The following is a 72,089-nucleotide window of genomic DNA, read 5'->3' as shown; positions in this document are numbered from 1 at the left end:
CATTGTGAGAGTGTCAAGCCGCATTGAATCTCTGGAAAAGGAGCTGTCTGAGAAAAATGGGCAGTTGCGTAATGGCAGTGCCAATGACCAACAGGAAATCCGGGAGGAGATTTCCAACCTGCGGCATGAGAAGGATCAGATGATGAAACAGCGCACTGAACTGGATGAGAAGTTACGGATGGGAAACCTGCTGTCTGCAGAGGTGTGGTACATCTATGCTATCCTGTACCTTCTGACAGAATTACTGGTATATTAGAATAATGGTGACACTATGTTAACCAAATATTCTGTCCTTGGAGCCTTTTACTTTAGTTGAGTGCACACATCACCTGGTATTCATGAGTTCACAAGTAGAATCAGTTGTGGTACACTCACTGCTTAATGGAATTGATAACCATTGTGAAGCTGCATAGCAGCACCATGTATTTTCAGGCACAGAATCTAACACAGATTCTCCTTATCTGGTGGTATTTTCAATCACTCCGTTTATAATTTGTAAAATTTTGATATAGTGAGCATGATATGACGTGCTCCCTGTCATACTTCCCATATCAGACTTTGTTGATAACATTTCAAATGTTATAAAGCAACATATTCTCTGCTACGCTGTGACCCACACAATGAGAGATTTGCTGGTAAGCTAATATAATTTATTATGTTTTTAAGTTTTAATGAAAGGTCGTCCAGTGATTGAAAAATTCATTCTTTGAGGGATTGATGGTTGAATAAGGTAATTTCACCTGGAGTGAGATCATAGAGAAAATGATGGCCTCTCATCAAAGGTCAAATTGGCTGTCAGTTTACAGTGGTGCTATAGATTCAGAGACCACTTGTCTCTGGCCTCATGTTACTGGCGGTAGGGTTTGTTTCCTGTTTTTATCCTCTTGTGAAGATATTAGGATTCCACAACAAACTATTGCTATCTGGTGCCTCATTTAACTGCCCACTCGTAATGCTGCCGGATCGTGCTCCATCTGGCTCACTGCTATTCCCATGGACCTACATTTTGTGACCTCATGGGTCCAAATTCCCCTCAGGCCTCATTGCCAAAGCTGTCCCATGGAGTGACCCAGGGGCAATGACTCGGCCTCAGGATCATGCTGTCAAGGGCCCTTGAATTGGTTTTGAATATTTCCAGTGATCAGAACATTTAACAAACAGTTCAAAAGAATTTAAATAATTAAAAATATATATTTAAATAAAATTACTTAAAAACTCATTTAATTGATAGAAATCAAAATAAAAACATTACAATTAATTAATTTTTTAAAAAAAAAACAGATCATCCACATGCACTGACCATTACACTCAAGATTAGCTATGCTGGTCATGATAGAACTACTGATACCAAGGTGCCCAATCAACTCCAGCAGGTGAACTGTCAGATAATTTGTTGCATTTGCCAGTTGTGCCATTTGGAGGAGCCAGTGCACACCTTTACATTTCTGAGAAAGAATTTAAATGCTCAATCTGTTTTGAATTGAATTTCACAAGTGTTACCCCAGGGCAAAAAAAAAGCAATGCACGAAGTACAACCTTCTGTGTAAATCTAGTAGTTATTTTAAAAAGAGTAAATAATGAAAACACAAGAGACTGAACATGCTGGAATCTGGCGCAAAATTCTTTTTCTCTTTTGAAAATTACTTTAAATTTACCTCCACCATCCTATCATTCTATGCATTTCTAGTCACCTGTATATAAAATAATTTTCTCATTTCACCTGTTTTTTATTTGCCAATCACTTTAGGTTGTTCTCTGCTGTTAGAAACAGTTTCTCCTTATTTTAACAAAATTAATTATGACTTTGAAGACCTCTGTCAAATTCCCAATAAAGATATTCAAGTCAAAGCAAACAACTAGTTTTCCTTTTTGAATAACTGAATTCCTTCATCTAGATTAGAAAAGCTAGAAGATCTGGGCATTCTTACTAAAGTGTGATGTTCATATTGAATGTAAAATTCCAGCTGAGAGCTGATCAGTTTTTCACAAAAGATTAAGATGCCTGGATCACCATGCAAGGTAGCATGTGTAAAGGGAGAAACAAAGTTTACATTTTGAATCAATCACCATTCAGTGTTACATTGTAAGTTAATTATTCTGTTTCACTCACTACGCATACTGTCTGGCCTGTGGAGTGTTGCATTTCTCTTTCAGATTCCCAGCATGTGTAGAATTAAGCTTATGTTTCAGTGTTTTTCAATTGTTGCTCTCCAGGAAGAAAGAATCCTTTTCCAGCTGGATGAAGCTATTGAGGCACTTGATGCTGCCATTGAGTACAAGAACGAGACAATCACGCGTCGGCAGAGGGTGCTGCGTGCCTCTGCCAGCATGCTGTCCCAGTGTGAAATGAACCTGATGGCAAAGTTGAGCTACCTCTCAGCATCCGAAACCAGAGCGCTGCTCTGCAAGTACTTTGACAAGGTAAACAACTAATTTTTAGTATTCTTTTTTTATACCCTGGAAGGGATTTGTGTCTTCTCTAAACACAGCCATTTTTAAGAGTGTAATAAAGGAGGGCATATGAAACATAGAAAACCTACAGCATAATACAGGCCCTTTGGCCCACAAAGCTGTGCCGAACATGTCCCTACCTTAGAAATTACTAGGCTTACCCGTAGCCCTCTATTTTTCTAAGCTCCATGTACCTATCCAAAAGTCTCTTAAAAGACCCTATCGTATCCGCCTCCACCACTGTTGCCGGCAGCCCATTTCATGCACTCACCACTCTCTAAGTAAAAAAAACTTATCCCTGACATCTCCTCTGTACCTACTCCCCAGCATCTTAAACCTGTGTCCTCTTGTGGCAACCATTTCAGCCCTGGGAAAAATCCTCTGACTATCCACACGATCAATGAGAGAGGAATCGGGAAGCTTTTATTGTTTGTACCACTTTAGACATTGTCTGACCCAGCCTTAAACCCTTTGAGGCATACAGCAGAGAAACAGGCCCTTCAGCCCACCACATCTGTGTCAACCTTTTTACCCATCTACACAATTCCCATTTGCCCTTGGGTGTGGATGTTTTATCTCCAGCAGATATTATCAGCACTGCTTTTGTCCTCTGTCTGTGTTTCACCATTCACACCATATTGGTCAGGTAGATTGCACTGTTTTTGAACTGTGCTATTTGCAACGTGTTCTGAAGCAATGTCGCTGTATAACTAGGTAGTAACACTCCGAGAAGAAGAACGTAAGATGCAGCTGGCATTCATGGAGTTGGAGATGAGAGCAGAGGAGCAGCAGAAACTCGTTTACTGGCTGGAGGCAGCAGTGGAGCGTCAGCAACTTGAGACAGATCGTCGCCTCACCCTCCAGCAGAAGGAACATGAGCGCAACCTCCAAGTCCTGCTGCAGCACTGCCAAGGTAGTAACTGACTGCATCTGTGGAGTGTTTTACAGTGTTACGTATTGTACCCAGGAGCTCTGATAATATATGGGCATAATCATTGATACATAATATGTTATCCTCCATTTATTTTCTTGTTTCTTTTTAAAATTTTAACAACTATCATAGTCGAATCTATGAGGACTTTTATTAAGTTCCTGCAATATATTTTATCCAGTGAGCTGCACAATAGTACAAGGAGTAGAGCTGCTGCCTCAAAGCACCAGTGACCCAGGTTCAACCCTGACATCAGGTGCCGACTGTGTGGAGTTTGCATGTTCTCACTGTGACTGCGTGGACTTCCACCAGCTGCCCTTTCTTCCCGCATCCCAAAAATGTGCAGTTCGGTAGATTAATTGGCCACTCTAAGTTTCCCCTAGTGTGTAGATGAGTGGTAGAATTTGGCTGGAGGGAGGGGAAGTTGATGGGAATGTAGAGACAATAAAATGGATTAGGATGGGCTTAGTGTAAAAGTAGGTGCTTGATGGTCAGCACGGACCTGGGAGGTGCCAATGGACCTGTTCCCCTGCTATACCTGTCTATGACTCTATGAACTAGACAAAATAGCCATCAAGTACAGTACAAGCCCTACAAAGCAAAGACCTCTGGTTCAACTCCCAAGCTGCAAACACTGTAAGGAGTTTGTACGTTCTCCCCGTGTCTGCGTGGGTTTCCTCCGGGTGCTCCGGTTTCCTCCCACATTCCAAAGACGTATGGGTTAAGAAGTTGTGGGCATGCTATGTTGGCGCCAGAAGCATGGCGACACTTGCAGGCTGCCCCCAGAACACTCTACGCAAAAGATGCATTTCACTGTGTGTTTCGATGTACATGTGACTAATAAAGATATCTTACCTTAAATGATTTCTTTCAGGCAGTGAGAAGCATGCTATAATCAACCTTGAGTGACCTGGATGTAAAACAAAGAGAAAAATCTGCCTTGGTTCTTTCCCAGTCTTAAATGCAGATAGTAAACATCTAAGTCTGTCAGATGGGTACCCATTTGGGACCATTTGTATATATACTGTAGGAGTTTAAAGGAGATTGATGTTGCAAGAGAGGTGTCTGGAATGCGCAGCCAGGGAGTTGATGGAAGCAAATACGATAACTAAGAGGCAGTTAGACAGGCACATGAACAGGCAGGGAATTGAGGGATATAGAGCACTCGTAGGCAGATGTGCAACTTAAAGTGGCATTCTGATCAGCAGAGACATTGTGGGTCAAGGGGCCAGTTCCTGTGCTGTACTGTTCTATGTTGTTTAAGGTTGACATTTACAGTGTGTTACACAAGAGAGATTGATCAATGCCTATAGTACAGAGCTTTCACCCTACGTCAGAAGCTTTTAGAAAAAAGAGAAAAAAGTTGAGCAAAAATGCTTTAATTTAAAAGCCCTGGTGCGCAGTGAAATAGTTTTGTGGTACTGGTAGAATTGTCTTTCTCTTTCTGCCACTTATTCACAGGACAAGTGGATGAAGGAATTGCTGGGAGTCAGAAGCAGTATGAGGGTTGGATCCAAATGCTGGAAAAGGAGCTTGCTTGGTACAAACAAGCCAATCATGAGTTGAACCTGAAGCTGAAAGACCTGTCCACTTACCTTTTGAATCATCCGGCAGAACAGAACAAACGTAAGAGGCAACGTGGCAGCGGTCACTGAACTTCCCATTTAACTGCAGTTCCTGCATCTGCTTCTCAATCACTAGAATAGGTTTGTTTTATCCAGAGAGTGACCATTGTGTGAAACCCTTTTAACAATACAAAATTTGTATTTGCCAAAGAAAGTATAAGAGCCCATATGTTAATCAATTTTATTTTTATTTAATTACTCCTGATTTTTAGAGCCTTGATCTTTTTAACCATTCTTTAAAAAAGCTTGTCGATGAGTGCATGTTAAGGGGAGGTAGAGCAATGCAAATTGGCTGCCTTTTTCTGCCATCTTCCCATCAGTTCCATACCTGAGTAAGGTTGCCTGTGGTCCTTTCATTCTAGGTCATCCCAATGGTTATTTATATTTGAAGCTTTCTGTCTGTTACTTCTGTAAAATGTGAAGTATAACGTGCATATGTCCCATCTTTCATATCTTAGGGAAGTTCCCAGTATTTTACAACAAACTAGTTTCAATCGGTGTTACCACTGAGCAAAGTTGGCTATGCAGCCTTTAATGTAATGTTACTGTAGAAACAGTACGCTGTGGCACCCAGTGTAGGTCAAATACTGCCCAGGAAGGGAAAGAAGTCAAACTTGCCTTGGATAGGGATTTTACCAGTGTGCCCTGTGTATCCTGAACCTGAACATCCAGCAATATCGTGGGTGCAGAACTCAGTCATAGGAGAGAAAGAGAGGCGTACTCACAAAAATAAATTGTGTGCCTTTCCCTGGATCCTTCTCGCTTTTTATCACTGCATGAATATCGCTGATTTGAGAAATAATGCACTTTCTGGTCTTTTTTTTATGATTATCTGATGCTCTGTGCCTGTGCTGCTGCTGCAAGTAAGTTTTTCATTATACTTGTGCATATGACAATAAACTCTATATTTTGACTTTTTTAGGTCTTGGAACTGTCAGTAGATCTCAGCCAACTATTGACCAAGTGCCCCCAGCAGCTGGAAGAGAAGAAAATGGGAACAACATTCCATCAGAGCAATCGTATGTCACATCAGTTGCTCCTGAACGGATCACCAAATCGAAAGAGGAACTCCGAGATTTGGTTCACGTGCCTTTGCCACCTACATGGCGGAGATCTTCACTGCCAACAGACGACCAGACTGGTTTGGAAGAACTGGAACATTTGTGTAATAGGGTGGTGCAACCTCTAGAGGGTGCCATGCACTGGAGTATTACACCTGGACAGAAACCCCAGAAAACACTCAGAAACACAAATCTCAATGCAAGCATTACTTATTTCAATCCTGGGATCATTGATGTCCGGAAGAATCCAGTGGGGTAGCTGAACATTGGATGCCACATATTGTATAGGAATGCTAGAGGTCAGATATTCATTGTACAGTTAAGAAAACACAATACTTTGAGGGAAAGCAATTTGGTTCCACAAGTTTTCTACACAGCAGCTAAAATATAAAAGGTAACAGTTTTAAAAAAAAGTGCTGAAGCTTTGATGAATTGGGCAATAATAGAGTAAATGTACTTCAATTTACTTTTTTTAAAAAAAAATCTGTCTTAAGAATAACAATGAGATTCATGATTATAGAATCATCAGCAGAATTAGAACAAAATGAGGGATCAGAGATCCTAGTCCTGGGGAGCTGAATCATTGCTCGATCTTGCACAATGAGGGACCATTTCTTAGGTTAGGTTGAACTGTTCTCATCTGGGTTTCCTTTAAAAATAATGCTATTTAATTTGCTTGTGGACATTCTTGTGCTCTTTGTTTCTATATTTTCTGCATGGTGGTTTGTATTTAGTGAGGAACAGATGGAATTGTAAAATTTGTCACTTTGCTGTTTAAACCTCATTTAACACTATTTTGGTGTAGAAACCTTTTTCATTATCTTAAGTACCTCATCCCAGTTTAGAAACTGGTCATTTTCATATGCCAAAAGTTGGTCCAAAATTCTGCTAAAACTATCACTTTTTGTTTAATGTTCAAATGGGGCATTCAGTAAGAAACAAATTAGGTGCCTACATTAGGCATTGATTCTGAAGTCGTAGCTGGTTGGACAATTGCTTGGCCATGGAGCTGAGTCTCCAGCATGATAGGTCAGTCAATATTCTGTAGAGGAAGAGTTTACAACTTGATTTCCTAATGGTTTTCAAACTAACAAAGGAGAAATTCAGTTATGTAAGGACAGGCTGGTCCACTAAATTCGAGTTTGGTCTTTTTCCTGGACACAAACATTCTTGGATTGTCATTGACAATAATGGTCTATTGAAATCAGTCTAGGTTCTTAATCTGGTCACTGCATGCCAATGAATAAAACTTTGGCAATCTTACAGAGACATCAGGAAAGCTGTTTCTAGAACTTGAAAAACACTGTACTTTTGCATTAGAGGCAGTCTTCTGAATTAAGACTGACACTCATTGTTAAGGTGCACGTAATTTTATTCTGCATCTCAGTGATTCCAAAGTTGGAGTGAAGGGGACAGGGTCAGGTGGAATGTGCAAGGATAGGCACAGGTGGCACCAAAGATTATAGGGAGGCCTTAATTTAGTTAGAAAGTTTTCAGCAAAGGGACAAATAAATAAAAATAATACTTGCAACATTGGCTGCCCCAATAATAGGGCTGCCAGCAATTCCCACAACAGCTCCAGCTACTTAAAAGGAGCAGTTAAGGACATCATCAGACATTTATAAGGGGGGATGTTTGAAGAACAGCGACATACTTTACCAAGTATGAACAAGTGAGACTTTCATTGAAAAAGGTTGGAGCTACTGCCAAGAGTGCTTGATGGAACAGTGTATAGCATGTAGCCTTTGAATGTCACATAGCTGAGAACACTACTGAGCAAATAAGTAGGAGTTTCCTGTTTTATATTTCAAACATTTTCTATTTTAACTTTTCTGCTTTTTGTACTGTTTTGTACTTTTTAAAAAATTCATACTGTACAACAGTTCCAAATGAGCAGCCTTTTTTTGAATAGAAATACAATCTGTTTCTTTATTGTTGTCTAGTGCTGTTGTTACTACTTCCAGATAAGAAGTCTCCTTGGTTGATTTGAAAACAATTTGTGTAAATTCTCATATTGATGAAGTAGCAGTGCATATGTTTGCTTTAAAACATCACTTGTACTGTACTCAAACAGCTGCACTTTTTACATACTGTATATTCTTGCACAGATTCAGTGCCAATATATATTCATACAATTATATTGTACCATGGCACATTTTCACATGTGGTCCAGGGTGTTTCTATTGCATAACTCTATACATTTTGGAAGGTGGGGAGGGAGAATGGAGACATTGGTGTAACACAGTCTTACTGGTACTCTGTATGCACTACCTCTTAATCTGTAAGGCATGTTGGGTTAGTGTAGGGGGTGGGGACTTACTGTTGTTGTGGAGAAAAAGACTCATTCACTCATGCCTCTTGGGTTAAACAGATGTGTTTATTCAACTGATCTTTCACTTTACAAAGGGAGAGAGAGGCCCATTCACCTTACTGGTGTGATCCATATACCTGTTCTCTGATTTAACAAAGCATGGCATATTTGTACACAGCTAGGGATTAAGTATTGCATCTTCAATGCACAGATGTTCGGTCATCACTTCTTGACCAACTCAAGATGAGAAGGCAAATGACCAATTGCTTCTGACATCACCTTAGAGTGAAATCAAGTGCCTCGTAGATCCTTGATCTGCGTCTGGAAGCCTCGTGCCTAAAGCATCCCTTTGTTCAATTAAGATAATAGTTATCATTATATGATACTCAGAGCAGGCCTGATGTGTCCAATTATCACACTCTTACAGACCTAACGTGTCCCTTATCTCATGCTTTGTTGAACAATCAGCTATCTTTATTAGTCGTATGTATATCGAAACGCACAGTGAAATACATCTTGCGTAGAGTGCTCGCCTGTATTTACTTGATACGTCATCCCAGTATTGATGCTTTATACTCAGCCAATGTGCCCTATTTCAAATCCTTGTCCTAGTCCAGGCCACTGGTTACCATGGAGATAAGCATGGGGGCTACTGCTCAAATGTGCTACCTGGCATATTTATTGATGTATTTATTCATGGTATATTTGCATATTTGTTCATGGTATTTATTCATATATCTCTGTGAAAGTGGTATGACTTTTCTGTAGTTTGAGGTGATGAATAATATAGGCAGTGAGTTGTGCTATCCTGTGCAACTTCGGAAGATCTCTTAGGTTTGAGGACAAGACTAACATGGGCATCATTACCTGCTGTGACCATTGTGGCTTCCTACATTGCTTCCCAAATAGGACTAGAAGGTGCTTGTGTGCTAAATGCCTTTGATATTCTCACATCTATGTTTTGTCCTATAGAAAGGCAGCACTTGAGGACCTGTGGACTGCTCCCACCTGTATCTTCATTCCTGTCCTATCCACATTGGTAACCTCTGCATCTATATCACTACTCAGCACTCCACCAATATCTTCCTTCATTAGCAATGTTATTCCACTTCCTGACCCTTTTTGCCTTTTGGAACATTGAATAACTTGGGAAAATTGAGTTCCCAGTCCTGGTTACCCTGCAAGTGTACCTCTGTAACAGCTATTAGATCAAACTCATTTGTCCCTGTATGTGCCATCAACTCATCTAGTTGCCAGTGGTATGTGCTTATGATTTTTTTTATACTTCTTTCATTTTCTGCTTATATTTTCTGCTCTTTCCTGTCATTATTTGATTATTGCTCAAAACCAGCCAGTATCCTGTGCCACTGCTATCTCATTTCTTTTGATTTATTAAACTCACCATCAGTAGGACCCTCACTCTAGTTAGTTTAAAAGTCTGGAACCTATTTATTTGACTCAGCAAGACACTGATCCCAGCACAGTTCAGATGAAGCATCTCCCCGTGAAATAACTTCTTCCCCCCCCAGTACTGGCGCCAGTGATCCATGAAGCAGAACCCTTGTAGCTGTGCTTTTCAATTTTGTCCCAAGGTGCCCATAATACCTCTTCAGAACTGCCTTCCTAGTGCTACCTATAATGTGGACTGTAACAACTGGATCCTTCAACCTTTTACCTCAACTTCTTCTCCAGCCCAGAACAGCTCGCCTTAACACCAGCACCCGCCAGGCAACACACAGACTTCAGCAATGTCTTCGCTGCAGAGAAAGTGTCTGTTTCTCTAAATGTGCTATCTCCTTTATCTACTACATTTCTCTGTTCTCCCCCCGCGCCCCCCCCCCCCAATGGTCCACTGTGCAATGGTGCTCAGGCCAATTTGCACATCCTCCCCACCATCCCCATCTTGTCCAAACAGTGAACAAGATCTGAGACGTGGCTAAGGGCCATGACTGCTGCAGAGCCACCACCTGCATCCCTCGACCTTCCTCTTTTGCAGTCATACCATCCTGTTCCTGACCACTGATTAAGTCTGAGGAAATTAATCCAAGGGGTGTGATTGCCTCCTTAGACGCCCAAGTGCCAGCCAGGCTGGGCCAGCTCCAATGAACCTGCAGCAACATTTTTATAATCTTAAGTCAAGAATCTTTCACGAGAAGTAGTTTGTACCATCCACAGGATGCACTGCAGCAACTCACCAAAACTCCTTAGACAGCACCTTCCAAACCAGCTACCTGTACCAGCTAGAAGGACAAGAGCAACAAAAGCATATGAATATCATCACCTGGAAGTGGCCTTCCTAGCCACAGACCAGCCTGACATGGAAATATTATCACTGTTGCTGGGTCAAAATCCTAGAATCTCTCCCTAACAGTATTTTGGGTATAAATCACACTTCTAGGACTATGGTGGTTCAAGAAGGCAGCTAAGGGCAACTAGGGATGGGACTTTAAACACTGACTCAGCCTGCAAAGCCCACACCCATGAATAAATGTAAATAAAAAGAGAACTGGAAAAGAGAGATCAAGTCGTAGAGGGAAGGAGGTGGAGAGAATGGATGGAATTTCAATGATAAGAGTCTAGTTCAATATTATCAAGGAAACAAGTCTGAAAACTGGCAGTTAGAAACAGAAGGAAAACAAGAAATAAATTCAAACAGAAAGGTCCAGCCACATCTGTAGAAAGAGAGAGAAACAATGAAATTGTTACCTGAAATTGTTAAATTTAATAAGTCATGAGGGCTGCAATATGCTTCACTCTTACACTGGGCATTTTCAGAGCAAGAAGTAATGTAGTGTAGCGGTTGCTACCGCGAAATAAAACAAGACACTAGTCGAAGGATTGTCAAACAAGAACTGGTTTATTTTCCCGCCTTGCGCAGGCCTTTTAAGGGAGACTGTTCCAGCCCAATGCAACTGGCAATGACGTAAGTACTACGTCATCAAGTCTTTCCCGCGCGCGGGTTCTCCCTGTCGCTCGGGAAAGACGAGGCCCGCCGCCATCTTGGGCCTCGTCGCTCCGACGCCGCGCGACCCGACTGCCGAGCCGGTTTGCCTGACCGGACGGTGAGTCTCTACACAACCCCTCCCAGAACCGGCGATACAGTCCCCAAGAGGCCGCTTAGGGTGCCGGCCTCTGCGTCACAGCATTGAAACCTCGACCGGTTGTTGCAGATCTAAATGGGCCGGTTTGAGGCGGTCCGTCGTGAAAACCTGTTCCCTGCCTCCAACATCCAAAATAAAGGTGGATCCATTATTGACTCGGAACGGTCCCTCATATGGTCGTTGCAACGGCGCCAGAGGTGTGCCCCTGCGAACGAAAACAAACTTACAGTCTCGTAGTTCTTTGGGCTGGCAGGATGGGGCTTGACCGTGCCGTGAGGTGGGAATCGGGGCCAAGTTGCCAAGCTTCTCGCGCAGTCTTTTTAGGACTGCTGGGTGTTGTTCCCCTTGGTCTCGAAGGGCAGGTATGAAATCCCCTGGGACAACTAGGGGCGCCCCGTACACAAGCTCAGCTGACGAAGCACGGAGGTCTTCTTTGGGGGCAGTGCGTATGCCGAGCAGGACCCAAGGCAGCTCGTCAACCCAGTTAGGACCCTTCAGGCTGGCCATCAAGGCCGATTTCAGATGGCGGTGAAAACGTTCCACCAACCCGTTTGATTGAGGATGGTAGGCCGTGGTGGTGTGCAGCTGCGTCCCTAGCAGGTTCACTAATGCAGCCCAGAGACTGGAAGTGAATTGGGTGCCTCTGTCTGAAGTGATGTAGGCCAGAACACCAAAACGTGAGACCCAAGTTGTGAGCAGCGCCTGGGCGCAGGAATCAGTCATGATGTCAGTCAGGGGGGTTGCCTCTGGCCACCTCGTGAACCGGTCCACGATGGTAAGGAGGTACTGGGCTCCTCTTGAAACCGGCAGAGGGCCCACGAGGTCGATGTGTATGTGGTCGAACCTCCTACGGGAAGGCTCGAACTGCTGTGGTGGGACTTTGGTGTGTCATTGGATTTTCGATGTGTGGCAGTGCGGACAAGTCCTGGTCCACTCACTGACCTGTTTGCGCAGGCCATGCCAGACAAACTTGCTGGCGACCAGTCAGACAGTTGATCTGATGAACGGGTGCGCCAACCCATGTACCAAGTCGAAAACGCGTCTCCGCCAGGCTGCAGGGACTATAGGGCGGGGCTGACCTGTCGCGATGTTGCAAAGTATGGTCCTCTGACCTGGACCAACCAAGAAATCTCGGAGCTGCAGGCCCGAGACTGCGGTTCTGTAGCTGGGCAGCTCGTCGTCGGCTTGCTGTGCGTCAGCTAGGGCCGTGCAGTCGACACCCAAGGACAGGTTGTGGATAGTCGGTCTGGAAAGTGCATCAGCAACGACATTATCCTTTCCGGAGACATGTTGGATGTCTGTTGTGAATTCGGAAATGTAGGATAAATGTCTCTGCTGACGAGCTGACCAGGGATTGGAGACTTTGGAGAAGGCAAAGGACAAAGGCTTATGATCGGTGAAAGCGGTGAAAGGCCTGCCTTCTAGAAAGTATCGGAAATGCCGGACCGCCAGATACAGTGCTAGAAGTTCCCGATCAGAAGCGCTGTATTTCAGTTCGGGTGGTCTAAGGTGCTTGCTGAAAAATGCCAAGGGTTGCCAGTGGCCTTCGATTAGCTGTTCCAGTACCCCACCCGCTGCGGTGTTGGACGCGTCCACCGTGAGGGCGGTTGGGACGTCTATCCTAGGGTGTACAAGCATCATGGCGTCTGCCAGAGCATCTTTGGCCTTAACGAAGGCAGCCGCAGCCTCGTCAGTCCAGGTGATGTCCTTACCCTTACCAGCCATCAGCGAGAACAGAGGGCGCATGATACGGGCTGCTGCAGGGATGAACCGATGGTAAAAGTTGACCATCCCAAGGAATTCCTGTAGGCCTTTGACCGTGTCGGGGCGGGCAAAATGGTGGATAGCGTCTACCTTGGCGGGTAGGGGTGTTGGCCCGTCGCTGGTGATTTTGTGGCCGACGAAATCGATAGAGTTAAGTCCAAATTACCACTTGGACGGGTTGATCGTGAGGCCGAAATCGCGGAGACGGGAATACAGCTGGCGGAGGTGGGAAAGGTGTTCTTGGCGGTTACGGCTGGCCATCAGTATGTCATCTAAGTAAATGAACACAAAGTCCAGGTCTCGGCCTACCGCGTCCATCAGCCGCTGGAAGGTCTGCGTGGCATTCTTAAGGCCGAACGGCATTCGAAGGAATTCGAACAGGCCGAATGGGGTGATAATCGCAGTTTTGGGGACGTCATCCGGATGGACCGGGATTTGGTGGTATCCCCGAACGAGGTCCACTTTGGAAAAGATGCGGGCCCCGTGTAAGTTCGCTGCGAAGTCCTGGATGTGAGGGATGGGATAGCGGTCCGGGGTGGTGGAGTCATTCAGCCTGCGGTAGTCGCCGCAGGGCCTCCACCCTCCGGTGGCTTTGGGGACCATGTGCAGGGGGGAGGCCCAGGGGCTGTCTGACCTGCGAACAATCCCCAGCTCCTCCATGTGACGGAACTCTTCCTTTGCTAGGCAGAGCTTGTCTGGAGGTAATCGTCATGCTCGGGCATGAAGGGGTGGCCCTGTAGTAATGATGTGGTGTCGTACCCCGTGTTTGGGCCTAGAATTTGTAAACGGAGGTGCCAAAATTGATGGGAATTCGGCTAGAAGCTTGGTGAAATCGTCGCCAGAAAGGGAAATGGAGTCCAGACGCGGGGCTGGTAGGCTGATTTCTCCCAGGGGATAGGTCTGGAAAGTGCTAGAGTGGACTAACCGCTTCCCTCGCAGGTCAACTAACAGGTTGTGGGCCCGAAGGAAATCAGCTCCTAGGAGTGGTCGGGCGACGGTGGCAATGGTAAAGGTCCAGGTAAAACGGCTGCCGCCGAATTGTAATTGAAGTGTATGGGTGCCGAAAGACTGTATCGTTGAACTGTTGGCGGCATTGAGTAGAGGACCTGGTGGCCTGTTACGAGTGTCGCGGCCGGTCGGGGGCAAAATACTGACCTCCGCTCCAGTATCAACGAGGAAACGCCGTCCAGATTTCTTGTCCTGAACGAATAGGAGGCTCTGTCGGTGGCCAGCCACCGTAGCCATCAGCGGCGGCTGGCCCTGGCGTTTCCCTGAAACTTGCAGGGTGGGCAGCATCGACGGGCCTCCGCACCCCACCTCTGATGGTAGAAACACAGCTGGTCACCCGTGTTGTTGTCTGTGTTCCTGGGGTGTGGCTGCTCGGTTGCTGGGACTGGGGAAGGTGGGCGTTGGGCTCGCGGCCTGGTGATTTGGCGGACGGATGAACCGCTCGCGCGTTTGGCCTTCCACAGGACATCTGCCCGGGCGGCTACCTCACGAGGGTTGCTGAAGTCGGCGTCAGCTAACAACAGGTGGATGTCATCGGGGAGCTGTTCGAGGAAGGCCTGTTCGAACATCAGGCATGGCCTGTGTCCCTCGGCCAATGCCAGCATCTCATTCATTAGGGCGGATGGGGATCTGTCCCCCAGGCCATCCAGATGAAGCAGGCGGGCGGCACGCTCACGACGGGAGAGGCCGAAGGTCCGAATCAAAAGGTCTTTGACAGCCGGGTACTTATCTTCCTCCGGAGGCGACTGGATGAAGTCTCCGACCTGGGTGGCTGTCTCTTGGTCCAGAGAGCTAACCACATGGTAGTACTTCGTGGAGTCGGAGGTGATCTGCCGAAGGTGGAATTGTGCTTCAGCCTGGTCAAACCAGACGCTGGGCCGAAGTGTCCAAAAGGCGGGCAGCTTGAGGGCCACTGCATTGGCTGCTGCATTGTCGTCCATTGTGCGGGTCCAAAATCCGTTTGGACCGTCGGGGTCACCAATGTAGTGGCTGCTACCGCAAAATAAAACAAGACGCTAGTCGAAGGATTGTCAAACAAGAACTGGTTTATTTTCCCGCCTTGCACGGGCCTTTTAAGGGAGACTGTTCCCGCCCAATGCGACCGGCAATGACGTAAGTACTACGTCATCAAGTCTTTCCCGCACGCGGGTTCTCCCCGTCGCTCGGGAAAGGCGAGGCCCGCCGCCATCTTGGGCCTCATCACTCCGACACCGCGCGACCCGACTGCCGAGCCGGTTCGCCTGACCGGACGGTGAGTCGCTACAGTAGAATACTGTAGAGGGGGATGTTAGTAAGGAGCTGGACAAAGAATTAAAGTGACAAGCAACTGGAAGCTCAGAGATGCCCTTACAGATTGAACAGACTATTCTGCTAAGTGGTCACCCAATCTGTGTGTGATTGCTCCAATGTAGAGAAGACCATGTGGTGAGCACTGAATGCACTACACTGAATTGGGACAAGTGCAAGTGAATTGCTGCTTCACTTGGATGGTGGTAAAGGAAAAGGTAAAAGGGCACAATTGTTATATCTCCTGTAGTTGCTTGGGAAGATGCTATGAGAATGAGAGTGGTTTATGCCGAGGAAGAGTAGACTAGGGAGTTAGAGGGGGAGCACTCCCTTCAGAATGAAAAGCTAGGAAGAGAAGATGAGTCTGGTGGACTCCATTTGACAGTGGTGTAAATTATGGAGGATTTTCTGTTGATTGAGGAAATTGGAGTGAAAAGTAAGGACAAGGGGAATACATCATTGCTTAGGTTGGGAAGGGAGGGAGTGGGAGTAGATGTGTGGAAACTGGAGGAGAGGCAGTTTAGACCCATATCAATTACAGTAGAAAGGAAGTTACAGTTAATTAACAAGGAAGGCATCTTGAAGGCCCTTGTGTGGAAAGCCTCTTCATCACCAGATGCCATGGAGATAGAGAGGTTTAATGACATGCTGTAGGTTGGGCCTCAGTGAACGGAGTGCTGCAGGAGTACTGATAAGGGCAGGGCTGTTGCAGATTAGCAAACTGATCTCTAGTTCTCAGAAGCCTTGCGTCAACTCTCGGACACCACCTCATACCTCCACCAGGTTATCGCCCACCACTGAACAACTTCCCATTTTCTCCTGGATAGTCACTGACCTAATTTCCTTGAGGTAACTTCCCTTCACAGCCTCCAGCTTCACAATCCCCCAATCCTGCACAGCACCTTCTCCCTGAGACCCATAAGCAGGACTGAGCTGGTGGATGCAGTCTGCTGTTGCCTCACAACACTTATTTCTTCTAATCTTGACTTTCCTTTCTCCCTTGTCCAGTTCACTCAACGACATCTCTGATGTTCTCTGCCTCTTTAAGAGATTCCACCTTTACTTCCAATTTCCATCCTGCTCTCTTCTTGCACATGATCCATATCTGATTCTTTCCTTCCCTTTCTGGACATCTCTACCTCTATGTCAGGAGATACATACTAATATAAGCCCACCAACTCCCACAGCTCTCGTGACTATGGCTCCTCCTGCCCTACCAGAGTTCTGCCAGAATTCCCATTTCATTTTCTTAGTTTCTCCATCCCCATCCAATCTATGTTGATGACGTGACTTTCCACGTCAGTGCCTTTAAAATGTTTCCTTCATCATGGCTTCCCTGCAGGGTTATCAACTGTGTTTCTTCTATTTTCTGAACTTCTTCTCTTACCCCCTATGCTCCCAAAGCTAGAATGGGATTCCTATGGTCCTCACATTCCATCCCACCAGCCTTCACACTCAATGAATAATCCTCCAGAATTTCCACCACCTTCAATGAGATTCTGCTACCAAACACATCTCTCCCCTGCCCCCTTCTTTAAATATTCTAAAGCACCCACTCTGCCTGTGACTCCCAGGTCCACTCTTCCATCTGAATCAATCACTCTCCTCACAACATTTTCCCATGCAACTACAAGAGATTAAACACCCGCCCTTTTGCCTTTTCCTTTCCACCAACCAGGGACTCAAACACTTGTTTCCAGTTAAAGCAATAATTCACTTGTGCTTCTTCCAATTTAATTTGGTGCTCATAATGTAGTCTGCTCAACATTGGAGAAATTACAAGCAGATTGGCACTTTGCAGAACACCGCTGTTCAGTCTGCAAGGGACACCTAAGCTTCGTCACCTGTCTCCATCCCACTCCCACTCTGACCTCTCTGTCTCCGGCCCCCTTCATTGCTCCAATGATCAGAAGCTCAAGGAACAACACTGCACATTCTGTCTGGGCATATTGCAAACTTTAGGACTTATGGAATTTAAAAATTTCAGGTAACTACCCTTTTTTACACCTTCTGCACCCTTCAGTTTCAACTTTTTTTCTTTTCTGTCTCTAAATACCAGTTTTTAAAGTAATTTTTGCCTTGCCAACTTTGGTCCGCACCCTATCGCAGACATCCCTCTGTTGTCTCCATCTGTCCTCTTCCTGCAACTTAAAATGTACTTGTTTTCTCACTTTCCTATTCTAATGCATGGTCCTTGACCTAAAACGTCAACTGTGTTTCTCTCTCTCCACTGATGCTGACTGCTACCAGCGTTTTATGTTTGTGTTTCCGATTTCTGGCATCTGCTGTTTTTTATTCCAATGTTTGTAGAATACCAATACCTCCATACAGTTCATTTCATTACAACAATGCATGGATGTAGTACACCACCCATCCAGGACATTCTGTCTTCTCTCCTCTTCCATCGGGTAGAAGATACAGGAGCCTGAGGGCAAGTACCACCAGACTTAAGGACAGCTTCTACCCCACTGTGATAAGACGATTGAACGGTTCCCTTATACAATGAGACTATGACTTCACGATCCACCTTGTTGCGACTTTGCACCTTATTGCACTGCACTTTCTCTGTAGCTGTGACACTTTACTCTGTACTGTTATTGTTTTTACCTGTACTACCTCAATGCACTCTGTACTAACTCAATGTAACTGCACTGTGTAATGAACTGACCTGTTCATGAACTGTAATGAATTACAGTTTGTAAGACAAGCTTTTCACTGTACCTCGGTACAAGTGACAATAATAAACCAATACCAATCCCAATACCGACTCCTCAGCAAAGTAATTCCACCAGTTAAAAAGCTTCAAGAATCCAGCAAATTTGCTATGTTCAAAACCTTTGTTCAAAACTTCACTTACTGGGGCCAATAGCAGCAGGGGTGCTGTTACGAGTCAGGTTGCTATTTGGTGAATGTCCCTTTAAGGCACCTGGACAGTAGATTAGTAGTGTGTGTGTGGTGTTATCAAGACAGCAAGACTAATACAACGTGCTGGCTGTTTTGCTCAGTGAATCGAAGTGAGTCGGTGAAGGAAAAGAGAGAGAGAGAGAGAGAGAGAGACACTGACTGCTGGTCTCTGTATCGATGGATGAAGAACAATAGCTGTGTCTGTCACTACAATCCATGTATGGATTTTTGGAGAAAACAAGTGGAGTCCACTTTGTCATTAACCTGTAGAGGGAAACAGGTATTTCTGTGGGCAGCCACGTCTTGAATGCCTTCGGGATGGCAGATACTTCAGAACAAAGCAGTGGAGATCATTGGAGATTTGAGGTGTCGTATGGGTTCCATCGTGGAACATGTGGATTTCGTAATTTCTCTCTACATTCTCTCTACATTTTCTCTTCAGTCAACGGTGGTTTTGCAAAAGCTTTTTCTCACGTTTCACCTGATGACTTGCTAAACTGAACTTTGAGGATTATTCCTGGACTTGGAGTTTGGGAATTTGCCACACACACACTTTGAGTTTAGTTTTGGGGATTATGTTAATATCTGACATTTTTACTTTTCTTATTATTACAAGTAGTTATTAATAAAATAGTTTTTAACACTTGTACATGACTCGGTGTGTTTCTATTGTTGCTGGTACGTAACAGTGCTCTCTCTGCCTGTGAAGGAATGTCTGGGCACCACAAGAAATCTCAACTTCTGTTACCCTGTTTTAATTTCCTTTTCACCAAATACTATTTTAAAACAGGTTTACATACAAAATATGAATGCACTGTTTAGTCTTTGTCCTCAGAATTAACTCCATAAAAAAGACTAATTGTAGATTGCGTAATTCTTTATCTAAAGAACATAGCTTTAAAGTGAGAGTGGGAAGGTTTTTTTAAACAGAGAATGGTGGGTGCCTGGAATACGCTGCCGGGGGAGGTGGTGGAGGCAGACACAATAGTGGTGTTTAAGAGGCATTTAGACAGGCACGTGAACATGTAGGGAATGGAGGGATATGGATCCTGTGCAGGCAGAAAGTTTTACTTTAATTTGGCATCATGGTCTACACAAACATTATGGGCCACAGGGCCTGTTCCTGTGTTGTACAGTTCTATGTTCTATTTTCTAATATTTAATGTTTCACCTTCTGGTGAAATGCAACAGATTTAGGTTCCAGAATAGACGATAATTCAACAAATTCAATTGTTGAGCCCAAAGTCAAGGTGAATGCATGGTTATTTAATCCTGATGTAATTAGCTTTTTGTTGGCATGGCAACATATGAGGTTGGGTGGAGTCTTTCATCAAAGATATTATTGCCTTTAGAATTGACTCAGTACTGTACCAGTTTTCATGGAAAGTGGAGGTGCATAATAGTGTAGCAGCAATCTTTATATGTCACTCAATGTTGACAAGGCTGCAGTTCCACAGTCCAACAAAACTTCATCAATATGCACATTTGAGAGGGGAAAAGACAAATTTAGGATAAGAATGCCTGAGTCTCCTGTGAGTGAATTTGCAAATGAAAATATCACCTTTATTGGAAAGGTAGAAATTGGTAACTCATTTACAAGAAGGAATTTTCTAATTAGTAATAGGGTGATGTTGGTGGTAAGCTGTGCCTAATGGAGGAGATGCTGTATGTAGTCCTGAAACCCATCTGAGGAAATAATTTAATTTAATGGGGTGGAAAAATTTTGCCAAACTGATTGCATCTGATTTTGGGTTACAGCTTATCTTTAGCAAGGTCTAGTTGTTTGTTAACATTTCAATGTTCACAAGTTACAGCTGTTGCTGGCAACACCAGCATTTAATGTTCATTGCTAATTCCTTGGAGCAGGTGTTGCTGAGCTGTTCACTTGTTGCAAAGCATCCATGGGGCAAATGTGTTTTCTATAAGGCAGAATAGTTCAAAACAACTGGGTCATTTCTTTCTGTGGTCCCTGGGGTATATGTAGAGTAGACCAAACCAGACCAGACCAGGCAAGGCAAGGACAGCAAACCGGGCATTAGTTTACAATCATTTGATTGTTATGTGGCCACCATTATGATACTAGCTACAGAATTTAAATTGCCTAATTGCCCTGATGGGACTTAAGCATGTCTCTGGATCATTCGTCCAGCTCTCTGCATAATTAGGCCACTAATGCAACAAGTTTGTTATTATACTCGTTGGGAATTGTCCTCCTAACAACTGACATAGACAAAAATACATTTTGTAGTGGTGACTTTAGGCATGTTTAATAAAGGAAATGAGTTTTGCATATGCATATTTTGGTTTCCTTTTAGGGATCTGAACTCAGATACATTTATAGAGATTTGATCTTTGACACTGCTTAATGCAGTAAAACTCAAAATGATTCTGATTCATTATCCAAAACATCATATTTTATTATGAAATACTTCCGATTATATCATTTTTATGTCACAGTTGAGTTGATTTTCACTTCATTAAAAAGCAATAATGATGAATGTTGCAAGACAGAGGGCACAGCTAACAGTGTAGATAAGAACAGATGGAAGGGGAAAGTCATGGACTGAGTGGGCAAACTGTCCTTCGTGGTAGAAGTTGCTGGTTTGGGAAGTGCTGGCAATCTGGCCTTGTGAATAACTGGAGTATATTCTTTCCATGGTGCACACTACAGCCATAGAGTGCTAGTGGAGGGAATAAATGTTTGGACTGGTGGACATAGTACCAGTTGAACAGGCCACTTTGCCCTGTGTAGTGTCAAGTGCTTTTGAAGCTACATTCATCCACGCAAGTAGAAAGTATTCTATTCACACCTTTGGCTTGTGCTTTGTTGATACTCGAAAGATCTTGGAAAGCGTCGGTCGACATAGGATACACAGTGTGTTACCTGATCTTCTAGCCACAGTATCTACAAGGCTGGTCTAGATAAGTTACTGATCAATGGTTCCCTGAGGATGTTGATGGAGGATTCAGTGGTGATAATACCATTGAAGGAGAATAGTAGGTGGCTAGACTCTTTATTGTTAGAAATGGTCATTGCTCAGGACAAAGTTACTTGTCATTTTCAAGCACACATTGAGCATATTTTGTTGCATGTATGTAGTGAGTGTTTCATTTTCTGAGGAGATAATCATCAGTGAACACTTCTCACTTCTTACATTATTTGGAGTGGATATAATTGACGAAACAATTGATGATGATTGAGCCCAGGACACAGCCTGAGGAAACCTTGCAGTGATGCCTTTGAGTGAGATGATTGACCTTCAACAAACACAATCATCTTTCTTTGTGTGAGATATGATTCCAGACATTGGAGAGTTTTCCTCTTAATTACAATGACTTCAGTTTTACCATCTCCTTGATGCCACACTTGATAAAAATGAGCATCGTTGAACAGGTAATCACTGAGTAAGTGCCACTTGATAAGACTGTAAACGACTGCTGTCACTTTATTGATGATCAAGAATGGACTAATAGTATGGTAGTTAATCAAATTGGATTTGTTCTACATTTTAGCTGTGCAATTTTCTGCATTGTCAGGTAGATGCCAGTAGTGTAACAGTATTGGAATAGGTTGATTAGCGATGCATTGTTAATACTGGGAAGTTGGAAACTGTGGAACTTAGGAATCCAAGTATAAACATCATTAAAAGCTGGGTGCCAAAATGTCTCCTGGGCTAGCATCTCCTGAGCAAGCTTCCTTTTTATAAAATTCTACCCAGAACAATAGTGTTGAGTCATTCAGTTTTGGTCTGACCCAGGACTCAATCTTGACAGGTCAGGAAAGTTATGCAGGAGAAAGGGCATTCTTTCGTAATAACCGAAACACTAGGTACTTTTTAAATGGAGCAAAATTGGAAAATGTTGATGTATAAAGTGGACTAAGGTGTTTTTGTACAAATGTTATTGAAAGCTAACATGCAAGTGCAGCAAACATTAGGACAGATAGTACATTGGCCTTTTAGAACCTTGTGCTGTGAGCTCTCTCTCATGAGATGCATATCTGAAAGAGTTGATCTGTCAATGACAGAAACATCAAAGAAAATATTTAATTATTCTAACTGGAAACGATTTAAAATCAGATGGTAAGAATACACTTTTCTTAATCAAATACTGAAAGGCCTGGATAGAGGAGCTTAAACAGAAACCAGAATCTCAAGGACCACAGTGGATTGAAGATCCAGGGACACCAGCTCAGATTCCACCATAGCAATCGGGAAATTTTAATTCAGTTTTTTTTAAATGAAAGTATCAACAAAGGGTTAATGTAATTTATTAAAAATTCAACGGATTAATTGCCTATCCGTGATTGTCCTTTGGCTAGTTCAAAGATCAGTTGAGAGTTGACTGCACTAGTGGGTCTGTCGTCAGATACCAAGTAAGAACGGCAGAGTTCTTTCCCTGAAGAATGGATTTCTCTCCATTTACGGCAGTCCGATAATCTCAAGCGATTAATTCATAATTAAAGGATTGATTTTATTTGTGGTGAGCCCCACTTTATCTCCAGTTCATTAGCTGTCAATCAAAATCCCAGAACTGGGAAAACAGGAGCGCCCCGAAGTACAACGGATCGTATAAATTTGTCTTATGAATAAAAACACTGACCAGAAAAGTCAATCAATTTTAGATTACAGTATTAGGGTTCGATGTAGACTTTGGGGCCATGATTTGAATTTCCTTGCGCTCTGGTCATATCTCGTCTCACCCCAAGACAAGTCTTTCAACGCGCTCAATTTCGGTTTTGGAAGTAAGTGAAAATGCATTTTGTCACAAAGACCGAGATAAAATTTAAAATTACACGTAATCTTTTGGATGCAGCTGAAATCCAGCCTGAGGCCAGGCACGTTGCAATGCATTTGGTTTCTGCACCTAAACATGTTTATTAAGTGGAATCGGAAATTGGAAAGTTCATCGAGTTGGTGAGTTTCTTAAATTTAACACACAACTCCACAGGCTTCCTGGCGTCGCTAAATGCCAAACTATTGTGAAAGACACGCCAGTTAAAACTCCACAGCCCTTCGAATGATTTCCACACGGAAGCCCCAGCATTGAAACGCCAATGTCACAGTTTACCGGGAACATATCTGTTCAACTCTCCTTTCGCTTTTCAATGTTTATACCAATTAATTCCTTCTAATCATTGGTAGCACTAGTAGTTTCTCCCATACCTTATTTAATTAACTTTTATTCTCTCCTTCTCAAGGCTCTATGTGCCTTGTAACACGTTGGATTCTGTTTAGGACAGAACACTAACCTTGTAATGGGCAAACATTTGGAAGGATTCTGTTTGCTTTCTCTGCCGGGTCTAATTTAATCGCATGCAGTGCAGTATTGTTTGAGAGACTCTTCTGCTGAAAACGGTGCATCTAAACCTACAGCAATGATAGCCCTTCAGAATCAGATTTATTTGTCACTGAACCTTAATCCAAGTCGACAAAGCAAAGGGGAATATTTTACAGGGAAAGGGTAACTGTCCCTGAATGACGTCAATCTTCATCTCTGTGCAAGTTCACGAGGGGTAATGAGGGAGAGATATTGGAAATGGTTTATTTAGTTGCAAATTGCCTCGTTAATTACAAACAGCGGAACTGCTACCAGGGTTACTCATATGATGTATTTTACACACTAATTACGGTAGTCCAATAAAACCACAGTAAATTGAATCTGGCAAACACCTACTGGTTTTTACTGGTTAAGAGAATGCAAAGAATTGTCGCATCAATTCCTATATCTGGAATGTAAAGTTAAAAATTCACATTCATATGTATATGTCTTGGAAAGGACATAGTGGAACATGCAAGTATAACCAATTGCTCAATACACACTTAGAACATAGAACAGTATGTCACAGGAACAGGCCCTTCAGCCCATCCTGGCTATGCTGCCTCTGATGCCAATGTAAACTAATCCCATCTCCCAGCACATGATCCATATTCCGTCTAACTAAACGCCTCGTAAACTTTAGTATTGTATCTGTTTCCGCCATCTCCCCTGGCAGCGGGCTCCAGGCACCTAATACACTGTGTGTGTGTAAAAAAATCTTGCCTCATAAATCTCCTTTAAATATTTCCCCCCTCACCTTAAAGCTATGCCCTCCAGTAGTGATATTTCCACCCTGGGAGAAGACTCTATCTACGCCTCTCATAATTTTATACACTTCTATCAGGTCTCCCCTCAGCCTTCGACGCTCCAGAGAAAGCAACCTGAGTTTGTCCTAACCTAACCTTATAGCTAGTACTCTCTAATCCAGGCAATATCATGGTGAACCTCTTTTGCACCCTCTGCAAAGCTTCCCCATCCTTCCTGTAATGGGGTAACAGAACTGCACACAATATTGCAGATGTGGCCCAACCAAGGAGTTATAAAGCTGCAACATGACTTCTTGACTTTTATACTCAACACCCTGACTGATGAAGGCAAGGATGCTACATGCTTTCTTTCCCACCCATCTACTTCTATTGCCACTTTCAGGGAGGTATGGACTTGATCCCTTGGTACATCACTGTGCCTAAGCATTCTGTCATTTACTGTATACCTTCCTCTTATATTTGACCTCCCAAAGTGCAACATCACACACTTGTCTGGTTAAAGCTCCATCTGCCATTTCTCTGCCCATATTTCCAACCAGTCTATAATCCTGCTGAATCCTTTGCCAACCTTTGTCACTAGCCACAACTGCACCAATTTTTGTGTCATCTGCAAACTTGCTAATCAGCCCATCTACGTTTTTGTCCAAATCATATATATATATATATATCACAAACAACAGATGTCCCAACATTGATCCATGTGGAAAACCACCAGTAACAGAGCTCCAGTCAGAATAACACCCCTCCATCAATACCCTCTCTCTTCTATGGCCAAGCCAATTCTGAATCCAATTTACCAATTCTCCATGGATCCAATAATTTCTCTAATACTGATGTAAGGCTCACTAGCCTATAATTTCCTGGTTTGTCCCTGTCGCCCTTCCTAACCTCCAGACCTCTGGAAAATCGCCTTGGCTGAAGAGGATACAAAGATCTATGTAAACCAATCATTCTCCTCCCTTGCCTCTTTCAACAAGCTGGGATAGATTCCTTCAGGCCCTGCAGACTTCTCCACCCTAATGTTTTTCAAGAGGTGGAAATGTAAATCATTTTTCTGCTGCAGCCGTATTTCCTGCCATTGTAATGAACACAATTGCTATTCCAGTGCTGGGTCTAAAACTTCCTGATGCATGCAGGGCGAATAGAATTGGGGATGTTGATTGGATATGGGAATGGAAGAGAAGCAGTTCAACATGGAACTGCCAGCATTTCCCAGTCAGTTTTGGCCTAATATTAGACTTTTAACTGCAGTTATTAAATACCAAGTATAAAATGTGTACGAAAGCAATATAAACCCCAATGGCTTTATTTTTTTTACTATGGTACATGCTCCACTTTTACGATTCAAGAAGCTACTCACCCTGTGTTCCAGTGCCTTGGTTTATGGTCCTCCCCAGTTCCCAAACTTGTTTCTGCTACAAGCTGCTGGAACTTGCTGCTCTACGATGCAATGCATTGTACCAGATTTTGATGCATATTGTTACACGGTAGTGGGATTACAACTCCCTGTCACACCTCTATACATCTTGCACCCAAAAGATGTGTTGGATTTGCAGCTGATCAAGGAAGTATACGTCCAACACACAAGAAAGTCTCCCATGTTAGGTCAATCAATCCATATAACTGACTTGGTTATGGCGTCCAGTGAGTGCCAACCAAATTTGAAAAAAGCCTTTTAGTAATTTATGTTAACATTACTTTTTTTCAATTCTTTAACAGGATCTGGACACAACATTTCAGCATGGAGGGTTCTGGTTGGAAAAGCAGAAAACCTGTTCTGTTTTTACTTGGTACTGTCATTGTCCTCTCTTGTCCCATTACTCAGGCAGCTAATATATTGGTTGTACCCATTGGGGGGAGTCACTGGATCAATATGCAACTTCTGTTGGAAGAACTGAAACTTCATGGACACAACATCACTGTGCTTTATTATGCAGGAAGTGGGTTTATCACAGAAAGACCTGATCTATATCAATCCATTGTAATTCAAATTCAAGCAAATGTTGAAATAATTGATGTAGTGGGAATAATTCTACAAAACACATTGCAAATTGCACAAAATTGATGGACTTTCAGGGACTATGTTGAGTCCCAATTTGAAATGCTATCTTTTGTGCAGAACTGTCAAAAAATGCTTCGTTATGGCATTGCTGAAATTTTTGAGAACAGAACATTACTAAGCCAACTTGAAAAGGCAAATTTTGACTTGGTGCTTACAGATCCTCTTTTTGCTACTGGACCTATGCTTGCTTATTATTTGATACGTTCCCTGGTGCATGATGTTCGATGGCTGGACAGTGGTGAAGCTCATTTCCTCATTACCCCATCACCACCTTCCTACGTCCCAATCTCTAGCTCGCATCTGACAGACAAAATGTCCTTTCTTCAAAGAATGCAAAATGTCATCCAAAGTCTTATTCATCTATCCATTTTAGAACTTTTCATTTACCCCAATTACAATGAACTGTGTCATCGATATCTGGGACCAGACACAGACATCAAGACAATTCTCTTCGGGGCTGATGTGTGGCTGATGAGAGTCGATTTTGTATTTGAATTCCCAAGACCCACCATGCCAAATATTGTGTACATTGGAGGCTTCCAGTGTAAACCAGCCCAACCACTAGCAGCAGAGTTTGAAGAGTTTGTCCAAAGCTCAGGGAAGCACGGACTTATTGTGATGTCATTGGGGTCCATTGTCAGTTCCTTGCCAATGCAGATCACAATGAATATAGCAGAGGCTTTTGCTCAAGTACCCCAGAAGGTTATTTGGAGATATGATGGAGAAATCCCTCCCAATATAGGAAGTAACACACTACTGGCAAAATGGATCCCTCAGAACGACCTGCTAGGACACCCCAACACACGAGTCTTTATTTCTCATGGTGGCACCAATGGTATTTACGAAGCCATCTACCACGGGGTGCCAGTGATTGGCATGCCCCTAATTTTTGACCAATTTGACAATGTAGTTAGGCTTGAATCCCGAGGAGCAGCAAAAGTGATGAATGTTGCAACCATGCATTCAACAGATCTATTGCAGGCACTTAACGAGGTGATAAATGATACATTTTATCGGGATAACATGAAAAAACTCTCTGCTCTCCACCGGGACCAACCAGAGTTGCCAATGGAGAGAGCCGTTTTCTGGATTGAGTATGTTGCCCGTCACAAGGGAGCAGGGCATTTGCGCTCAGAATTCTACCAACTCCCCTGGTACGTTTACTACTGTGTAGATGTGATGATCTTTCTATTGTCTGTGTTCCTCTTGGTTACAGTGTTGGTGGTTGTAACATTGAAGAAACTTTGTAGTATTGCATGTAAGAAAAAACAAAAAACTGAGTAAGGTTAACCTTCTTGTGTTCTTTCAAATTAATTCAAGGAAATTGTTTCTACACTTAATTCTTTCCAGATGTCATGAACTTAGCAAAGCAAAAATAGAAACACAATACGTCAAGCAAGTAATTGCCTTTGTGTCGAGAAATGCACAGGAATATTTTTAATGCCTGAATAAAGTCATGAAGTAACAGACGAGTTTATCTACAATTATTCAAAATTTAGTAACATTTGTTGACATGAATCCCAAAGGTTTGTGATCGCTGGCAGAAAGGCCTTCTTTCCAACTTTGATTGCTTTTCCATGTTTGATTCCTTTCCAACAATCACAATCATAGAATGTCACAGTATGACAAACTGAAAACATGCTTTTTTAGTGGTTTGGCCCAGTTTGCAAGCATTTCCTCAGCCCATGGAGCTGGTGACTCTGAATAATGGAGTTGCATTAACCATGAGTCAATGAACTTGTTTCCCTTTCTCCCAGCCACACTTACTGATCAGTAAACCTGGGCAATATTACGTGAGTATCAGTTTGCAGCTCCGATAGATTGGTCTCATTTACAGAAGGGCAGATGAATTATTGGCACTGAGCAGGATTTGCAGCAATGCCATGGACTGATAAATCCTATGCTATGCAATCACTCCTTTTATTCTGTATATTTGAATGTTTCTCACGAGCAAAAGCATCAGGCTCCATTATACTGTGGTGGCCTCTCTGTAATGCCACCTGTGATGTTCAAAAATATATTTTTGTTATTAAATTAGCTATAATTCTGCTGAACTGTTAATAAAGAAATATTCCTTCAAAATGTATCTGATTTTAATGGTTTTTAGCATCAGGAAGATTGATTTTATTCACACATGATTCCTAATGGTAGTTTGGTCTAAATTGGACTAACTGATAGAAGATGATTCATTTAGGTCAAATTTCAGCATCTGGTGCTTCTTCTGATGGTCTTTTGCATGAATCACATGCAGCAGTACATAACATTTCCAGTTAATTCATGTTGCAAGAAAAATTGCATTCACATGAATCATCTGCAGACATATGGGGAGCATATAGGAAAACGCCACTCAGCTCTGCAAGCCTGTACAATTGCTCAGTCATTAGATTGAGTGACTGACTCACTCAATCTAAGTAACGATATAACGGTTTGATCATCCACTTTCTTTAGAAGTGGAACCAACAACCTTGAAGCCTCAGTCACATGGAGCAAGTGATGGTGCAGTTGCTATACTTGCTCATTCTTCTGGCTCAACTGGTTAATATATTAAGGATCGTTTTTTTATGGGAATGCTGGAGGGAATTGAGCCCAATGCCATTGCCTGGAACCCTAGCTGGCCTCCATCTCAACTGCCCTGATTTCTCTCATTCTGGATTCAACCCAGCTGGACGGAACCTTGCAGAAGGGAGACTCTGCAAAATGAAATCTGAAGTGGGGATCCCCTTCCTGGCACTCACATTTGGTTCTGACGAGATTCTGGTCCGTACTGAGCCTCGGAAACCCATTCCCATCTGCGTTTTTGTGACAGCCATGGCCTTGTTGCCACTTTAACAATCTGAATGCAACTTATCATACAACATAGAACAGTACAAGACTGTGCAGGCCATTCGGCCCAGGATGTTGTGCTGATCTTGATGCAAATCTATACTAACTGTCCTCCTGTGTATCTTCCATATCCCTCCATTCCCTTCACATTCATGTGTCTATCTAAAAGCCTCTTAAATTCCACCAAACTGCCTGCTTCCACCACTACCCCGATAACTCATTCCAGACACCTTCTGCTCTCTGCGTAAAAATAAACTTGCCCCTTTTCCTGAAATATTTTTATGCCATTAAACCATAATGATAATTGTCACATTAGGACACAGAGTAAGTAGTGTCTTTGGAAGCAGAAGTTTGAAATGTGACGTTGATGGACTGGCAGTACTGTGGTGGAGTTCGCTGAAATGTGAAGTCATCCATCTAAAACTGGTCAGTTAAATCACCAGGAACGGTGAAGGTCCAATGATTTTAGGTTCTAAGTAAAACATTGCTAAAAGTGAGCTATCAAGGTGGTATCTGGATCTGGAAAACATTTCTTGATGTTTTCTTGACCGGGTGGCATGGTAGTGTAGCGGTTAGCGTAACACTATTACAGCGCCCGGGACTCGGGTTCAATTCCCGCCACTGACTGTAAGGAGTTTGTATGTTTTCCCCGTGTCTGCGTGGGTTTCCTCCAGGTGCTCTGGTTTCCTCCCACATTCCAAAGGTGTACAGGTTAGGAGCTGTGGGCATGCTATGTTGGTGTTGGAAAAGTGGCGACATTTGCAGGCTGCCCCCCACACATTCTCAGTAATGCAAAAAGACGCATTTCACTGTGTGTTTCGATGTACATCTGACTAATAAATAAATATCTATCTATCTAGATATTAAAGTAATTTATATACATCTGCCACCATCAGCTTTGCCCCCCCAATTAATTCTGCATGGCCACAGAAATACCGTACCTTTGACCATCTATTTACCCTTCAAGTTATTGTTGTACTCACTTGCCTCATTTACAGCCTCTTTATGAACCAAACCCTCAGCTGCCACATCCTGCCCCCTCACTGACAGTTCCATCTCACTAATCCCACTGCAAACTAACTTTGTCAAATTCCTTCATATCCCTCCCATTACTCCCAGAGATGCTGATGATTCTATCAACATCAGCACAATGGAAAATTGACCCATGTCTTTTGAGATCTTGGATTTTACTTTCTATCATTTACCCAATTCAGATTCTAAAGATGTGGCCCTTACAGCAAACCTCTCTAATCCAGGCAACATTCTGGTGAACTTCTTCTGCACCCTCTCAAAGGAGACGGTGTACATGCACCTGTCTACATCAACGGTGCTGAGGTCGAGAGGGTTGTGAGCTTCAAGTTCCTGGGAGTGAACATCACCAACAGCCTGTCCTGGTCAAATCACGTAGATGCCACAGCCAAGAAAGCTCACCAGTGCCTCTACTTCCTCAGGAAGCTAAAGAAATTCGGTATGTCCCCTTTGACACTCACCAACTTTTATTGATGCACCATAGAAAGCATCCTATCCAGATGCATCACAGCTTGGTACAGCAACTGCTCTGCCCAGGACTGCAAGAAACTGCAGAGAGTTGTGGACACAGCCCAGCGCATCACGGAAACCAGCCTCCCCTCCTTGGACTCTGTCTTCACCTCTCGCTACCTTGGCGAAGCAGCCAGCGTAATCAAAGACCCCACCCACCCAGGATATTCTCTCTTCTCTCCTCTTCCATCAGGTAGAAGATACAGGAGCCTGAGGGCACGTACCATCAGTCTTAAGGAAAGCTTCTACCCCACTGTGATAAGACTATTGAATGGTTCCCTTACATGATGAGATGGACTATGACCTCACAATCTACCTTGTTGTGACCTTGCACCTTATTGCACTGCACTTTCTCTGTAGCTGTGACACTTTACTCTGTACTGTTATTGTTTTTTTCCTGTACTACATCAATGCACTCTGTACCAAATGTAACTGCACTGTATAATGAATTGACCTGTACGATTGGTATGCAAGACAAGTTTTTCACTGTACCTCAGTACAAGTGACAATAATAAACCAATACCAATACCAAAGCCTCCACATCCTTCCTGTAATGCAGTGACCAGAATTTCATTTGAATAATATTCCTACCACTCATGCAAGGCTCACTGGCCTATAATTTCCTGGTTTGTCTCCATTGCCCTTCTTAAACAGAGGAACAACATTTGCTCTTCTCCAGTCCTCTGAGATCTCGCCTTGGCTAAAGTGGATACAAACATCGCTGTCAATGCCCCAGCAATCTCCTCTCTTGCATCTTTCAATAATCTGGGATAGATCCTTTCAGGCCCTGAGGATTTATCCACATTAATATTCTTCAAGAGACCCAACACCTCACTAGAATATCACCCTACCCCTCCCTGATCATGCTAACCTCCAAAGTACTCATTTAGTATCTTGTCCACTTCCTCTGGCTCCAGGCATAAATTCCCTCTTTTGTCCTTGAGTAGTCCTGCCCTCCCTTAGTTACCCACTTCTTTTCAACCTATGTATAAAATGCCTTGGGATTGTCTTTAATCCTGCTCACCAAGCACATTTCTTGGCCCTTTTAACCCTTCTGATTCCCCACTTAAGTTCACTTCTGCTTCCTTCATATTCCTCAAAGGCCCTGTTCAGTTTCAGCTTCCTCTACCTTACATATGCTTCTTTTTCCTTTTCCTTTTTGACTAAATTTACAACAGCTCTCATTATCCAAAGGTCCTGAACTTGCCATCCTTGTATTTTTCCTCCTTAGTGGAACATGCCGGTCCTGAATTCTGATCAGCTGATCTTTAAACAACTCCCACATGTGAGATGTGGAATTCCCCAATGCAGCACCAGCGACCCGGGTTCAATTCCGGCCGCTGTGTCTGTAAGGAGTTTGTACATTCTCCCCATGACTGCATGGGTTTCCTCTGGGTGCTCTGGTTTCTTCCCACATTCCAAAGACGTACGGGTTAGGAAGTTGTGGGCGTGCTATGTTGGCGCCCGATGTGTGGTGACACTTTCAGGCTGCCCCCAGAACACTCTACGCAAAAGATGCATTTCACTGTGTGTTTCTATGTATATGTGGCTAATAAAGATATCTTATCTACTCTCCCTAGTCCTGCCTAAAACTGTTGTAATTAGACTTACCCCAATTCAGCACTTTCCCCAAGGCCCAGTCTTATCTTGATCTATAACTATCTGAAAACATACAGAACTATGATCACTTTTCCTAAAGTGCCCTCCCATTGAAACTCCGATCAATCTCTCAATTAAAATCTTTCTACCCTACTACGCATTCACTTTCTGTGGCCGACTGCTCACCAATATATTTTCACTGCTCTTCTCCTTCCATTTCTGCACTGAGTGGTCTGTTTACCTGGGGTTATTTCAAACAGTCAGCTCATCATGCTTTCTCTCCTAAGTTACTATCTAACGTTGTCTTTCAGTTTTAAAACTCTCACCTTTTCCCATCTTTCCATTCCACATCTCTGTAAACTTCTGCAGACCTACATCAGTCCAGGAACTCCCCACTCATAACCTTCACAGCATTAGGAATATGTCTGGAGCTGATAAATGTGAATGCAATCTTTCTTGAAACATGAAACTAAATACAGTCTTTCTTGCAACATGAAGGTTACTGAAAATATTGCGTATAATTCACCAGGGAAACACCAGAGACTGAAATTTGACATATGTGAACTATTTTACATCAGCTAGTCCAATTTAAACAAAACTACCCTCTCGTATCCATGTTAAAAGGAATTAATCTTCCCTTTGCTAAAAGACATGAAAGTCAGATACACTTTAATAGCAGAATTACTCAATGCTGTGTTAATTAAAAAAAACACTCTGTACATCATGGCGTGACATTACATGGAGTGCACAACAGTATAATGGAACATGTGGCTTATGCTCCTGTAAACATTCAAACATACTGAATGAAAAAAAATGATTGCACATTGTCTGATTATCAATTTGTAGGAATTCTGCAAATCCTGCTCAGCACCTACACAATATCTGCCCTTCTGTATATGAGACCATTGTATCTGAGCTGCAATCTGACAGTCACATAACATCACCCAAGTTTACTGATCAGGAAGTGTAGCTGGGAAAAAGAGAAGCAAGTTCACTTATTCATGTGGTAATGTAAATCCATAATACATAATCTGGACGATGAGCGTTGGCTGAGCAAATAATTGCAAACTAGGGTAAATCTTATAAAAATCCAATACTCCAACAATGATGGGTGTTGGAAAGGAACCAAACATGCTGACAGATTGAGAGGGAGTGCTGTGTGAATCTGGCCATTAAACAATGGTTCAAGTGCTAAAGGGTAAAAGAGGCCTCTCTGTTGACCACATAACAATACATAAATGACTGACCTAATACTCCTACATTTTTCTTTGCTAAACGCATGATTTCCAAGAAAACATGCTTCATGGATTAAGTACAGAAACAATATCTTTGAATTAATTTCAAAGAACTGAAAAGACAATCTCCCATACAAAACAGGGTAACCTTACTCAGTCTTCTGCTTTTACTTCTGAGCAATATTGCAAAGCTTCTTCAATGTTACAACCACCAGCACTGTAAATGTGAGGAACACAGACAATAGAAAGATCATCACATTTACACAATAGTAAACATACCAGGGGAGTCGGTAGAATTCGGGGCACAAATGCCCTGCTCCTTTGTGTCGGGTAACATACTCAATCCAGAAAATGGCTTTCTCCATTGGCGACTCTGGTTGGTCCCGGTGGAGAGCAGAGAGATTCTTCATATTATCCCAATAAAATGTGTCATTTATCACCTTGTTAAGTGCCTGCAATAGATCTGTTGAATGCATGGTTGCAACATTAATCACTCTTGCTGCACCTCGGGATTCAAGTCGAACTACGTTGTCAAACTGGTCAAAAATCAGAGGCAGCCAATCACTGGCACCCCGTGGTAGATGGCCTCATAAATGTCTTTGGTGCCACCATGAGAAATAAAGTCAAAGTCAAGTTTATTGTCATATGCACAAGTACATGTTTGCACAGGTTCAATTAAAAAAAAACTTACTTGCAGGAATATCACAGGCACATAGCATCATATAAGCAGCATTCACAAGAAAACATAAATTAAACATAAATTATGCACAATTTTTACAAGAAACAACACAATTAGAACAAAAAACAAAGTCCATTTTAGTGCATAGTGGTCATAGTGTTGCTAAACTGTAGTGATTAGGGTTTTGCCGGTTGGTTCAAGAACTGAATGGTTGAAGGGAAGTAGCTGTTCTTGAACCTGGTGGTGTGGGACTTAAGGCTTCTGTACCTCCTGCCTGATGGCAGCTGTGAAAAGATGGCACGGCCCGGATGGTGGGGATCTTTGATGTTGGATGTTGCCTTCTTGAGGCAGCGCCTCCTGTAGATACTACCGATGGTGGGGAGGGTATTGGGGTATCCTCGCAGGACGTTCTGAGGGATCCATTTTGCCAGTAGTGTATTATTTCCTATATTGGGAGGGATTTCTGCATCATAACTCCAAATAACTTTCTGGGGTACTTGAGCTAAAACCACAGCTATTTGCATTGTAATCTGCATTGGCAGATCATGTACAGTGGACCCCAATGATATCACGGAGTTACAGAATCACAGAGCAATACAGCACGGATACAGGCCCTTCGGCCCAACCAGTCCATGCCGACCACGGTACCCAACCAATTAGTCCCAATTTCCTGTGTTCGGACCATATACTCTAAGCCCCGCCCCTCCATGTACCTATCCAAGTGTTTCTTAAATGATACTATCGTACCTGCCTCACCCACTTCCTCTGGCAGCTTGTTTGATGTACTCACCACCTGCTGCATGAAAAAATTGCCCCTCATGTCCCTTTGAAATCTTTCCTCTCTCACCCTAAACCTATACCCCCTAGTTTTGGACTCCCCTTCCTTGGGGAAAAGACTGTTACCATCCACCTCATCTATGCCTCTCATAATTTTAAACACTTCTATAAGGTTGCCTCTCATTCTCCTATGTTCCAAGGAATTAAGACCTAACCTGGCCAACCTCTCCCTGTAACTCTGTCCTTCTAGTCCTGGCAACATCCTTGTAAATCTTCTCTGTACTCTTTCTAGTTTAACCATGTCTTTTCTATCATAGGGCGACCAAAACTGTACACAATACTCCGTGTGCGGCCTCACCAATGACTTACAGAACTGCAACATAATGTTCCAACTCCTGTACTCAATGCCCTGACTAATGAAGGCCAGCGTGCTAAATGCCTTTTTCACCACCCTGTCTACCTGTGACGCTGCTTTCAACAAACCATGCACTTGTACTCTTAGGTCCCTTTGTTCCATTACACTCCCTAGTGCCCAACCCCTAACACTCCTACTCTGGTTTGACATTCCAAAATGCATCACCTCATCTGTATTGAAATCTATTTGCCACTCCTCAGTCCACTTCTCTAACTGATCAAGATCCCCCTGTAATCTGCAATAACCTTCTTCATTATCAACAACACTTCCTAATTTCGTGCCATTCGCAAACTTACTGATCAAGCCTTGTGCATTTGCTTCCAAATCATTTATGTAAATAACAAATGAAAGGGTCCCAATACCGTCCCCTGTGACACACTACTAATCACCAGCCTCCATTCCAAGAAACAACCTTCAACCACCACCCTCTGCTTCCTACCTCTGAGCCAATTTTGAATCCACCTAACTAGCTGTCCCTGGATTCCATGGGACCTAACCTTCCAGACCAGCCTACCATGCAGGACCTTGTCGAAAGCCCTGCTAAAGTCTAAATGGACAACATCCACTGCCCTAACCCCATCTACCCTTTTAGTTACATCTTCAAAAAACCCTGAAAGGTTCCTCAAACAGACTTCGCACACACAAAGCCACACTCTCTCCTCCTAATCAGACTCTGTCTATCCAAATGCTCGTAGATCCTGTCCCTCAGAATTCCCTCTAATAACCTCCCCACCTCTGATGTCAGGCTGACGGGCCTGCAGTTCCCTGGGATGTCCTCACTAGCCCCCTTAAATAATGGAATGACATTAGCCACCCTGTAGACTTCGGGAACTTTGGCCAAAGATGAAGCAAATATCTCTGCAAGGGCCTCCACAACTTCTTCTCCAGCCTCCCACAAAGTCTGAGGATGCACTCGGTCAGGCCCTGGGGATTTCTCCACCTTAATGCACTGTAAGGCTGCAAATACCTCCTCTCTGGTAATATGAATGTCCTCCAAAACATCTCCACTTGTTCCCCTCATCTCTTGAGCAACCATGGCTTTCTCCTCAGTAAACACCAAGGAGAAATATACTTTAAAAATCCTACCCATCTCCTGTGGCTCGAGACATAGGCGGCCCTGCTAATCTCTAAAGGGACCTACTGTCTCCCTATCCTCCCTTTTACTCAATATATCTATAGAACCATTTGGGATGTTCCTTAACCCTGGCTGCCAGATCCATCTCATACCCTCTCTTTGCCCTCCTGATTTCCCTCTTATGTGTATTCTTTTTATAGTCAGTAAGGGATTCACTCATCCCAAACCTTTTAAACCCAATGTATACTTCCTTTTTCTTGACCAGAGCCTCAATATCTCTCATCAACCAGTTGTTTTTACCTGTACTACATCAATGCACTCTGTACCAACTTAATGTAACTGCACTGTGTAATGAATTGTCCTGTATGATCGGTTTGCAAGACAAGTTTTTCACTGTACCTCGATACAAGTAACAATAATAAACCAATACCAATACTTGCCAGGTTTACCAGGTTCACAATAAGTCCATGCTTCCCTGAGCTTTGGACAAAATCTTCAAACTCTCGTGGTCGGGCTGGTTTACACTAGAAGCCTCCAATGTACACAATATTTGACATGGTGGGTTTTTGGAATTCAAATACAAAATCAACTCTCATCAGTGACACATCAGCCCTCAGGAGGATTGTTTTGATGTCCGTGTCTGGTCACAGATATCGATGGCAAGCTCATTGTAATTGGGATAAGTGATAAGTTCTGAAGAGGACAGATGAATAAAACTTTGAATGACATTTTGTGTTCTTTGAGGAAAGGACATTTTGACTGTCAGTTGCAAGCTTAAGGTTGGGATGTAGGAAAGTGGTGAGGGGCAAAAAGTAAATGAGCTTCTCCACAGTCTAGCTATTACCAATGAAAATTTTAAATAATATGCAACCATACAATCAGTACCAAAAAAGAGGATCTGTAAGCACCAAGTCAAAATTTGCCTTTTCAAGTTGGCTTAGTAATGTTTTGTTTTCAAAAATACCACCAATAAAACAATGAATTATCTTATGTCAGTTCTGCATAAAAGATAATACTTCTAATTGAAACTCATTATAGTCCCGGAATGTCCACCCATTCTATGCAATATGGTGTGTTTTGTAGAATTGTTCCCACTATGTCAATTCTTTCAACATTTGCTGGCATTTCAATTACAGTAGTGTTACGGAGAAGGTGGCTATTTGGTGAATGTCCCTTTAAAATATAGTACAGTAGAATAGTAGTGTGTGTGTGTGTGTGGTGTCGTCACTACAGCAAGATAACAATGTGCTGACGTTTTTTGGTCAGTGAGTCAGTGGGAGAGAGAGAGAGAGACACTGACTGCTGGTCTCTGTATCGATGGATGAAGAACAATAACCATGTCTGTCACTACAATCCACGTATGGATTATTGAAGCAATCCAGTGGAGTCCACTTTGTCGTTAATCTGTAGAGGGAAACAGGTATTTGTGTGGATGGCCACATCTCGAATGCCTTTCAGGGTGGCAGATACTTCGGAACAAAGGAGTGGAGACCATCAGTGACTGAGGTGTTGTATGGGTTCCATTGTGGAACATTTGGATTTTTTAATTTCTCCCTATTCTCTCTCTACATTTTCTCTTCAGTCAACGGTGATTTTGCAAAAGCCTTTGCTCACGTTTCACCTTATGACTTGCTGAACTGAACTTTGAGAACTATTCCTGGACTTGGAGTTTGGGAATTTGCCACACACACACACTTCGAGTTTAGTTTTGGGGGTTAATGTTTAATATCTAACATTTTTACTTTTCTTATTATCATAAGTAGTCATTAATAAAATGGTTTTTAACACTTGTACATGACTCGGTGTCTTTCTTTTGATGCTGGTACGTAACAGTAGATTGATATAGATCAGGTCTTTCTGTGATATACCAACCTCCTGCACAGTGAAGTTATGTCTATGAAGTTTCTGTTCTTCCGGTAGAAATTGTCTGTTGATGCAATGACTTCCCCAATAGGTACAACTAACATATTAGCTGCCTGAGTAATGGGACAACTAATGGTGACAATGGTACTAAGAGCAAACAGAACTAGTATTCTGCTTTTCCACTTGGGACCCTCCATACTGAAAGGAACGGTAGCTTGATCCTGTTCAAGAATTGAAAAGAAATAATGTCAATGAATCAGTATTGTGTGCAGTTCCTGTCTCTGCATTATAAGAAGGACGGAGAGGCTTTGGAGAGAGTGCAGAAGAGGTTCATCATGATATTGTCTGAATTAGAGAGTATTAACTGTAAGGAGAAATTGGACAAACTTGGTTGTTTTCTCTGGAGCATCAGAGGCTGAGAGGGCGACCTGATAGAAGTATCTACTTTTTTAAATTTTAAAAATAAACTTTATTCATAATAAAATGTATGTACAAAAGAAAAACACTGTGCAAAACTCTACATTCTTAGTGTCATTTGGTCAATACTTCCACTAGTGTCAACACATTTTTTCTAACATAGCACTATTGCCTCTCATGTGGCGTCCAGGAGTGGTTGTTTGAGGGGCTTCCCCACCAGACTCAGCCCCTCGATGTCCAGTAGTCGAAGGACCCTAGACTGTGGTCCTTCTCCACAGAGCCTTTACATTGGCTGCACCGAGCTTCAGTGCATCCCTCAGCACGTACTCCTGCAGCCTGGAATGTGCCATTCAGTAGCATTCCCTTACAGACATCTCACTGTGTTAGAAGACCAAAGGGCATCTTTCACCTAGCTGAATATCTTCCAGCAACACTTGATGCCCATTTCTGTGTGTGGCCCTGGGAATAGCCTGTAGATCAGAGAGTCCTGTTACACAGCTACTTGGGATGAACTGTAATAAAGACCCTTGCATCCTTCTCCACACCCTCTTAGCAAATCCATAATCTACAAAGAGGTGGGTGACCGTCTCCTCCTCAACGCAGTCATCCCAAGGGCAGCGTGTATTGGGAGTGATATTTTCACTGTACAGGAAGGATCTGAGCAGGAGGGCACCTCTCACCGCCTGCCAAGCAAGGTCTTGGTAAATAAATTGGTAAATTGGTTTATTATTGTCACATGTACCAAGGTACATTGAAAAACTTGTCTTGCATACCGTTCATACACATCAATTCATTGCAACAGTGCATTGAGGTAGTACAAGATAAAACAATAACAGAATGCAGAATAAAGTGCTACAATTACAGAGAAAGTGCTGTGCAGGTAGACAATAAGGTGCAAGGTCATAACAAGGTAGATTGTGAGGTCAAGAGTCCATCTCATCGTACTAGGGAACTGTTCAATTGTCTTATAACAGCAAGATAGAAGCAGTGTTTGAGCCTGGTGGTACTTGCTTTCAGGCTTTGGTGCTTGTCGGTGAGTTCTGGTGCTGAAACATTCTGCCAGATAATTTGGACAGTTTGCTCAGGGAACCGCACCACAGTATCCATCAAGTACTTGAACCACAGTATCTGCAGGATGTTCCATGCCAATCACTGCCTGATGGACTTGTGGTGAAAGGCGTTTGCCCGGAAGAACTTTTCCACAAAGGATAAGTAGTGCAACAATGACTGGGACGTTGCACAGCAACACGGCTAGACCCATCCTTTGCAACACCAAGTGGAACCTCAGCATCTAGGTAACACTTTGTGCCTATGTACTCTGGTTGCATGAACAGCCTGATACAGCCACTCATGAAGGTGGTCATCAGGATGAGGTCAATATTGGGTACACCTGCCCCCATTTTCCAGGGATTTGTGCATCGTGACCTGTCAGACTCATTCCATCTTGGATCCTCAGATGAACTAGAAGACGGCCTGAGTGATTTCCAAGGTGGAGTAGTGGGTGATGGGCCACACCTGTGCCAAGTAGAGCAGCCCCAAGGACCAAGTTCTTCCCAGTTATTGAGAGGGAGTGCTGCTCTCACAGTCCCAGTTTCTGTTTAACCTTTCCTACCTGCTCCAGCCAATTCTTGTTACATGCTTCAGCCTCTCCCAACCAGATCCCCAGCACTTTCAGGTGCTCAGACCCGACTGTGAAGGGGACAGCAGACTGGTGACCTCGCTCTTCTTATGGTTGATTCTGGCCCCCGATGCCAACTCAAACTGGTCGCAGATGCTGATCAGTATGTGAACTGACTGCGAATCCGAGCAGAAGACAATAACGTCATCCGTGTACAGAAGTTTTGATCTGGGTGCCTCCACTACCTGGCAACGACAACTGTCGGCAAAGGGTTCTATGCAACAAACAAGACAGGGGAGAGAGGGCAGCCCTGCCTGACTCCAGACTTGATGGGGAAGTTATCTGTTTCCAACCCATTGATTTGGACTGCACTACAGATATCTGTGTAGCGCAGTTGGATCCAATTCCTGATTCCCTCCCCAAAACCATTTTGGAGAACACCTCCATCACGGACATGTGTGTGATATCCTGGCAAAAACCTTCTCCTGGTCCAAGCTGACCAGGCAGGTGTCCACCCCTCTGACCTGCATGTAGGTAACGGTATCCCTGAGCAGCGCAAGGCTGTCAAAGATTTTCCTGCCAGGTCCAGCAGAGGTTTGGCTCAGGTGAATCACCTGTCCCAGACCATGTGCAGGCAGATGGGATTAGTTTAAATTGGCATCATGGTCAGCACATATATATTGGGCTGAAGATCTGTTCCTGTGCTGTACTGTTTTATGTTCCATGAAACATAAATTACAAAAGGCATGCTTGATTAGATTGGCCTTTTCTGGACATTATTACTAAATTAGTCATGTGGATTGATTGAGTTAACACAGAAGTATATTGCTTGGACTTCTATTTCCTTGATCATCAACTGCAAGAATGGTACTTGACTAGGAGTGACCACTGTGCTCCTTGAGATTATAGTTTCTGTTTACTCATTATTGACTATATAGAGGTATGCCAGGGAGTTGTGCATCTAATTCTAGTGCAATGTGTTGCACCATTGAGCAGCAAATTCCAGCAGCCTGTAACCAAAACCAAGTTCGGGAGCTAGAGAGAATCAAATACTGAGGCACCTGGTTGTAGTGAAACCAGCTTCATGAATCGTAAGTGTGGAGCACATACCTTTTTAAAAAAATCATATTTTATATATTGTTTTCATATACATTTTGGACGGCAGTTAGTAATTGCATTTAAAAATTTAATATTAGGCCATAACTGACTGGGAAATGCTGGCAGTTCCATGTAGAACTGTTTCTCCTCCACTCCTATTTCCCACCAACATCCCTAATTCTCTTCCTCCTGAAGCATCAGGACTTTTGTAATTCCTGCAAGGAAGCAGAAGTCCTGAACTTGGTGAATGTGTTTTTCTCGTAATCTCTGATTCCATCAGCGGAGGAAGAAGTATTTCACAGCAGTGATACTGAGGAATCTGCCTGCTGAGCCTTTGCCAAGTTAGACTTGGCAATGGATCAGCAAGTCTGTTCATTGCTCCATATGACTGAGGCTTCAAGGTCATCTGCTTCATTTCCATTGACACCCTTACCTATCCCAATAATGAGTAAACAGAAACCATAATCTCAAGGAACACAGTGGTCACGTGATGTCATGAACGTTTCATTCAGGCCTGGACTAAAGATCCAGAAACACCAGCTCAGATTCCACCATAGCGGCTGTGGAGTTTTAACTGGTGTGTCTGCTACAATCACTTGCCAGTTACAGCTGCTAGGAAGCCTTATAAATATACTTAAATACAGAAACCAAATGCATTGCAATGTACCTGGCCTCAGGCTAGATTTCAGCTGCATCTGAAAGATTACATGTAGTTTGAAATTTCATTTCGGTCTTTGTGACAAAATGCATTTTCACTTACTTCCAAAGCCGAAATTGAGCGCAGTGAAAGACTTGTCCTGGGATGAGACGAGATATCGACCAGAGCGCAAGGAAATTCAAATCATGGCCACAAAATCAACATTGAATTCTATATTGTAATCTAAAACTGGTTGACTTTTCGCATTAGTATTTTTATTTTTTATGTTTTTTGTTGGCAATGACAGTTTATACAATCCATTGTACTTAGGCGCGTCCCTGTTTTGCCACCTTCAGGATTTTGATCGACAGCTAATGAATTGGAGACTTGGTGGTGCTCACCACAAATAAAATTAATCTTTTAGTTATGAATTAACCCCTTGAGATTATTGGACTGTGGTAAAATCCATTTGGTGCACTGATGTTCTTCGGGGAGAGAACTCTGCCATCCTTACCTGGTATCTGACTACAGACCCACTAGTGCAGTCAACTCTCAACTGAACTTTGAACTGACCAAGGGACAATCACAGATAGGCAATTAATCCTTTGAATTTTTAATAAGTTATATTAACCCTTTGTTGATGCTTTCATTTAAAAAAACAATTAAAATATCCCGATTCTAAGTTGGTATCTAAGCTGGTGTCCCTGATCTTTAGTCCACTGTGTTCCTTGAGATTATGGTTTCTGTTTACTCATTATTGGGATAGGTAAGGGTGCCAATGGAAATGGAGCAGATGACCTTTGAAGCCTCAGTCACACAGAGCAAGCAATGGTGTAGTTGTTAGACTGGCCGATTCTTCTACCTCAAATGGTTAATTTATTAAGGACCGTTTTTACAGGAAATGCTGGTGATTTGGACACTGGAGGGAATTGATTACCTGGAACCCGAGCTGGCCTCCATCTCAACGGCCCTGATTTCTCTCAATCATGCTTCAACCCAGCTGGAGGCCACTTTGCAGAAGAGAGGCTCCGCTAAATGAAATCTGAAGTGGGGATTCCCTTCCTGGCCCTCACGTTTGGTTCAGATGAGATTCTGGTCCTCACCAGGCCTCGGTGGAAACCCATTCCCAACTGCATGTTTGTGACTGCTACAGCCTCCTTGCAATTTTCCCCCAGTATATTTATCTGTTGTAGCATTGGCAGAAGACTGATGTAGAAAAAATACAGACCTGTATTGATAGCAAATTTCATCTCCTTATTGGGTGATGGACACTGATCCAATTCAAAAAACATTTTGATACTGTTTATGCATTTCTAGCTATTTTTAAAAAATACCGATTCACCTTCTGAATACAACTTATCCTGAAATACTTTTATGCCATTGAAAGGTAATGCTGATGGTCACAAGTTAGGGAACATAGTAAGTGGTGTCTCTGGGAGCAGATATTTGAAATGTGACATTGATGGACCAGCAATCCTGTGGCAGAGTTCATTGTGGGGAAGTATGAAGTCATCCATCATGAACTGGTCTGCACTCCACCACTGATGACAGTATCTTCAGCTGCTTGGTCCCTTGTCTCTGGAATCCCCACCCCTAGACTCGTTACTTCCCTCTCCTAATTTAGCACGGCTCTTAAAAGTTACCAACAAACAGTCTGTTGGAGGAACTCAATAGGTCGAGCTGCATCAGAACTATCCTGATGCAGGATTACGAACCAAAACATCGACAGTTCCTTTCCCCCCACAGATGCTGCTCAACCCACTAAGTTCCTCCAGGAGATTGTTTGTTGCTCTAGAATCTGCAGTCTCTTCTGTCTACCTTAACGTTTGTCTCTTTGCCCAACGTTTTTATCACATATCCTATTATCCTATTTCGAACTCAGTTAAATTTCATTTGACAAAGCTCTGGAAGGCAACCTGGGTCATGAAAGATACTATATATATGCAAGAGCAACACACAAAATGCTGGACGAACTCAGCAGGTCAGGCAGCATCTATGGAGGGAAATGGACATTTGATGTTTCGGTTCGAGACCCTTTATCAGGACTGGAAATTGTCGCTGCATTAAACACAAACACAAATGATAAAAATAATCAAATGCAGATGACTATCAAACTGGTCACATTTTGAGGAACCAATTTTTAAGGAGGATATATATTGGGCTTTAGGTGCATTCAGAACAAATTTATATCATGGTGCTTCCTGGGCTAAAAGAGTGATAGGCTTGTGTGCAGTTGAACAATGCTATTGAGATAGTATATAGTGATGCAAAATGAATACAAGAAAGGGTCAGCGGTGGAAAGGGTGAGCAGCTTCAAGTCAACATCTCAGAGGACCTATCCTGGGCCCAACACATTGATGCAACCATGAAGAATGTGTGCCAGCATCTCTACTTGGAGGTTTAAGGAGATTTGGCATGACTCTGACAAACTTCTATGGGTGTACAGTGGAAAGTATTCTGACTGGTTGTATCACAGCTTGGTATGGAAACTGACACTGACTGGATACTGACACTGATACTGACACTCCTACTATTCGTCAAGGCACAACCCTGCACCTTCTGGGCCATACTGCCCCACTTACTCCTTGGACATTTGGCTTTAACCAACACATCTATGTCTTTGGGGTGCATCTGGTGAATTTCAATCATTTCTTTGAGCTTGCACCAAAATTCTGCATTCCCACATGTGCCTCTAAGTGAGGGTGGTGGTAATCAGTGTCAGCGGCTAGCTGGGGTCATCAGGATTCTGGGCCTGCTGTTGTCTGACCTTGATAGGTGCCATCCTGACAAGCAAGGCTGGGTATAACCTCTCCTGTTTGCTGGCACGTTCCCACTTATCAACTTCCCAGGCTAATACCTCACAATCTACCTCATCACCTTCCCCTTTGGCTATTCCATTGATTGCTATCCAATGAACACACCTTGTTGGGACCCTCCTCATTATCCGGACCCAGTCCTCATATTGTTCTAATTCCTCTATCTGCTTCATGTCCGTGTCTCTCTCTACCTCTGGATGTTCTCTAGCTGATCCTTACATACGTCCCACTCTACTTACATATAACTCTTCTCTATATCTGTCCCTTTCCTTCTCCAGTTCTGCTATTTGTGCACTATATGCCCCTTCCTGTGCCTGACACCATATTCACTCCTGCAAATATTTCCATGTCAATTCCCAAATTAAACTAAACTCAGGGGAAGGAGAAAAATAAAAAAGCATGTACTTAAAACTAGAGAGTATGTACCCTACAGTCGTCCCCTTCTGTGCCACTGAGCTCATGATGCCTGCAGGTATTCCTTTTTATAAAACACACAAAAGGTCCTGCTCTGTTATGCCCCACCCCCCCCCCCCCCCCCCCCCCCCGGTATTCTTCACACACACAAACACACTCATAAACAAGTGTACCGCTATACCATCTCCTGAACAAGTATACACGCAACCCTCTAGTGTCCTGAATAGTTAGTAACCACCTTTCACAACCATTGGCCCTGTCTCACCAAACTAGCCAGTGCTCTGATAGCTGGCCCCTTACATAAACCCACACACCCCACACTTTTATATCTACCACTTCAGCTCCCACTGTGTTCTTTAATACTTTGGGATCCCATGGTGGTGGGTCTGAACAGATCTAAGGATGGGGTGCTACACTTAAAAACTCGCACCCAATGTCAACAAGACTAAGGTGTTGGTTGTGGACTTCAAGAAGGGGAAGTCAGGGGAACACACACCAGCCTTCATTGACGGGTCAGCGGTGGAAAGGATGAGCAGCTTCAAGTTCCTGGGCGTCAACATCTCAGAGGATCTCTCCTGGGCCCAACACATTGATGCAATCATGAAGAAGGCACACCAGCAGTTCTATTTCATTAGGAGTTTGAGGAGGTTTGGTATGTCACCAAAGAATCTTGCAAATTTCTACAGATGTACGATGGAGAGTGTTCTGACTGGCTGCATCACCACCTGGTACGGAGGTTCCAATGCACAGTATCAAAAGAGGCTGCAGAGGGTTGTGGGCTCAGCCAGCTTCATCATGGGCACAACCCTCCCCACCATTGAGGACATCTTCAAGAGACGGTGCCTCAAGAAGGCGGCACCCATCATTAAGGACCCTCACCATGGCTTTGCTGGGACAAAATAATTCACATGGTACATGCTCTCTTCACGTTACTACCACCGGGGAGGAGATGCAGGAGCCTGAAGACGCACACTCAATGTTTCAGGAACAGCTTCTTCCCCTCCACCATCAGATTTCTGAACAGTCCATGAACCCATGAACAAAATCTCGTTATTCCTCTTTTGCACTATTTATTTATTTTTGTAATTTATAGTAATTTTTATGTCTTGCACTGTACTGCTGCTGCAAAACAACAAATTTCACGACATATGTTAGTGATAATAAACCTGATTCTGATTCTGAAATACTCAGCCCCTTAAGACTGCTGAAGTTGCTGGCCACAATATGGGTCATGAATGTATCCTGGACTAGACACCAACTGTTGTGACTGTGAACTCAGTCATTCAGAGACTGTAGCTGGTTGATATAAAATGTCTTTATTCAACATGAAAAGCAAACATCCCCCTTTGAGACCCTCTTTGTTGTCTCCCCAAACTCAAAGTACATTAAGTTTTTATACTCTTAAGAACAAAGATAACAGCAGGTGATTCAATACAATTTCGATAGCTACAATGATATTGTTTACTTCGATGTTTTGAGATGGTTCCACTGTATTACATATTTATAATAGGAGCATATGCTAACTGATAAAACACATCTGAATGTTTAAATGCCTTTGCTGGGACAAAATAATTCACATGGATGGTCTAAAAGCTTCTGTGGACAGAGAACCCAGTCACCCAAAATTAGAGTGAGGGCTGAATGATTAGGCCCGCAAGTATCCCAACTATTGATAGATGGAGTAAATATGCCTTCGACCATGTTTGATGTGCTGGTCTGGAAGCCCCCTTGATCTCTATCACAATGATGTAAAATAACTTAACTGGCGATGTCTGAAACTGGCTTTGATGTAGGCCAATTAACATATCCCATTGTCTTATATTAGGCGGATGCATACAAGAATGTCTCATGGTCACATCAGTTTGAAAACCATATCTCTTGAGTAACCTGTGCTCTGCAGCAGCACTATTTGTTTACAAAGGTATCCATTTAATTTCAAACTGATTTACAGATTACAATTTACATTAGAACAGATATTTCCTGAAGACTCATTCTCATTTGAATTAATACTTGCTATGTCCACATAATTTCATAACTCCTATACCCCTAACATTGGCTATATGTCTAGAGGTGATAAATATGAATGCAATCTTTCTTGCAACATGAAGCTTACTGAAAGTATTGCGCATAATTCATCAGAGAAGCACCAGATACCGAAATTCGACTTACTTGAACTGTCTGACATCAGCTACTCCACTTTGAACAAAACCACCCTTTAGGATCAATGTGTGAAAGAATTAATCTCCCCTTTGCTAAAAATTAGATACATTTTAAGAGTTCAACAAAATACTCATTGCTGTTTTATTAAAAAATAAATTTTGTACATTATGGAGTGGCACTACATGTGAAATATTCAAACATAACTAAATGCTAAAAATGATTACATGTCATGTGATTTATCAATCCACAGGAATTCTGCAAATCCTGCTCAGCACCAACACTATATCTGCCCTTCTGTAAATGAGACAATTGTATCTGAGCTGCAATTTAACACTCATAAAATTACGCAAGTTTACTGATCAGGTGGTGTATCTGGGAGAGAGAGAAGCAAGCTTATTTACTCATGTGGTAACGTAACTCTGTGATTCAGAGTCACCATTGCCAGTTGGTGAGCTGTGGCTGAGGAATTACTTGCAAACTAGGGTAAGCCTCATAAAAATCAAGCACTCCAACAATGGTGAGTATTGGAAAGGAACCAAACATGCTGACAGATTGAGAGGGAATGCTGTGTAATATTTGGCCATGAAACAATGCTTGGGTAGATAATGGGTAAAGGCCTCTGTGCCGACAACTCCCAAAGGTTTGTGATTACATGAACAAATGTTACTTAGTTTTGAATATTTGTAGATATTCATCTTCTTTTGTAGATTTGATTCAAGCATTTATAAACCTCCTGCATATTTCTATACACAAATATTTCACTGACATCTTACACCCGCATTTTTTTTTGCTAACTTTAAGACTTCTGGAAAAGAGGCTTTGTGGATTAAGTACAGAAAAAATATCCTTGAATTATTTTCAAAGAACTAAAATGACAATCTCCCATACAAAATGCGGTAACCTTACTCAGTCTTTTGCTTTTTCTTCCAAACAATATTACAAAGTTTCTTCAATGTTACAACCACCAGCACTGTAACCGAGAGAAACACAGACAATAGAAAGATCATCACATCTACACAATAGTAAACGTACCAGGGGAGTCTGTAGCATTCTGAGCGCAAATGCCCTGCTCCTTTGTGTCGGGCAACATACTCAATCCAGAAAACGGCTCTCTCCATTGGCGACTCTGGTTGGTCCCGGTGGAGAGCAGAGAGTTTGTTCATGTTATCCCGATAAAATGTACCATTTATCACCTCATTAAGTGCCTGCAATAGATCTGTTGAATGCATGGTTGCAACATTCATCACTTTTGCTGCTCCTCGGGATTCAAGCCTAACTACATTGTCAAATTGGTCAAATATTAGAGGCATGCCAATCACTGGCACCCCGTGGTAGATGGCTTCGTAAATGCCATTGGTGCCACCATGAGAAATAAAGACTCGTGTGTTGGGGTGTCCTAGCAGGTCGTTCTGAGGGATCCATTTTGCCAGTAGTGTGTTACTTCCTATATTGGGAGGGATTTCTCCATCATATCTCCAAATAACCATCTGGGGTACTTGAGCAAAAGCCTCTGCTATTTGCATTGTGATCCGCATTGGCAAGGAACTGACAATGGACCCCAATGACATCACAATAAGTCCGTGCTTCCCTGAGCTTTGGACAAACTCTTCAAACTCTGCTGCTAGTGGTTGGGCTGGTTTACACTGGAAGCCTCCAATGTACACAATATTTGGCATGGTGGGTCTTGGGAATTCAAATACAAAATCAACCCTTACCATCCACACATCAGCCTGCAGGAGAATTGTCTTGACATCTGTGTCTGGTCCCAGATATCGATGGCAGAGCTTATTGTAGTCGGGGTAAATGAAAAGTTCTGAAACGGATAGCTGAATAAGAGTTTGGATGACATTTTGTGTCCTTTGTAGAAAAGACATTTTGTCTGTCAGATGCGAGTTAGTGATTGGGACATAGGAAGGTCGTGATGGGGCCAAGAGGAAATGAGCTTCACCACTTTCTAGCCATCGAACATTATACACATGGGGAAGTTTTAAATAATAGGCAAGCATAGGTCCAGCGGGAAAAACAGGATCTGTAAGCACCAAGTCAAAATTTGCCTTTTCAAGTTGGCTTAGCAACGTTTTGTTTTCAAAAACTTCAGCAATAAACCAATGAGTAATCTTATGACGGTTATGCGTAAAATGTAGAATTTCAAATTGGAACTCAATATTGTCCCTGAAGGTCCATCCATTCTGTGCAAGTTGCAGTGCTCTTTGTAGAATTCTTCCCATGACGTCAGTTCCTTCAATGTTTGACTCTGGAACTATGATAGATTGATATAGATCTGGTCTTTCTGTGATGTACAAACTTCCCTCAAGATAAAGCACCGTGATGTTGTGTCCAAGAGGTTTCAGTTTTTCCAAGAGAATTCTCATATTGATCCAATGACTTGCACCAGCAGGTACAACTAATATATTAGCTGACTGAGTAATGGGACAATACAAGGTGATAATGGTACCAAGGACAAACGGAACCATTATTCTGCTTTTCCATCCAGCACCTTCCATACTGAGAGGAAGTTTTGTCCACATCCTGTTCAAGAATTGAAAAGAAATAATGTTAATGAACCATAATTTGTCATTTGATAATTACGCTGCCCTATGTGGACAAAGTACTCAAGTTAGTTCTGCGGATTGATTGAGTTAACATAAGAAACATTTTTTCCATGGAAGTAGATTGCATTCCTTTGTCATCAGCTGCAAGTCCAACATATGATTAAGGAGCAAGATACATAGAGGTGTGTCAGGGAGTTGTAAATCCCAATATAGTGCAACAATGTGCATCAAATTCCAGCACAACACAGAGCAGCAAATTCCAGCAGCTTGTGACAGAAGCTAAATTCAGGAAATAGAGGAGCCCAAATTCCAACACATTAGAACATTGCATGACCAGCTTCTTGAATCGTAGAAGTGGATATCTGCCATTATAAAAAATAGCATTGAGGTTTGTATTGATTTCATACACATTTTATACTCAGCATTTAATAATCAAATATTAGGCCAAAACTGATGGGTAAATGCTGGCAGTTCCATTTGTAACTGCTTCTCCTCTACCCCAACTTCTCACCAACATCCACACTTCTCTTACCAAGTGCACGTCAGGATGCTTGTGATTCCAACAACACAGAAGTCATGAATTAGTGAATGAGTTTCTCTCACAATCTCTGATTCCACCAATGGAGGAAGAAGTTGTTGGATTCCACAGTGGTGATGGTCAGGAATCAGCCTGCTGAATCTATGCCATGTTTGACCTGCACTGCAACAGCAATTTTGTGCATTACAATGGAGGGGAGTGGCTGCAGCAGAGAAGAATTAATTTGCACTTTGTCAATTACTTAAGTTTGCTTTCAAGTTTTCAAATGTTTAAAAGTGTTACATGAGGTGTTGGTTATAGCTAGAATTACCTCTTGCCTGAACAAGGACATGGACCCACTGTAATTTGCCCACTGCCACAACAGATCTACAGTGGATGCAATCTCACTGGTTCTTCACTCTGCTTTGGAGCACCTAGACAATAGCAAAACATATGTCAGGCTGCTGTTTATCAATTATTGATACTTACGTGGCAGAGGACCATCAGTGATCAAGAGGTCCAGGGTCCCAGGACGGTAATCACGGAGATAGATTCACAGGTGAACTTGAACATTGATGTTGAAGAAGTAGGAAGACTACGGTTACTCTTCGCGATCAAGTGGCTGCCTGATGAGACCTTAATCTGCTGACGTAGGGGTGGATCCTAATGCCGATTGGGAAACCAATCTAACACCCTTTTCCAGCAAGTTACCTTCTATAACCAATCAGCTCCATCAGGATGGTGGCAGCGATGAGCGCCTCAGGAGGAGGACATGGGATCCAAAACACCGACAGCGTGGCAGTGAAGGACCTCAGTAAGGGGAATCCTTTTACACGGGATGTCTTCATCAAGAAGGTCCTACTGGAGTGTTACAAGTTTGAGGTGAAAGACATCTACTGCCTCCAGGATCTCCCAGGTAACGGGTTCTTTGATGTTACCCAGCGGGATGGCAGAAGATGTGACTGGACTTTCAGGGGAGGGGGAATGAGGCTCCGCTGTCACCGCTGAAGGCACAGCCACTCTTCACCCTCCCCACCAGAAGGAGTGTGAGATAACAGTGCACATGTTCAACCCACATCTGCCTGTTGTGGATGTCCTCTCCTTCCTGCTTTGTTACGTCGAGGGAGCAGGAAGCTGTGTGGACATCAAAGACCTGCTTGGGATCTGGACCAGCAAGCGCCAGGTGGTGGTCAAGCTAAGGGTAGATGCTAACAGTGCCGTCACCCACCCACCCTCAGTGTTTGCCATCAGAGGAAACCGCGGTTACATGGTATATGCAGAACAACCCAGGCTGTGCTGTAACTGCAACAAGTCCGGACATGTGGTGGCCCAATGCAGTGCAGTCGTCTGCAGGCAGGAAAGCCACCAGACCAATGACTGCAGAGAAGGCAAACGTTGCAACCTGTGTGGGGAGGCAGGACATCTCTACAAGGCCTGCCCAAAACGTGCTGGTACCTATGAACAGGCAATTAGAGGGGGAGCTGGCACCGACAACCCCCAGAGGACTGCTGACACCGCCTCCCCCACAAACCCCACCACCAGTGCAGAGGCTCCAGCAGAGGCTGAGACCAGGGCTGAGGAAAAGCCAACCGCCTTGAGTTACCAACTCCCAGCCACAAGCTCTCAGGCCCCTCCGCAAGAGGAGGAGTCGATGGAAGAGGGGAGGGCAGAGGGACAGGAAGGGGAACGACAGGTGACGAAAAGGAAAAAGTCCCAGAAGACACCACCCAAGAGACAACGGGCTGCAGTGAGTAAAAGTAACTAGAAGAAAATGGCAATGCAACGGACAGATGCCAGCAACCTCTTCTCGTCGGAGGATGAAGCAAATATGGGAAACCATCGACACAGGCAGAGAAAGTACCAAAATGGAGGGGACAAGGAGGAGGGGAGGCCACAGACACATATGGGCGAGGAAGGAATTCAGCCTTCCGCCCCCACTCCAGGAGACCGAGGGCAGCACAGAGACCACTAGCGCACCCCAGCTCCGGGAGACCAGGAGATGTACTGAGGCCATTGGCCCCCAGCTCTGGGAGTCTGGGAGCAACACAGAAACCGTCAGCCCCTAGCTCCGGGAGACCGGGAGCAGCACGACGTCCAGTGCACCCCAGCTCCGAGAGATGGAGGGTACAGAATAAACAGAGCCAGAGGGCAGAAAGGAGCAGAGACTAATCTCCCCCCAGTGACACCACCAGCATCACCACACCCAGGGGAGGACCATTCCCAGCACCTGAGCCTAAAAGCAGTGCTGCAGTTCACCAAGGCTGTGGGCATGAGGGTTCAGGCTGATTGACAATCGACAGTAATTGTGATCTCTGAACCCAAATGACTATGGAGATAAATCTGGCATCTCTAAACTTGCGCAGTGTGAAGAGCCTGTGCGATGTGTGTACACCTTGCAATACCTTACCACAGTCAAGGCTGATGTTACCTTTTTACAGGAGTGTGGGCTGCCTCACCTCTGTAACCATCAAAGGTGGTTGCGATGGTGGCCCCAGGGATTGTCTATATGTTGGTGGGGGGGGGGGGGGGCAATAATAGTTGTGCATCCGGCCTGGGGATTGTGCTGTGGGGTGGTAACTTTGCTGTCATTGAAGTCAAAAAGGTGGTAGTGGGTGCAGCTCCTTGTGGCTGATGTAAAGTACTGTAACCTTCTGCTCTGGCTAATCAATGTGTACGCCTCAGCCATGCTGAGCGAGCGTCTGGCTGTCCTCAAGCAGCTCCCACCACTGCTGGCAACGTCCCTACCAGTCGTTCTGCCCAGTGACTTCAACTACATCATTGATGCAGCTGGACAATCCGGCAGTGCTGACAGGAGACAGGACAGCAGCTCCATACTCCTGATGGAAACGGTTAAAGATGCAAAGTTGTGGGACACCTTCAGCACCCCTGCAGATGGGACACAGCCATAATACACCTGGACTGGAACAGACAGCTCAGTATGGTCCCAGATAGACTTCCTCTTCACATCGAAGGCAATCACAGTCAGATCCACCGACGTCATGCCAGTGTTCTTCGCTGACCACTACCTCCTTTGAGCCGCCTGTCACCTACAGAAGGACCTGAAGGCAGACAGGGGGACGTGGAAGTTGAATGTCAAGCTGCTGACCCCCGAGAACATCGACAAACTAAAGAGAGATTACACAGGTAATCTGCAGATACTTCTATGCCAGTCCGCATGACAGTAAGACCACAGACAGCACAGCCTCCCAAAACTTCCTGTCCTCTATCACGGAGGCGCTAAATGAGAGCAAGTGGGAGGATCTGGATCAGCCACTGTCCCTGGAGTTGTGACTGGCTCCATCCGTTCCCTAGGCACAAATAAAACTCCCGGAAACTACAGCTTACCTGCAGAGTTGTACTCGGCTTTGTGGGATTGATGGACCTGAACCTGCTGGAAGTGTATAACACTGTGCTTCTGGCTGGCAGAATGTCAGACTCCATGCAAAAGGGCATTATGACCCTCATTGACAAGCAGAAGGGGGAGAAGGAGGACATCAGGCATTGGAGACCCGTTTCACTGTTGAACGTGGACTATAAGATCCTGTCCAAGGCCATCGCCAACTGGGTCAAGTCTGCTCTGGGACAGGTGATCCACCCAGAAAAAACCTGTGCTGAACCTGGCAGGAAAATCTTTGACAGCCTTGTGCTGCTCAGGGATACCATCGCCTACGTGCAGGACAAGAGGGATGGTGCCTGCCTGGTCAGCTTGGACCAGGAGAAGGCCTTTGACAGGATATCACACACGTACATGTTGGACATGCTCTCCAAAATGGATTTCAGGGAGGGAATCAGAAATTGGATCCAACTGCTCTACACAGGTATCCATAGTGCAGTCCAAGTCAATGGGTTGGAGACAGATAGTTTCCTCATCAAGTCTGGAGTCAGGCAGGGTTGTCCGCTCTCCCCTTCTTGTCTGTATGCTGCATAGAACCCTTTGCCAAATCCATCAGGAAGGACGAGAGCATAAGAGGGGTGGAGGCACACAAGTCAAAACCTCCCTGTTCATGGACGATGTCGCCGTCTTCTGCTCAGACCCATGGTCAGTTCGCAGATTGATCAGCATCTGCGATCAGTTCAAGTTTGGCATCGGGGGCTAGAGTCAACCTCAGGGAGAGTGAGGACATGCTCTTCAGGAACTGGCCCAACCGATCCAACGCCCCTTTCACCGTCAGGTCTGAATACCTGAAGGTGCTGGCGATCTGGTTTGGAGAGGCTGAGGCGTGTAACGAGAATTGGCTGGAGCAGAATGGGAAGGTAAAACAAAAATTGGGTCTGTGGAAATGACATTCTCTGTCAATAACAAGGAAGAACTTGGTCATCAGGTGCGGTATGCTCTCAGGGCTGCTGTACTTGGCGCAGGTGTGGCCTGTTCCTCACTCCTCTGCCTTGGCAATCTCCCGAGACATCTTCCAGTTTATCTGGGGGACCAAGATGGAGCAAGTCTCGTGGGTCATGCTGCACAAGTGCCCTGAAAATAGAGGCAAAAGTGTACCCAATGTTTCCCTCATCCTGATGACCATCTTTGTGTGGTTGTATCAGTTGGTGTGTGGACCCCAAGTATATAGGCACCAAGTGTCACCACGTACTGAGGTTCTACCTATCCCTGGTGCTACAGTAGATAGGCCTGGCCCCACTACTGCGCAACGCCCCAATCAGCTGGACGTTGCCACACTACCTGTCCTTTGTGGAAGAGTTCTTCCAAGTAAACACCTTTGACCACAAGTCCATCAGGCAGTGGTCAGTGTGGAATGTACTGCAGATACTGCGGGACGGGGACACTATGGATTCTGTGGGTTTCTCCAAATGGTCCAAACCATAAGTCAGAATGCCTCATCACCAGATCTGATCAACAAGCACAAAGACCTCACTTGGCTGGGGGTGAGAGGTGCCCTCCCAGTCAGAACCTTCCTGCACAGACGACATATCACCCCTAATGTACCCTGTCCTCAGGACAGCTGTGGTGGGGAAGAAACAGTCACCCACCTCTTTGCAGACTGTGGATGTGCTAAGAGGGTGTGGAGATGGATGCAAGGGTCCGTGTCCTGGTTCATCCCCAGCAGCTGTGTGACAGAGGACTCTCTGATCTACAGGCTGTTCTCAGGGGCATCAAGTGCTGCTGGAAGGTTATCAACTCAGTGAAGGACAGCCCTTTGGTCTGCCTGAAACACGTTGGTCTTCCAGCACAGCGAGGTGTCCGTAAGGGAGTGCTGCTGACTGGCACAGTCCAGGCTGCAGGAGTCCGTGCTGAGGGACGCACTGAAGCTCAGTGCAGCCAATGCCAAGGCCATGTGGGGAAGGACTACAGTAAAGGATCATTATGCTACCCAACATGGAGGGGCAGAGGTGGGTAGGGAAGCCCCTCGAACAATGAAAGGGGTATCACCTCAGGAAGCCACATGAGTGGCAATGGCGCTATGGTTGTTTTTTGTGTTTTTATTTCCTCTTTAAAGTTTTACACTACTGAATGTAACAACCATAAATTTTGTTTTTTATATTTTTATTATGAATAAAGCTTATTTTTGGAAAAAGATTATAGCTCGGTATTCAACACCATCATCCCCTCAGTATTAATCAACAAGCTTCAAAACATGAGCGTCTGTACCTCCCTCTGCAACTGGATCCTTGACTTCCTTATCAGGAGACCACAGTCAGTACAGATTGGTAATGACATCTCCCCCTCACTGACAATCAACACAAGAGCAAGTCAAGGATGTGTGTTTAGCCCACTGCTCTACTCTCTCTATACCCGTGACCATGTGGCTAAGCACGGAGGGGTCAGCGATGGAAAGGATGAGCAGCTTCAAGTTCCTGGCTGTCAACACCTCGGAGGATCTATCCTGGGCCCAACACACTGATGCAATCGTGAAGATGGCACACCAGCAGCTCTACTTCATTAGGAGTTTGAAGAGATTCTGTGTGTCACCAAAGACTCTTGCAAATTTCGAAGGATGTACAGTGGAGAACATCCTGACTGGTTGCATCACAGCCTGTTATGGAGGCTCCAATGCACAGGATTGCAAGAGGCTGCAGAGGGTTGTAGACACAGTCAGTTCGATCGCAGGAACAACCCCCTCCACCATTGAGGACATCTTCAAGAAGCAGTGCCTCAAGAAGGCGGCATCCACTAAGGACTCTCTCCGTCTGGGACATGCGCTCGTTACTACCATCGGGGAGGAGGTACAGGAGTCTGAAGACCCACACTCAACGATTTAGGATCAGCTTTTTCCCCTCCACCGTCAGATGTCTGAATGGTGCATGAACCCATGAACGCTACTTCATTATTCCTTTTTTTTTGCACTATTTATGTATTCTGCAATTTATAGTCATTTTTATGTCTTTGCATTGTACTGCTGCTGCAAAACAACACATTTTACAACATATAAGTCAGCGAGAATAAACCTGATTCTGATTCTGTAACCGTTAAGTCTTCAGAGCTGTCAAACACTGTGGGCTATCAATGTGCTTTATCAGCTGTTTCTTTGGTGGGATTTTTTGTGAACCACTCAGATAGTTATGATGCACCTCACAAGGCCCTACCACTGCACAGGACTAGCACAGAGGTTATTTACAAGCAAGTTGGCATTAGAGGATCGGCGAAAGACAATATTGATTTTCCTCTGTATTTAGTTTATGCTATACCTCCTGTAGGCATTTTAGATATGATAAGTAAACAAAGTAGTATAGCACTTTGCATTGTTGCCCTGCAGCTCCAGAGACCCAGGTTCAATCCTGATCTTGGGTGCAGTTTTTGTCGAATTTTTACACACTCGCCATGCCTGTAAGGTGCACTTACATTTTATGACGGAGAGAGGAGATCATCAGGCCCATATTGGCACCCAGCAGAGCAATCCCTTCAGCCCAATTCCATCTCCTTATTTCCCTCCATGTTGGCAACTTAATCTCTCCCATACATGCCCATCAAATCGCAAGTCAAGTCGAGTCGAGTTTATTGTCATATGCACAAGTACAGCGGGGTATAGGTACAATGAAAAACTTGCTTGCAGCAGAATCAGAGGTACTTAAGTTCAGACACACACAGAAAATGAATTATACATACATTATACAAGACAGTGAAGAGAGAAAATAATGTGTAAAACGAGAGAAACAAAGGACTGCAGATGCTGGAATACAGATGAAAAACTCTATGATGCTGGAGGAACTCAGCAGGCCAGGCAGCATCCATGGAGAAAAGCAGGCAGTCAACGTTTTGGGTCAGGACCCTTTTTCAGGACTGAAGATAGGAAAAGGGGAAGCCCAATACACAGGAGGGAAAAGCAGAGCAGTGATAGGTGGATAAAAGAGGGGACGCGGGATAGGCACAAGGTGGTAAGAGATAGTGATAGGCAGGTGCGGGGGAGGAGGGGTGAACAAATCCACCGAGGGATGGGTCAAAGGTAAGGAGAGAAAGGGGAAAAAAAGGAAAAAGAGAGATAGGCTCGGAAAGGGAAGAAGAGAAGTAAAACAAGATATTTGTGCAAAAAAAAATCAGGGACAAGACCATGGTAGTGCAAGAGGTGGTCCATAGTGTTCCGTTGCTGAGGTAGAATTAATGTTATGCAGGTTGGCTCAAAAACCTGACGGTTGTAGAAGGTAATTGTTCCTGGTGGTGTGGGTCTTCAGGCTTCTGTACCTCCTGCCTGACAGTAGCAGCAGGAAGAGGGAACGACGTGGAATGTGGAGATCCTCGATGATAGATGCTGTCTTCTTGAGGCAGCACCTCCTGTAGATGCTGTCAATAGTGGGGAGGACTGTGCCCACAATGGAACAGGGCGTGTCCGCCAATCTCCTCCTAAGGAGTTTGTACGTTCTCCCCGTGTCTGCATGGGTTTCCTCCGGGTGCTCTGGTTTCCTCCCACATTCCAAAGACGTACATGTTAGGAAGTTGTGGGCATGCTATGTTGGCGCCAGAAGTGTGGCGACACTTGCAGGCTGCCCCCAGAACACTCTACGCAAAAGATGCATTTCACTGTGTGTTTCGATGTACGTGACTAATAAAGATATCTAGCTTATCTTATATCTGCAGCTTCTCGCATTCCTGTGCAATGGAGTTGCCATAGCAGGTCATGACGCAATCAGTCAAGATGTTTTTAACAGTGCCACTGTAGAAGTTTTAAAACTTTATCTATACAGCAGGGTAACAGGCCCTTCCGGCCCAACAAGCCTGCACCGCCCAATTAACCAACTAACCCATACGTCTTTGGAATGTGGGAGAAAACCAGAGCACTCGGAGGAAATCCACGCAGTCACGGGGAAAACATACAAACCATTTACACACAGCAGAGGGAACTGAACCCTGATCACTGACACCGTAATAGCGTTACACTAACCGCTACCCTACCATGCAGCCCCAAAGCTTGTGAGAGTATTTGGAGAAATGCCAAATCGTCTTAAGCTCCTAAGAAAGTAGAGGTGCTGGTACACCTTCTTCATGATTGCACCCATATGCTGGGCCCAGAACAAGTAGTTCAAGGTGTTAACGCCCAGAAATTTGAAGCAGTTAACACTCTGATTCTTTTTACCAGTTACATATGTTTGGAGTATTTTACAGTATAGCCAGTTTACCCACCAATACATCTTTGGAATATGGGAAGAAATTGATGTTCCCAGCAGAACATCTTGTAGTCAAAGGGGGAATGTTCAAACTACACATAAAATACCTCCCATTGCATTTGGTGCTCCAATTGCCTCCCATATTTCAGAGATCAGCAGGTAGGTTAATTGTCCAATGTAAATTGCCCCTTGGTACAGGCAAGTAGCAAAGCAATCAGAGCAGGGTGAATGGGGTTGGGAGACAGAATATGTTACAGGGCAATGAGGAAGCACAGTGGCAAATGGGACCGACGTGGTTGTTCTTTTGGGAGTTGGCATGGATTCTAGTGACCTTGGGCTGTGACCTTCTTCCATGTTGTAAGTTTTCACTTGAGAGGTCTGCATTGTAAATAACAAGAAGTGACTTGGATATATTTACCTGGTACACTATCCCTTTGAGAACAAATTAGTCAGGATGTGAATTCTTAACTTTATATCCCCGATGTGAACACAGACACCAATATTTTCAGACAGAGAGCAGCCCGCATTTGGAGACACCGGCCCAGACAAAATCTTCTGGATTTATGTTTGTCTCGGCTTCCTGCTTGTTGCCAGCTGGATTGAGCTAACTCCATGTCCTGCAGAAAGGGTAGGGACTGACCCGAATCCTTGGACAAAATGAACAGTGTGGACGTGGTGTGCCCAAGTGCCTGTTTCTGTGTTGACTCTATTTCTTTGCTTCCTCTGTAACCAGTAAAAGTGTCTTTATGCCAGAAGGTAATTGCAAGATTTAATTTACTGTGGTTTATTTGGACGATGGTATTAGTGTGCAAATACATCACTTATATAAACATTAAAAACTGAAAGGAAAGTTCCGGGTGAGCTGTCACGTTGACGGTATGGATTTTGGTGTTGGATTCCGTGTGGAAATAATTCAAAAGCAATAATATTAAGCAATGACATTCGTTGCAAAAACTGTCGAGATTTAACTGGAGTCCCTGCCCACAGTCTTCACTTAAAGCACCTGGAAGCCAGCGAGCGAGGTTCCCTATGCTCAACTTTAAGCAAAATCATACTAACAAGATGAACCATCCAGTTCCCCAAAACTACTTATAAATATGTTGACATGCAAAAATTAAATGCATTGCTATGCAGCTAGCCTCACACTAGATTATTACTGCATCTGAAAGATCACCTGCAATTTGAAGTTGATGCAAGTTTTGTCAACAAAATGTGCCTTTTCACTTACCTTTGAAGCCGAAATTGAGCATGGGAGATTGTCTTGTCTTGGGGTTAAGTATCAACCGGAGCTCAAAGAAGTTCAAGGTCTGCATAAAGTTCACACAGTCCGGATATTATAGGCTCAGCACAAGGCATCTCCAATGATGGGCACCAACCGTTTACTCGTGTTTTATTTCTTTCAGAATTTCTCAATATGTGATGTAACCATTGCTGTCAGGCCAGGGGGTGTTGCTTTTCACCAATTGCTTTTGGAAATTTGCTGGGGACCCACCTTCTTACACTGCTGAAGTCCATGCTGGGCCACTTCAGAGGGTAATTAAGATTTAAACACACTGCTGTATCTTTGGAGGGACACGAATAAGGACGGTAGATTTCCTCCACTGAAGGGTTTCCTTCCTTAAAGGGTTCCTCCCCTCCCTGGAACTACAGCTGGCCTCCATCTCAACTGCCCTGATTTCTCTCATTCAGGGTTCAACTCAGTTGCAGGGAACTTATTAGGAGTGAGGCTCTGCCAAAATGAAATCTGGAGTGGGGATTCCATTCCTGGCACTCACGTTTGTTCCCATGACGTTCTGTTCGGCACGAGCTTTGTGACTGCCATGGCTTGGTTGCAACTTTACTTCTGTTGTAATGACTTTACTTCTGTTGTAACTTTTCATCTGCTGTCATGTTGTCTAAATTTATTTAGATAATAAATTTTGCGTGCAAATTTATTATCTAACTCTCCATAGCAGCTGACTATGCAGAACCTTATCAAAGGCTTTACTGAAGTCCATATTGACCACATCTATCGTCCTGCCCTCTTCGACCTTCTTGGTCATCTTTTTTTAAAACTCAGTCAAACTCATGAGACATGATCTCCCATGCACAAAGCCATGCTGACTATTCCTAATCAACCCCTGTCTTTCCAAATGCTTGTATCTATTATCCCTTAGAATCCCGTCCAGGGAGTTACCTACCACAAAAGTTCCCATTACTGGTCTATAGTTCCCAGGTTTTTATTTGCAGCCCTCCTTAAAGAAAGGCACAACATTAGTCACCCTCCAGCTTATGGCACTTCACCCATCGCTAATGGCGTTGCATATATCTCAAGCAGGGCTCCTGCAAATTCTTCTCTAGCTTTCCTCAGTGTTCTTGGATATACCTGATCTGGCCCTGGAGATTTATCTACCTTCACAAATTTAAGACATCCTCTGCTGTAAAGGTAAAAACAGAGGAGAAATATTCATCTCAAACCTTGCCCATCTCCTATGGCTCTACACAAAGATGTCCACTTGGGTCTTTGAGGGAACCTATTCTCTCCCTAGTTACTCTTTTTCTCTTAATATGCAAAAAGTCTCTTTGGATTCTCTGTAATTTTCTCTGCAAAAGCTATCTCATGCCCCCTTTTGCCCTTCTGATTTCCTTCTTGAGTATACCCCTGCAACCCCTATACTCCTCCCGGGATTCACTTGACACCAGCTGCCTGTACCTGACCTATTCCTTCTTCTTCCTTCTGTCCAGAGCCTCAATATCCCTTATCATCCAGGGTTCCCTACTCCTGCCAGCCTTGCAAAACATCTTATTTTTGGCTCCTGAGGAGCTTTATTAAATTTCATTTGATAAAGCTCCTCAGGCCAGCCTGCATGATTTTTTTTGCATTAAAGACACTATATAAATGCCAATTATTGTGGGATTGTACACAAGCACAAAATAATTAAGTGATAAAAATAGATTCAGAGTCACACAAATGTAAGTTATCTTACTGAAAGCAGACAGATCACATCTTGGGGCATCCCAATAGTGGCATCACATTACAGAGAGAATACGATGTCTTTAAGGGGACATCGGTTGATATATGAGGATAATTTGCATCACCTAGACCTGTATTCTGTTTAATCTTGACATTACAGTGGAGTATAGATGCAAAATGATAATAATTAAGTGTGTATTCAAGTGTAAGCATTTTGCACATTCTGAATTCAGAGTATTTGGAACTCTCTCCACAAAAGTTGCTTAGTCCAGAGAGTTAATTGATTGATGAACATGGATAGACTTTTGTTGAGCAAGCATGTTAAGGCTAATACATCCAATGGGTTGATATCTAACTGAGTGACTCAACAGGCTTGAGGGGCTGTGTGGCTTATTCCTATTGGTATCAGTGCTGCCCAGATGTCTGCAGATGATACAATGGGAAAGCAATTCTTCTTGCAACATGAAAACTGACTGAAATTATTTTCTACTGCTGCATATGGTAGTGTAGCGGTTAGCGTAACGCTATTACAGCATCAGCGACCCGGGTTCAATTCAACCGCCGTCTGCAAGGAGTTTTGTATGTTCTCCACATGACTGCATGGGTTTCCTCCAGGTGCTCCGGTTTCCTCCCACATTCCAAGGACATATGGGTTAGGAGCTGTGGGCATGCTATGTTGGCGCTGGAAGAGTGCCGACACTTGCAGACTGCCCCCAGCACATTCTCAGTATTGCAAAAATATGCATTTCACTGTGTGCATCACTGTACATGTGACTAATAAATAACTATCTATCTATAATTCATGCAAAAAGCATCAAAGAAGCACCTGACACTGTAATTTGACCTATCTTGCATCAGCGAGTTCATTTTACACCAAACTACCATTAGAATTCATGTGTGATAAGATTTATCTGCCAGATGTGAAAAATCATTAAAATCAGATACATTTCTTTATTAACAGTTCCGCAGAATTATTTAAAACTATTTTAAAAACAACAATACATTTTTATGCATCACTGGTGGCATTATATGGAGGTCACAGCAGTACAACGGAGCCTGATGCTTATGGACCTAAAGAACATTCAAACAGATGTAACAAAATAAGTGATTGCACATCATCTGATATTTCAGACTGTCGAAATGCTGCAAATCCTGTTCAGCACCAACACGGTATCTTCCCTTCTGTAAATAAAATCACACAGAGCTACAATCTGATATCCGCATAATATTGCCCACGTTTACTGATCAGAAAGTGTAGCTGAGAGAAAGTTCATTTACTTGTGTAGTAATGTAACTCCATTACTCAAAGTCATCATCTCCAGTGGGATGTGCGTTGGCTGAGGAAATAATTGCAAACTGGTTCAAACAACCAAAAATGGATGCTTTCAGCCTGTTAAACCATGACCTACAACAATGGGGATGTGAGAAAGGAATCAAACATTCTGGGACTGTTATGATATTTGGCTATTTGACAAAGGGTGAAAGAACAGTAGGAAAAGGTGTCTTTCTGACAGTGAATCCCAAAGTTTGTGACCATATGAACAAACATTACTTTATTTTAAATAATCATAGATAAACTTGTTTATTCCTGTTTGATTTGATTCATGGATTTTACCTTTTTTTCCTGTGCATATCAATGCACAAAGGTTTTTATTTCACTGACAAATCACTAGTTTTTAAGAGGCTTTGGTAAAGTCAAAATATCTGGAACGACAGCTTTGTGTATTAAGTACAGGAAAAAACTTACTTGAATTAGTTTGAATGAACACAATCTCCCAACACAAAATAGGGTAACCTTACTCATTCTTTTGCTTTTTTTTCCAAACAATATTACAAAGTTTCTTCAGTGTTACAGCCACCAGCACTGTAACCAAGAGGAACACAGACAATAGAAAGATCATCACATCTACACAATAGTAAACATACCAGGGCAGTCGGTAGCATTCTGAGCGCAAATGCCCTGCTCCTTTGTGTCGGGCAACATACTCAATCCAGAAAACGGCTCTCTCCATTGGCGACTCTGGTTGGTCCCGGTGGAGAGCAGAGAGTTTTTTCATATTGTCCCGATAAAATGTGTTGTTTATCAGCTCGTTAAGTGCCTGCAATAGATCTGTTGAATGCATGGTTGCAACATTAATCACTTTTGCTGCTCCTCGGGATTCAAGCCTAACTACATTGTCAAACTGGTCAAAAATTAGAGGCAGGCCAATCACTGGCACCCCGTGGTAGATGGCTTCGTAAATGCCATTGGTGCCACCATGAGAAATAAAGACTCGTGTGTTGGGGTGGCCTAGCAGGTCGTTCTGAGGGATCCATTTTGCCAGTAGTGTGTTACTTCCTATATTGGGAGGGATTTCTCCATCATATCTCCAAATAACCTTCTGAGGTACTTGAGCAAAAGCCTCTGCTACCTGCATTGTGATCTGCATTGGCAAGGAACTGACAGCGGACCCCAATGACATCACAATAAGTCCGTGCTTCCCTGAGCTTTGGACAAACTCTTCAAACTCTGCTGCAAGTGGTTGGGCTGGTTTACACTGGAAGCCTCCAACGTACACAATATTTGGCATGGTGGGTCTTGGGAATTCAAATACAAAATCGGCTCTTAACAGCCACACATCAGTCCTCAGGAGCATTGTCTTGATATCTGTGTCTGGTCCCAGATATCGATGGCAGAGCTTATTATAGCTGGGGTAAATGAAAAGTTCTGAAAGAGATAGCTGAATAAGAGTTTGGATGACATTTTGTGTCCTTTGTAGAAAAGACATTTTGTCTGTCAGATGTGAGTTAGTGACTGGGACATAGGAAGTTGGTGATGGGGCCAAGAGGAAATGAGCTTCACCACTGTCTAGCCATCGAACATTACACACAAGGGGAAGCTTTAGATAATAAGCAAGCATAGGTCCAGTGGCAAAAAGAGGATCTGTAAGCACCAAGTCAAAATTTGCCTTTTCAAGTTGGCTTGGCAACATTTTGTTTTCAAAAATGTCAGCAATAAACCAATGAATAAAGTTATGACAGGTCTGCATAAAATGTAGCATTTCAAATTGGAACTCAATATTGTCCCTCAATGTCCACCCATTCTGTGCAAGTTGCAGTGCTCTTTTTAGAATTCTTCCCACGACGTCAGCTCCTTCAATGTTTGACTTTGGAACTATGATAGATTGATATAGATCTGGTCTTTCTTTAATGTACAAACTTTCCTCAAGATAAAGCACAGTGAAGTTGTGTCCACGAGGTTTCAGTTCTTCCAAGAGAATTCTCATATTGATCCAATGACTTGCACCAGCAGGTACAACTAATATATTAGCTGACTGAGTCATGGGACAATACAAGATGATAATGGTACCAAGGACAAATGGAACCATTATTCTGCTTTTCCATCCAGCACCTTCCATACTGAGAGGAAGTTTTGTCCAAATCCTGTTCAAGAATTGAAAAGAAATAATGTTAATGAACCATAATTTGTCATTCGATAATTATGCTGCCCTATGTGGACAAAATACTCAAGTTAGTCCTGTGGATTGATTGAGTTAACATAAGAAACATTTTTATGCCATTGAAGTAGATTGCATTCCTTTGTCATCAGCTGCAAGTCCAACATATGATTAAGGAGCAAGATACATAGAGGTGTGTCAGGGAGGTGTAAATCCCAATATAGTGCAACAATTCCAGCACAACACAGAGCAGCAAATTCCAGCAGCTTGTGACAGAAGCTAAATTCAGGAAAAAGAGGAGCCCAAATTCCAACACATTAGAACATTGCATGACCAGCTTCTTGAATCGTAGAAGTGAATATCTGCCATTATAAAAAATAGCATTGAGGTTTGTATTGCTTTCATACGCATTTTATACTCAGCATTTAATAATCAAATATTAGGCCAAAACTGATGGGTAAATGCTGGCAGTTCCATTTTTAACTGCTTCTCCTCTACCCCAGCTTCTCACCAACATCCACACTTCTCTTACCAAGTGCACGTCAGGATGCTTGCAATTCCAACAACACAGAAGTCGTGAATTAGTGAATGAGTTTCTCTCACAATCTCTGATTCCACCAATGGAGGAAGAAGTTGTTGGATTCCACAGTGGTGATGGTCAGGAATCAGCCTGCTGAATCTATGCCATGTTAGGCCTGCACTGCAACAGCAATTTTGTGCATTACAATGGAGGGGAGTGGCTGCAGCAGAGAAGAATTAATTTGCACTTTGTCAATTACTTAAGTTTGCTTTCAAGTTTTCAAATGTTTAAAAGTGTTACATGAGGCATTGGTTATAGCTAGAATTAACTCTTGCCTGAACAAGGACCTGGACCCGTTGTAATTTGCCCACTGCCACAACAGATCTACAGTGGATGCAGTCTCACTGGTTCTTCACTCTGCTTTGGAGCACCTAGACAATAGCAAACCATATGTCAGGCTGCTGTTTATCAATTATTGATACTTATCTGGCAGAGGACCATCAGTGATCAGGAGGTCCAGGGTCCCAGGATGGTAATCATGCAGATAGATTCACAGGTGAACTTGAACATTGATGTTGAAGAAGTAGAAAGTCTACGGTGACTCTTCAAAAGCAAGTAGCTGCCTGATGAGAGTTTAACCTGCTGACGTAGGGGTGGATCCTAATGCCCATTGGGAAACCAATCTAACACCCTTTTCCAGCAAGTTATCTTCTATAACCAATCAGCTGCATCAGGATGGTGGCAGCAATGAGCACCTCAGGAGGAGGACATGGGATCCAAAACACCGACAGCGTGGCAGTGAAGGACCTCAGTAAGGGGAATCCTTTTACACGGGATGTCTTCATCAAGAAGGTCCTACTGGAGTGTTACAAGTTTGAGGTGAAAGACATCTACTGCTTCCAGGACTTCCCAGGTAATGGGTACTTTGATGTTACCTTAAGGTACCCAGCGGGATGTCAGAAGATGTGACTGGACTTTCGGGGGAGGGGGAATGAGGCTCCGCTGTCACCGCTGAAGGCACAGCCCACCAGAAGGAGTGTGAGATAACAGTGCACATGTTCAACCCACATCTGCCTGTTGTGGATGTCCTCTCCTTCCTGCTTTGTTACATCGAGGGAGCAGGAAGCTGTGTGGACATCAAAGACCTGCTTGGGATCTGGACCAGCAAGCGCCAGGTGGTGGTCAAGCTAAGGGTAGATGCTAACAGTGCCGTCACCCACCCACCCTCAGTGTTTGCCATCAGAGGAAACCGTGGTTACATGGTATATGCAGAACAACCCAGGCTGTGCTGTAACTGCAACAAGTCCGGACATGTGGTGGCCCAATGCAGTGCAGTCGTCTGCAGGCAGGAAAGCCACCAGACCAATGACTGTGGAGAAGGCAAAAGTTGCAACCTGTGTGGGGAGGCAGGACATCTCTACAAGGCCTGCCCAAAACGTGCTGGTACCTATGAACAGGCAATTAGAGGGGGAGCTGGCACCGACAACCCCCAGAGGACTGCTGACACCGCCTCCCCCACAAACCCCACCACCAGTGCAGAGGTTTCAGCAGAGGCTGAGACCAGGGCTGAGGAAAAGCCAACCGCCTTGAGTTACCAACTCCCAGCCACAAGCTCTCAGGCCCCTCTGCAAGAGGAGGAGTCGATGGAAGAGGGGAGGGCAGAGGGGCAGGAAGGGGAACAACGGGTGACGAAAAGGAAAAAGTCCCAGAAGACACCACCCAAGAGACAACGGGCTGCGGCAAGTAAAAGTAACTAGAAGAAAAGGGCAATGCAACGGACAGATGCCAGCAACTTCTCCTCGTCGGAGGATGAAGCAAATATGGGACACCATCGACACAGGCAGAGAAAGTGCCAAAATGGAGGGGACAAGGAGGAGGGGAGGCCACAGACACATATGGGTGAGGAAGGAATTCAGCCTTCCGCCCCCACTCCAGGAGACTGAGGGCAGCACAGAGACCACTAGCGCACCCCAGCTCCGGGAGACCAGGAGATGTACTGAGGCCATTGGCCCCCAGCTCTGGGAGTCTGGGAGCAACACAGAAACCATCTGCCCCTAGCTCTGGGAGACCGGGAGCAGCACGACGTCCAGCGCACCCCAGCTCCGAGAGATGGAGGGTACAGAACAAACAGAGCCAGAGGGCAGAAAGGAGCAGAGACTAATCTTCCCCCCCCAGTGACACCACCAGCATCGCCACACCCAGGGAAGGACCATTCCCAGCACCTGAGCCCAAAAACAGTGCTGCAGTTCACCAAGGCTGTGGGCATGAGGGTTCAGGCTGATTGACAATGGACAGTAATTGTGAGCTCTGAACCCAAATGACTATGGAGATAAATCTGGCAACTGATTCCTCACACGGCACATGAAACATGAAGGTAAGGAGAGAATAAGAGGCTGGTAAACGGGGGTTATTGATCGGTGCTATTCATAATTAGGAAGAATAAGTTGGTACAAACGTTAATAACTGAAAGGAATGTTTGAGAGAAATGTTAAGTTCCAGGTGAGCTGTCAAGTTGACGGTATGGGTTTTGGCGTTGCATTCCGTGTGGAAATCATTCAAAAGCAATAATATTAAGCAATGACATTCGTTGCAAAAACTGTCGAGATTTAACTGGAGTCCATGCCCACAGTCTTCACTTAAAGTGCCTGGAAGCCAGCGAGCGAGGTTCGCTATGCTCAACTTTAAGCAAAACCATACTAACAAGATGAACCATCCAGCTCCCCGAAGCTACTTATAAATATGTTGACATGCAAAAATTAAATGCATTGCTATGCAGCTAGCGTCACACTAGATTATTACTGCATCTGAAAGATCACCTGCAATTTGAGTTAATGCAAGTTTTGTCAACAAAATGTGCCTTTTCACTTACCTTTGAAGCCGAAATTGGGCGTGGGAGATTGTTTTGTCTTGTGGTTAGATATCAACCGAAACTCAAGGAAGTTCGAAGTCTGCATAAAGTTCACACAGCCCGGAATATTATAGGCTCAGCACAAGGTGTCTCCAATGATAGGCACCAATCCGTTTACTCGTGTTTTATTTCTTTCAGAATTTCCTAATACGTGATGTAACCATTCCCGTCAGGCCAGGACGTATTGCCTTTCACCAATTGCTTTTGGAAAGTTGGCGGTGAGCCACCTCCTTCAACTGCTGCAGTCCATGCTAGGCCACTTCAGAGGGTAATTAAGATTTCAGCACACTGCTGTCTCTTTGGAGGGACGCGGTTGGGACGGTAGATTTCCTCCACTGAAGGGTTTCCTTCCTTAAAGGGTTCCTCCCCTCCCTGGAACTACAGCTGGCCTCCATCTCAACTGCCCTGATTTCTCTCATTCAGGGATCAACCCAGTTGCAGGGAACTTTTCAGGAGTGAGGCTCCGCCGAAATGAAATCTGGAGTGGGGATTCCCTTCCTGGCACTCACGTTTGTTCCCATGACGTTCTAGTTGGCGTGAGCTTCGGTGGAAACACATTGTCCTCTGGATTTTCGTAACTGCCGTGGTCTGGTTCCAACTTCTGTTGTAACTTTTCATCTGTTGCAATGAATTAAATGCATTTTGCCTGCAAATTTATTATCCAACTTTCCATAGCAGCCTATTATGCAGAACCTTATCAAAGGGCTTACTGAAGTCCATATTGACCACATCTATCGCCCTGCCCTCTTCGACCTTCTTGGTTATTTTTTTAAAAAAACTCAATCAAACTCATGAGACATGACCTCCCATGCACAAAGCCATGCTGACTATTCCTAATCAACCCGTCTTTCCTCTATTATCCCTCAGAATCTCCTCTAGTGAGTTACCTACCACAGAAGTTGCCTTTACTGGTCGACATTTCCCAGGTTTTTCTTTGCAGTTCTTCTCAAAGGCACAGCATTAGCCACCCTCCAGCTTCTGGCACTTCACCCATCGCTAACGGTGATGCATATATCTCAAGCAGGGCACCCGCAATTTCTTCTCTAGCGTTCCTCAGTGTTCTTGGACATTTAAAAAAGAATATTAACATTTTATTTACAGCGTGGTAACAGGCCCTTCCGGCCCAACGAGTCCGCGCCGCCCATTTTAAACCCGGATTAACCTACCCGTACGTCTTTGCAATATGGGAGGAAACCGGAGCACCCGGAGGAAACCCACGCAGACACGGGAGAACATACAAACTCCTTACAGACAGCGACGGGAATCGAACCCCAATCACTAGTGCTGTAATAGTGTCGCGTTAACCGCTACGCTACCGTGCTGCCTGATCAAGCCCAGGAGATTTATCTACCTTCATGACTTTAAAACATCCTCTGCTGTAATGTAGGTTATTCCCAAGACCTCCCCATTAACTATCTCATCTGACATCTTCATGCCCTTCTCCATGGTAAAAACAGAGGAGAAGTATTCATCTCAGACCTTGCCCATCTCCTATGGCTCTACACAAAGATGTCCACTTGGGTCTTTGAGGGAACCTATTCTTTCCCTAGTTACTCTTTTTCTCTTAATATGCAAAAAGTCTCTTTGGATTCTCTGTAATTTTCTCTGCAAAAGCCATCTCATGCCCCCTTTTGCCCTTCTGATTTCCTTCTTTGAGTATACTCCTGAAACCCCTATACTTACACCCGTGATTCACTTGACACCAGCTGCCTGTACCTGACCCATTCCTTCTTCTTCCTCCTGTCCAGAGCCTCACTATCCCTTGTCATCCAGGGTTCCCTACTCCTGCCAGCCTTGCAAAATATCTTATTTTTGGCTGTGGGAGAAATGTGAAAGACAATTCAGAATGTTCTCGAATTTCTGCAGGAGGGGAGCTAGAGGGTTAACTTTTGTTCCGCCAATAGCCAAGGAGCTCTCCATGTATGGTGATGACCTGTGTCTTGTCCGCCACGCAGGATGTGGCAATCTAGTTATACTTTGCTCGACTAAGGCTGAAACCATGGTTGCTCACTTCTGCAATTTACTTCTGCTATTCACATCTGCTATTTGTGCTTGGATGCTTGTAGTCACGTACTCTTGTAATACAAATAAAGGTTGTAATCTCTTGGTCAGGCAGAGCTGCAGTACTCCACTCGTAGGAGTCTGACCTCTCCATGATATCATGCCACAATAAAGAATTCGAAAGCAGATGCCTGCCGAGTCCGTGTGATACTTTTCTGCAATAATTGGCGACAAGGATGGGATCATCTTGGTGTCCTAACACCTTCCAAGTTCGGGAGGAATTACTGGACGGACACTAGCAAGATCCCTAAAAAGAACCCGAGCGGAATTGGCATTGGCGTCCTAGCTGAAAGAGAGATGGCCAGAGGTGTCCTAGCTGAAAGGGGGATGGCCTGTTTTGCAGGCAAAGGGAGCCCTAGCTGAAAGGGGGGCGGCCCGAGAGAAGAAACAAAGTGCCCAAGCTGAAAGGGAGGGCAGACCGGCGTCCTACCTCAAAGGGGGACAGCTGGAGGTAGCTATCATTGGTTAAGGATTGGAGGATCTGCGGAAGAAATCTGAAAACCACCGGTGAGTGCTGTAAATAGGCTTTTGGAGGATATAATTGACCGCAGCGTAACTGTGTTCTTTTTTAGACAATGGGAAGTGCCAGCAGTTGAGCGGCTTCAGCTGCTCCTGCGGCCCTGTCCCGACAAGTAAGACCGCAAGAGGCTTTGAAAGTAAGTAAGAATATGGAGAAGCGGATGAAAACTGTGAAAAAACTCGGCAGCCCCCAGGGTCACCAGCAGATACGGTAATTCGGGAAACAGGTGTCGACTGGTATGCTGTAACTTTCAGCAGTGACCTGTATGGCTGGTCGAAGGGAAGTTGGCCATATAGAGGAAGTTTTAAGATTCCT

General features: G+C 43.9%; 4 protein-coding genes and 1 pseudogene across 6 annotated transcripts in view; 2 read left to right on the top strand and 3 right to left on the bottom strand.

Moving 5' to 3' along the window:
* Nucleotides 1–9,310, top strand: part of kif7 (kinesin family member 7) — a 17,466-nt gene extending 8,156 nt beyond the window's left edge. Inside the window, exons 7-11 of the mRNA XM_052040650.1 lie at nt 1–202; nt 2,215–2,421; nt 3,166–3,364; nt 4,844–5,008; nt 5,930–9,310. The exon at nt 1–202 is cut by the window's left edge and continues 14 nt beyond it. Of these exons, the coding sequence (XP_051896610.1) occupies nt 1–202; nt 2,215–2,421; nt 3,166–3,364; nt 4,844–5,008; nt 5,930–6,327 (1,171 nt within the window). The 3' untranslated portion in view covers nt 6,328–9,310. The remainder of the gene's footprint in view (nt 203–2,214; nt 2,422–3,165; nt 3,365–4,843; nt 5,009–5,929) is intronic.
* A 17,350-nt stretch (nt 9,311–26,660) lies between these two features.
* LOC127583882 (UDP-glucuronosyltransferase 2A1-like) lies at nt 26,661–27,962 on the top strand. Its single transcript, XM_052040272.1, has 2 exons — nt 26,661–27,158; nt 27,291–27,962. Exons 1-2 carry the CDS (start codon nt 26,661–26,663, stop codon nt 27,873–27,875), a joined length of 1,083 nt encoding a protein of 360 aa, XP_051896232.1. The 3' UTR covers nt 27,876–27,962.
* A 5,992-nt stretch (nt 27,963–33,954) lies between these two features.
* LOC127583881 (UDP-glucuronosyltransferase 1A7-like) lies at nt 33,955–43,326 on the bottom strand (annotated as a pseudogene).
* Nucleotides 43,327–47,942: 4,616 nt separating this feature from the next.
* Nucleotides 47,943–60,706, bottom strand: LOC127583960 (UDP-glucuronosyltransferase 2A1-like). Its single transcript, XM_052040421.1, has 2 exons — nt 60,604–60,706; nt 47,943–50,285 (listed from the first exon to the last, which is right to left on the bottom strand). Exon 2 carries the CDS (start codon nt 50,282–50,284, stop codon nt 48,659–48,661), a length of 1,626 nt encoding a protein of 541 aa, XP_051896381.1. The 5' UTR covers nt 50,285; nt 60,604–60,706; the 3' UTR covers nt 47,943–48,658.
* A 2,532-nt stretch (nt 60,707–63,238) lies between these two features.
* On the bottom strand, nt 63,239–71,014 carry LOC127583849 (UDP-glucuronosyltransferase 2C1-like). Of its 3 annotated transcripts, none has more exons than XM_052040234.1 (3): nt 70,877–71,014; nt 70,085–70,254; nt 63,239–65,751 (listed from the first exon to the last, which is right to left on the bottom strand). In XM_052040234.1, exon 3 carries the CDS (start codon nt 65,724–65,726, stop codon nt 64,125–64,127), a length of 1,602 nt encoding a protein of 533 aa, XP_051896194.1. In that variant the 5' UTR covers nt 65,727–65,751; nt 70,085–70,254; nt 70,877–71,014; the 3' UTR covers nt 63,239–64,124. The 3 variants fall into 3 exon arrangements, with proteins under 3 accessions (XP_051896194.1, XP_051896195.1, XP_051896193.1); XM_052040235.1 differs by having other exon boundaries at nt 70,910–70,961; XM_052040233.1 differs by lacking the exons at nt 70,085–70,254; nt 70,877–71,014 and adding an exon at nt 69,155–69,334.
* Between the last annotated feature and the right edge of the window lie 1,075 nt (nt 71,015–72,089).

This window comes from Pristis pectinata, chromosome 28 (assembly GCF_009764475.1).
Source record: "Pristis pectinata isolate sPriPec2 chromosome 28, sPriPec2.1.pri, whole genome shotgun sequence".
NCBI classification, from domain to species: Eukaryota; Metazoa; Chordata; class Chondrichthyes; order Rhinopristiformes; family Pristidae; genus Pristis; species Pristis pectinata.
This window is presented reverse-complemented; position numbering and strand designations above follow the sequence as displayed.

Coding starts and splice junctions, on each gene's coding strand:
- LOC127583960 (XM_052040421.1), bottom strand. CDS start 50,284: ATGTGGACAAAACTTCCTCTCAGTATGGAAGGTGCTGGATGGAAAAGC.
- LOC127583882 (XM_052040272.1), top strand. CDS start 26,661: ATGCTTCGTTATGGCATTGCTGAAATTTTTGAGAACAGAACATTACTA. Junction 27,159..27,290: donor AACCAGCCCAACCACTAGCA/GCAGAGTTTGAA, acceptor CAAGTACCCCAG/AAGGTTATTTGGAGATATGA.
- LOC127583849 (XM_052040234.1), bottom strand. CDS start 65,726: ATGGAAGGTGCTGGATGGAAAAGCAGAATAATGGTTCCATTTGTCCTT.